Source organism: Salmo trutta, chromosome 23 (assembly GCF_901001165.1).
Source record: "Salmo trutta chromosome 23, fSalTru1.1, whole genome shotgun sequence".
Taxonomy (NCBI): Eukaryota; Metazoa; Chordata; class Actinopteri; order Salmoniformes; family Salmonidae; genus Salmo; species Salmo trutta.
This window is the reverse complement of record NC_042979.1, coordinates 30,797,352-30,868,468: the sequence shown is the minus strand read 5'-3', so window position 1 is coordinate 30,868,468 and position 71,117 is coordinate 30,797,352. Positions and strand designations below refer to the sequence as shown.

General features: G+C 43.3%; 4 protein-coding genes and 1 pseudogene across 7 annotated transcripts in view; 4 read left to right on the top strand and 1 right to left on the bottom strand.

The window, feature by feature from the left end:
• LOC115159791 (G protein-coupled receptor kinase 6) overlaps nucleotides 1-3,679 on the top strand; it is a 16,562-nt gene extending 12,883 nt beyond the window's left edge. The window contains exons 11-16 of the mRNA XM_029709845.1: nucleotides 754-843; nucleotides 1,623-1,831; nucleotides 1,995-2,132; nucleotides 2,714-2,851; nucleotides 3,059-3,196; nucleotides 3,309-3,679. Of these exons, the coding sequence (XP_029565705.1) occupies nucleotides 754-843; nucleotides 1,623-1,831; nucleotides 1,995-2,132; nucleotides 2,714-2,851; nucleotides 3,059-3,196; nucleotides 3,309-3,392 (797 nt within the window). The 3' untranslated portion in view covers nucleotides 3,393-3,679. The remainder of the gene's footprint in view (nucleotides 1-753; nucleotides 844-1,622; nucleotides 1,832-1,994; nucleotides 2,133-2,713; nucleotides 2,852-3,058; nucleotides 3,197-3,308) is intronic.
• LOC115159789 (set1/Ash2 histone methyltransferase complex subunit ASH2) lies at nucleotides 3,640-12,179 on the bottom strand. Of its 2 annotated transcripts, XM_029709843.1 has the most exons (17): nucleotides 12,079-12,179; nucleotides 10,955-11,021; nucleotides 10,718-10,863; nucleotides 10,403-10,491; nucleotides 10,200-10,294; nucleotides 9,929-10,024; nucleotides 9,705-9,800; nucleotides 9,559-9,634; nucleotides 9,329-9,346; nucleotides 8,631-8,733; nucleotides 7,381-7,598; nucleotides 7,084-7,251; nucleotides 6,819-7,012; nucleotides 6,621-6,713; nucleotides 6,339-6,437; nucleotides 6,095-6,154; nucleotides 3,640-4,838 (listed from the first exon to the last, which is right to left on the bottom strand). In XM_029709843.1, exons 1-17 carry the CDS (start codon nucleotides 12,135-12,137, stop codon nucleotides 4,731-4,733), a joined length of 1,785 nt encoding a protein of 594 aa, XP_029565703.1. In that variant the 5' UTR covers nucleotides 12,138-12,179; the 3' UTR covers nucleotides 3,640-4,730. The 2 variants fall into 2 exon arrangements, with proteins under 2 accessions (XP_029565703.1, XP_029565704.1); XM_029709844.1 differs by lacking the exon at nucleotides 9,329-9,346.
• A 9,522-nt stretch (nucleotides 12,180-21,701) lies between these two features.
• Nucleotides 21,702-43,977, top strand: LOC115160297 (inactive carboxypeptidase-like protein X2; annotated as a pseudogene).
• A 308-nt stretch (nucleotides 43,978-44,285) lies between these two features.
• On the top strand, nucleotides 44,286-55,885 carry LOC115159788 (synaptobrevin homolog YKT6). Of its 2 annotated transcripts, XM_029709842.1 has the most exons (9): nucleotides 44,286-44,525; nucleotides 45,008-45,152; nucleotides 45,669-45,751; nucleotides 45,907-46,007; nucleotides 47,230-47,334; nucleotides 47,533-47,598; nucleotides 55,260-55,361; nucleotides 55,464-55,519; nucleotides 55,576-55,885. In XM_029709842.1, the coding sequence occupies exons 2-8, from the start codon at nucleotides 45,049-45,051 to the stop codon at nucleotides 55,497-55,499; spliced, it is 597 nt and encodes a 198-aa protein (XP_029565702.1). In that variant the 5' UTR covers nucleotides 44,286-44,525; nucleotides 45,008-45,048; the 3' UTR covers nucleotides 55,500-55,519; nucleotides 55,576-55,885. The 2 variants fall into 2 exon arrangements, with proteins under 2 accessions (XP_029565702.1, XP_029565701.1); XM_029709841.1 differs by having other exon boundaries at nucleotides 55,464-55,885.
• An 11,410-nt stretch (nucleotides 55,886-67,295) lies between these two features.
• The window catches only part of ccar2 (cell cycle and apoptosis regulator 2), a 16,631-nt gene continuing 12,809 nt past the window's right edge, over nucleotides 67,296-71,117 (top strand). The window contains exons 1-3 of one of the 2 annotated variants that reach the window (XM_029709840.1): nucleotides 67,296-67,313; nucleotides 70,825-70,898; nucleotides 70,996-71,081. In XM_029709840.1, coding sequence (XP_029565700.1) covers nucleotides 70,887-70,898; nucleotides 70,996-71,081 — 98 coding nt within the window. In that variant the 5' untranslated portion in view covers nucleotides 67,296-67,313; nucleotides 70,825-70,886. Of the gene's footprint in view, nucleotides 67,314-67,947; nucleotides 68,170-70,824; nucleotides 70,899-70,995; nucleotides 71,082-71,117 lie in introns of those variants that run through there. The other variant, XM_029709839.1, reaches the window with a different exon arrangement.

Here is a 71,117-nt window from a genome sequence, read left to right as displayed (position 1 = left end):
ATTACAAAATATAGCTCTCTCTCAATTTCTCTCTTGCTTCTCCTTCATTTTTGAAATTGTCTATCTCTTTGAGTCAACTACTCACCACATTTTATGCACTGCAGTGCTAGCTAGCTGTAGCTTATGCTTTCACTATTAGATTCATTCTCTGATTCTTTAATTGGGTAGACATGTCAGTTCATGCTGCAAGAGCTCTGATAGGCTGGAGAACGTCCTCCAGAAGATGTCATAATTACTGTGTAAGTCTATAGAAGGGGGTGAGAACCATGAGCCTCCTAAGTTTTGTATTGAAGTCAATGTACCCAGAAGAGGACGGAAGCTAGCTGTCCTCCAGCTACACTGCAGAGTGCTGTTGAGGCTACTGTAGACCTTCATTGCAAAACATTGTGTTTTCATTATTTGGTGACGTGAATATATTTAGTATATTTTTATCTAAAAAGGATAACTTTAATGTTTTACTATTTTTATGAAATTCACTGAGGAGGATGGTCCTCCCCTTCGTCCTCTGAGGAGCCTCCACTTACACACACAAACACACCAGTACACACTGCCACTGTCACGTCACCTGCCAGAACCATCCTTCTCTTTCCTCGTGTACTTTATTTGTGTTCCATGAGAGGTTTTGCATGACAGGGATTTTCATCAATCTATTACGTGACATTTTCAAGTGAAAATCTCTTGAAAATGTGTGGCTACCCTTTGCTGTATGAACTAATGGTCCACTGATCCCCCAACCCTCTCCACCCGTCCCAGGGCACATCCGTATCTCAGACCTGGGCCTGGCGGTGACGCTATCTGAGGGGAATCTGGTACAAGGAAGGGTGGGCACCCTGGGCTACATGGGTACGTGGCTCTAACCTTCTGTACACTTTCAGGTGGTCTACTCATATCTAGCAGAATACACAGGTGCAGGGTGCCAGCAGCATACCACCCTGCATCCAACTGCTGGCTTGCTTCTGATGCTAAGCAGGGTTGGTCCTGGTCAGTCCCTGGGTGGGAGACCAGATGCTGCTGGAAGTGGTATTGGAGGGCCAGTAGGAGGCACTCTTTCCTCTGGTCTAAAAAATATCCCAATGCCCCAGGGCAGTGATTGGGGACACTGCCCTGTGTAGGGTGCAGTCTTTCGGATGGGACGTTAAACGGGTGTCCTGACTCTCTGAGGTCATTAAAGATCCCATTGCACTTATCGTAAGAGTAGGGGTGTTAACCCCGGTGTCCTGGCTAAATTCCCAATCTGGCACTCATACCATCACGGCTGTCTAATCATCCCCAGCTTACAATTGGCTCATTCATCCCCCTCCTCTCCCCTGAAACTATTCCCCAGGTCGTTGCTGTAAATGAGAATGTGTTCTCAGTCAACTTACCTGGTTAAATAACGGTAAAATAAAAAATAAAAAAATAAAAAAATAAATATGAAAGATCATGAGAATACTTGCACACTTTTTAGATGCCAAATATCCATGGTGGTCAAAATGTTGCAACGTGTTTGCTATCATGATACATTTTTTCTTACATCACAGTTTACCTCCAGATGTTGTACTATCACTGATCCTCATTGGATATATAATTTGGGAGCAACAACAGTGAACCAACATTTCCAAACCCCTCCTTCTTCCCCTCAGCTCCAGAGGTGATTGGCCACAAATACTACGGGATGAGCCCTGATTGGTGGGGCCTGGGCTGCCTTGTGTACGAAATGACAGCAGGACGATCCCCATTCAAGAGAAAAGGGGAGCGATTGATGGGAAAAGAGATGGAGAGAAGGATACAGGAGGAGGAGGAGGAGTACGGAAAGATATTTAGCAACGAGACGAAAGACTTCTGTCGCTCGGTAAGACTACAGTTTTACTCTGATTTGACATGAAACCTGTCAACGAGCAAATTCTGTTCTACATTGTAACTGCATGGATGTTCACTCGTCTCCCAATCTTTCTCTCTTCTTCTCTCTTTCACTCTCTCTCTTATGATTCTTTTTCCATCTCTTGCACTCTCAGCTGTTGAACAAAGACCCGAGACATAGGCTGGGGTGTCAGGGGAGTGGGGTGTATGGGGTTAAGTCCCATCCCTTCTTCAGAACCATCAACTTCAGGAGGCTGGAGGCCGGAGTCATTGATCCACCCTTTAAACCGGATGTAAATACCCTAACTCAAATCAAATGTTATTTGTCACATACTTTGTAAACAGGTGTAGACTAACAGTGAAATGCTTACTTACGGGCCCTTCCCAACAATGCAGAGAGAAAAATATATAAAATAATAACAAGGAATAAATACACAGTGTGTAAGGATAACTTGGCTATATACACGGGGTACCAGTACCAAGTCAATGTGCAGGGGTACGAGGTAGAAATGTACATATAGGTAGGGGTAAAGTGACTAGCAGGATAGATAATAAGCAGTAGCCACAGTGTAGGTGATGAGTCAAAAGAGTTAGTGCAAATATGGATAGTCCAGTTATCTATTTGGTTAACTATTTAGCAGTCTTATGTCTTGGGGGTAGAAGATGTTCAGGGTCCTGTTGGTTCCAGACTTGGTGCATCGGCACCACTTGCTAACTTTAACTTTAACCACTATAGTACGTGGTAGACATAGACTAAATCATCAGTAAAACTGCAATTAAAATGATATATGTGATACTAGATGTTGTAGTAAGTAAGAAAACTTCTCCCTCCCTCTGTCCTCTCCATCTTTCCACCCCCCTTCACTCTCTCCAGCCCAGAGCAGTGTACTGCCAGGATGTTCAGGACATTGATGAGTTCTCCACAGTAAAAGGAGTAATTTTGGAGAGGGCAGACAACGACTTCTACATCAAGTTTAACACAGGCGCCGTGGCCATACCCTGGCAGACAGAGGTCAACACAACTTGCAGATTATTACATTTGATTTAGTTCTGTTCAATTCAATAACATTAAACTTATTTCAATTAAATGTTATATTGGTAGCAATTTGAGGTTAGGTATGGTTTGGTCATAGGCTAATTGAGATGACTAACTCCTTACCCTCGCTCTCCTCCTCCCTCTTGCTCTCCTCCTCCTCCTCCCTCTCCTTCTCTCTCATAGATGATAGAGATGGGTTGTTTCAAGGAGCTGAATGTGTTCGGGCCTCAGGGTTCCAGACCCCCTGACCTGGACTGGACCCAGACCCCTGCCCCAGTGAAGCCCAAACGCAGCCTGAAGGACCTCCTCTTCCGCAGACATGTAGGATACACACCTGTTGGTTGGACTTCCTAATGGCTCACTCAACCCCTCTCTCCACTGCAACTGTCATTGTAAACGAGAACATTCTCTCACTGTGTTGTTGTGCTTGCAGCATTCAAAGAAGTCAGACAGCAGAAGACACAAGTCAGACAGCAGCACCATGGACTCAGCTGGCCTGCTCAGCACTACAGTCTAGTGGTGGAGGCACAGCACTACAGCCAATGGAATAAAGCCAAAGCTGAAACAGACGTTAGAGTGACTGGGCCATACCATCTATCGTTCACCAGCTTAGGCCAAAGAGACCACCCCAATACTATCATCCAGAGGTGGTCATCTTATTTCTGCATGAGTCAGATCAGAGGGAACCTCAGCTAAGACACATTGTTCTGATTTTGTACCCTTGTGTTTATGTAACCTTAGTATAAAAAACTTGAAAACAAATCTTTCCAAATCTTTACTTTATTAAAATGCCTGATGGAAACAGCAAATCTGTTTGTAAACTTTACAAATATCGACAAAACAAAATACATTAGACAAGGTGGGATATGTTTTGTGTCTGAACTATGTAATGGCGGTGGAAATGCTTTTATGGGCAAATATTGATATAATAACCATCATATCGAAGTAAATCTGGGAGTCACGTGATGACGTGTGTGTGGTCCTCACACTACGACTCGGGAAAGAATGAAGTTTTAGGCTACAAATGAAATAAATGATAGTGAACTTCACAGGGTGGTGAAAGTGGAAGGTGATAAGCTTGATGCTCCTTTCAAATAAATATTGTGGGTCTGATTCTGGTGACATGATGATTGATGCATGCCATTTGACAAATGAAAAATAATCTCACATGTAGACTATACGAGCGCACATGCCAATACTTGAATGGGCACGTAACACAATTTGTTCTGTGACAAAACCATCAGTAGAGTTGAAAATGCAATGGAAACCCATTTAACTTCTTTTTGTTTTTTTATTTGGTACATAGGAATTTAACCGCAAAAGTTATTTTTATGTGCACTACGTCTAATTCACAACCAGTCAATTTGTTGCAGATTTGATCATATTTGCATGAAGATCTGTGGCCAATAGTATGGAAACCTAGCTTGAGACCAGCTGGCAGGTAATGAACAAAAACAGAATATGTTCATATGCTTGAAGAAATAATATCTGTAACTAAGAATATCTGGGGTGTATGACAAAAATGGATAATGAATTTGAAACTTGTCCATACATACATGATTTTACAGTGCTGAAACACCTAAAGTGCTTCATACACCAAAAAGAGTTGTTCAGACAAACAAGTTCACTGTCAACACAAGTCTCATTTTAGATCACACACATCTTATTCAATAGAAGGGTACCGTTTATTTAAGTTACCAATGATAATAATGTTTAAGGGACTCCACAGAGAGACTGCAAAGTGTTCATGTTCAGGTTGACATCAACCCACCTATAAATGATGGAATGGACTCCTCCATGCCTGTCCAAACACTCAACTGGCCATCTGTGTGTGTTGATCTCTGGAGGTGTGTGTTTATCCTTCCCAGGGAGGGCTACGTCGTCCGTCCACGTCCGTCTCTACGTGATACAACATGTCAGCCAGTGTATGTTCGATCACCGCTCCCCAGCCCATATCACTCATCTGGGGACACAAACACAATAATCAATCAAACCTACAACCTCAGTGACATCAAAACTACAAGTATCTCTATTGCTTGTCTAATCAAATACAAATAAAGTATATGTACAGTGCTTTCAGGAAATATTCATAGCCCTTGACTTATTACAGCCTGAATTAAAAATGGATTTGAATTGTTTTTCTCTAACTCATCTACACACAATAGCCCAAAATGACAAAGTGAAAACATGTTTTTAGAAATGTTTACAACTGTATTTTAAATTAAATACAGAAACATTTACATAACTATTCACACCCCCCACTCAATACTTTGTAGAAGCACCTTTGGCAGCGATTACAGCTGTGAGTCTTTCTGGGTAAGTCTCTAAGAGCTTTGCACACCTGGATTGAGCAACATTTGTCCATTATTATTTCTAAAATTCTTCAAGCTCTGTCAAATTGGTTGTTGATCATTGCTAGACAACACATTTCCAGGTCTTGCCATAGATTTAAGTCAAAACTAACTTGGCCACTCAGGAACATTCTTCTTTTCTTCTTGGTAAGCAACTCCAATGTGTATTTGACCACCTTGTTTTAGGTTATTGTCCTGCTGAAAGGTGAATTAATTTCCCAGTGTCTGGTGGAAAGCAGACTGAACCAGGTTTTCCTCTAGGATTTTGCCTGTGCTTAGCGACGTTCCAAGTATTTTTTTTTTCCAGAAAAATTCCCCAGTCCTTAACGATTACAAGCATACCCATAGCATGATGCCGCCACCACTATGCTTGAAACTATGGAGAATGGTACTCAGTAATGTGCTGTATTGGATTTCCCCAAAGCATAACACCTTGTATTCAGGACAAAAGGTTCATTGCTTTGCCACATGTTTTTGCAGTGTTACTTCAGTGCCTTGTTTCAAACATGATACACGTTTTAGAATATATTTGTATTCTGTACAGGCTTCCTTCTTTTCACTCTGTCATTTAGGTTAGTATTGTGGAGCAACTGCAATGTTGTTGATCCATCCTCAGTTATCTCCTATCACAGCCATTAAACTCTGTAAATGTTTTAGTCACCATTGACCTCATGGTGTAATCCCTGAGCGGTTTCCTTCCTCTCCGACAACTGAGTTAGGCAGGATGCCTGTATCTTTGTAGTGACTGGGTGTATTGATACACCATCCAAAGTGTAATTAAAAACTTCAGCATGCTCAAAGGGATATTCAGTGTCTGGAAAAAGTCAAGGATTTTCTGAATGCACTGTATATGTGTTTGTGTACTCACTGGCTGGTACTTGATGTCTTTTGGAGGGTGTTTGAAAAGTGGTCCAAAGTTAACTGAAACCTGGGAGAAAAGAGGGATAATCATCACAACTTGATTAAAAAGGAAGTGGGCATCCTTGGAGTAGATACTGCTATATATCACAGCACCATAAGCCTCTGGGACATTGTATTACTTACAGTGCTGTGGAGGGAGATGGAAGGAAAATATAACCCTTCTAACAGTCACACACGCACACACTACTAACCGTGCAGCCCCGGTAGAGAGAGATGGCAGGGAAGTAGAGCCCCTCAAACAGGTTTTCATAGGCCAGACCCAGGTTAACCCCATTCTTATAGAACAGCATCTAGAGAGGAGAACAGAAGTATCAACAAATGGAAATGCCAATCCTATACATATTATGTTAATGTCTTTGATAAGGACAACCAATAGGAATCATAAGAAATTGGCAGTGCATTCTGAGATAATCGTCATTGCTTTGAATGTGAATGTCTGATCTATTGGTTGTAGTTCTATGCTGGAGCCTCACCCTGCTGGGGGTAACAGTCTTCAGGCTCTTCTCTGCCTTGTCCACATAGTCCTTCTCCTCAAAGTACAGGTAGCTCTTAAACTTAATCAGTGCCTGAAAGAGCACACACACAGGGATGAGATGTCAAGTCTCATAACTACAACAGAGAGTGGATGTCTGCTATTCTCAGTTACTCATTAATAAAAATAGAAAACATACCTTGTCCTTGTAAGTGTCCGGCAGTGCCTTGGCTGTCTCAGTGCCGTCTGGTAGTTCTATGAAGAAGCCCAGAGTGTCTCCCTGTCCGTAGCCTGAGGAGTAGTGTTTCCCTACAGACTGGTGGAACCGAGTCCCCTTCTTACTACGCCATGAGTAGCTGAACTTATCATAGCCCAGAGGGGCCTGCAGGTTACCTACAACACACACAGGTTATTACATATCCTGTCTCCATGTGTGTATGCTTGTGTGTGTGTGCGGTACTAACCCAGAGGCTGAGACCAGCCTAGTCTGGCTGCGGTGTCCGGGGGCATCTCATCGATGGAGACCTCAAAGTACCAAGATCCTTTCCTGACACCGTGGGAGGCTCTGACCATGGAGTAACCCTTTTCCCCTGTCACTGTCAGACGGTCATCTGAGATCTTCAGCTGTGGGGCTGCAGACATACACACACACAAAGACGCCCCACACACAAACAGAATTCTCAGAAAATGTGACAAGAGACATTACTGGGTAAGGCTAATCGCAAGAAGCCCATATCCACAACAGGATTTCCTGTGTGTACCTCTGTCGTGCAGGGCTAGCAATACTCTCTCGTAGAGACAGGCTCTGTAGAGGTCTCCAGGGATGGGTTTGCCAGCCCAGCAGTCCAGCTCTAGTTTCTCTGGGTCGGGGGCGTGAGGGTCTGGCTCTGCTAGGATGTAGCGGTAGCCATCTTTGTTGAAGGGGTGCTCCAGGGGGTAGCCATGTGGAGGAAGACGCTGGGCTGAGAACAGAGGGTCACTACAGAGGGAGAGAAAGGAAAAATGGAGTGAGTTAGTGCGCATTATGGACAGAAAGGGTGAGGGAAGGAGAAGTAGAGGACAGAGAGAGAGTCACATTGATGGCATATTATCATACATCCGATAACTCTTGTAAGAATGTTTCAGATGAACTACATGTTCACTCATTAGATGATTCTCCAATATAACGTGTTCCTGAATATAAATACTTAGGCATTTGGATTGATGTGGATTTGACGTTTAGAAAACATAGAGATGAGCTGGTTAAGAAGCTAAGATTTAAAGTTGGCTTTTTCTACAGAAAGAGATTGTGCCTTTCTCTAAGCAATGGGAAGCAGATTATTCAATTAACCTTTTTATCTGTTCTTGATTAAGGTGAAAATATTTATCAAAGTACAGATGCCATCTACCATAGTGCCCTTCGTTTTGTTACAGGTGACAGTTCTGAGACTAATCACTGCATCCTGTATCAAAAGGTTGGCTGGACTTCGCTAAAGACCCATAGATCTCTACATCACTCCCTTTTTGTTGACAAGGCCCCAGATACTCAACTAGTCTAAAGAAGGCTAGTTTTATCGCTTCTTTAATCAGAACAACAGTTTTCAGCTGTGCTAACATAATTGCAAAAGGTTTTTTTAATGATTAATTAGCCTTTTAAAATGATAAACTTGGATTAACTAACACAAAGTGCCATTGGAACACAGGAGTGATGGTTGCTGATAAATGTAGATATTCCATAAAATCAGCAGTTTTTTTGAACGGTAGTGTGTGTGTGTGTGTGTGTGTGTGTGTGTGTGTGTGTGTGTGTGTGTGTGTGTGTGTGTGTGTGTGTGTATGTATGTATGTATGTATGTATGTATGTATGTATGTATATATATATATATATATATGGGTATAATGTGTATATTTACATTGTATATAAAGGGCGCATTTGTAAAAGAGACCTAGGTCTCAATATGTCTTCACTGTTAAAATAAAGGTTACAAAAAAAAAGTTCAGACCCATGAGAAGACTAAGGACATCTGTGTTGTACCTGCGTGTTCTCTTAGCTGCTCCAGCTGTGGCTCCCTCCTGTTGTTGCTGCTGCTGCTTACGCTTGGCTCCTCTACCTTTACCTGGGCCAGGGGCCAGACCACCTTCACACAACACACACAGGTTACACTATAGAACACACACACTTTTAGCACTATCAAAAAGTCACCCAGGAGGTACAAGCGTGGATTGAGCAGGGAGGGACACCAAATATTAAAGGAGAAATGCAGACACACAGAGGAAGCAAAGGGATTAATTCACACCATGGCTGTGTCCCAACAATAACAGCCTCTTTCTGTCTTTCCATTACCACTCACCACTGGGCAAGAAAAGGAAGGAGGAGGCTGTTCCAGAGTATTGGAATGAAGCCCGGGAACTCAGGAGCAGAAAGCCAGAGGAAATTATATCATTCAATCAGTCCACCAATCAAAAGCCAGATGAAAAGGGTAAACGCTTCAGGGCACCAACATAAGCAGTGAGCAGCTGAGGGATGGGGTTACGATTGGAGCAGGATGAGGTTGCCTGAATATGCTGATCAAAAGGTCAGACTGCATTTTGCCCCTAAATTGTTTGGGTAAGGAATGGGGGAGGCTAAGCTGATCCTAGATCTGTGCCTATGGGCAAATTCTACCTGGAGAGTTACGATAGCACAAAACACAGGGCTCAGAGGCAGATACCAAAACACCACATCATATTCACCTGAGAAAGAAGGTCCACCTGGAACGCAACACAGCATGTATATAGCATTTATAACATGAGAACTTCTTAGGGCTTCTTCAGTGTGGTATTATGCTCTGTAACACATTGATAACTAATTCCATGAAAAAACAGTATGTGTGTGAGTATGACATGTGTCGCGTGTTTAGTGAGAATGTGTTTAGCAAGTGTGTTGGTGTGTGACAGTGTGTGTTGATGTGTTTAGAGTTTACCGTTGAGCCCTCCAGGAGTGGGAGCAGCGGTGGTCTGTTTCTGGTTGTCGTAAGACGGTCCAATGTTGCCCAGGTCCTGAGATGAAAAATCAACCAACTGTCAGCATCACTGTTTGTGCGTGTGTATGTCTGATGTGTTTTCCTACCTGGTCCAGCAGGCCAAACTTGGGGTAGTCCTCCTCTGGGTCCTTACTGCCTGGATCTGGGTGCTCCTTCACCAGGAACACATCCCGCTCTTTACTCTGAAACACAGAAAAGTCAAATAAAGACAGGATCTGTTTCTAAATGAAAGTCCAGCTACTTTTTCCAATGGTGTAATAGTGAAGGTTTAGTGTGATGTGTGTAAGTCAATGGTTGCGCTCATACTCACCATGGTCTTGACTAGGTTGTTGGGCCAGGTAAGTTTTCCAGGTCTCTGTCGGGTGGTCATACACTCCCAGTACTTATCAATGAACGGGATGATGTCCTACAGGAAAATATTACATTAACATATCCAGTGTTTTAAGCATATGAAAAACATATGCAAACTGTGTGTAATATCTTGATATGACATGTAAAATCAAGCATTTCCAAAGATCACAAATTCACTTCTCAAAGTGTATCGCTGTGGGTTCTATGTTGGGACTGTTGAGAGGACTTACCTTGTCTTTGGAGAACATAGTCTTGGGGTGTTCCTCCTGAGTCCTGGAGCTCCATGTGAGGTTAGCCAGAGCAGTCAGACACATCTCCTTCAGGTCTGAAACACACAGCGACACTCTATCAGTACATAAATCAATAACAGACCATCAATAATCATCAAACTCTCACACACACAGAAGTGTATCAGCTGAATGAGAACACCTACTGGCTTGTTTACGGAGGAAGTAGGTGTTGCCGCTGTGATGACACACGTTACAATGGAAAACATAGTTGGTCATGAAAGGCAGACACGTCCTGGAGAGAGGGAGAAAGAGAGAGAAAGAGAGAGATGGAGAGGGAGAGAGAGCGAGGGAGGGAGAAAGACTAATCAAAAACCTTGATCCTGAAATGTTTTATTTCAACCAGTAGCTACCTGGTTATTCAAGCTCAAGGGGGCTAATTCAAGGTCTAACAAGCTTAGTCTTTGAATCAATTAGCCAAAGGTTTCTATAGTTCGAGTTACAAAGTGAGCTAGACATACGCGGTGTCGATGCTGAAGGTGTCGGCGGTGAACCACTTCATACAGAGAGCACACTGCAGCTCCACCTCTCCCTGGTGCCTGCCGCTCTCCTCGTCCCCAGAACCTGTCTGGGTGTCAGCTGCCTCCAAACCCTCACTACCTGGATCCTGAGGAGGGGAACACAGGAAAAAGGGTTCATTATTGCTACTGTCGGTGAAAAGAGATGCCCAGAGAACTGCTGTATTGGAGGTGTAGTACCATGGCCTCTTTGCCATTCGATGACTCAGTCTCCAGGTTGCCTGTCAAGTCCCCAAATCCAGCATCACTGAAAGTAAACAAAGATATGACATGAACATTAACTGGTTAGATACACGCTATGGTGACAGCTGGGATAACTGATCTGCCATTAACCTTCATATTCTTATATTTAAGACTAGCTGTGGACCATCAGCATGCGTTGGAACTGCGCTTATATGGACCAGAGCTAGTCTGGAGGTAAACAAAGTGCTCAAAGGTCATTTATTTCATATTTTGGATACATGACCGTTTATGTACACAGAGAAAAGTTTGTCAGCACTCAAGAGAGATTTTTTATTTTTTAAGTAACCATAGTAATGGAGAAAGATGTGTAGCGTTGAAGAAGATTCAGCCTTTAATGGCGCAATCAGCAGTTGTTACATCCATTTTTGGACGTATAACTTTATATGTACGCATTGATTCCTCATGAGCTTAGCTTAATTGATGTACCCCTTCAGAATCAAAAGCAAGCTTTTTTTACTCAAATGTTTGTTGACAAAGTAAATGTAAACAAACACTATGACTATAACGTTATAGCATCAAGACATGGTGAAAATTATAATCTTGATATCATGGAGTGTCAGTACTTGCAACCATAGTTCGGTCTATGAATTTCGGTGGTTACGTATTTCTCAGCTTTTTACCTAACAGGGGCGGGGAAGTAGCTTTGTTACTGTTTCTATTGCTTAACTAAGCATCTATCTGCACGCCGCACGTAACATCCCGGACCAGAGCTAACTAGGTAGCTATTTTCCCTTTGTTTGTTAGCTAGGTTCTGCAGGATTCATGCTAGAAATGTATTTAGAAGCAGATATTGAACAATGAAATCAACCTGTACCTTGATACTTTAACTAGTTGATTACAAGTTAGTTTACAAGTTTGGAAGACATTTGAATGAGACATCTAAGTTAGCTTGCTAACCAGCTAACGTTAGCTTCAGTTGGCTAACGTCAGCGGGCTAGCTTGTTGAGGGTAAGCTAGCTAGCTGTAATTGCAATATTTATGAATATTGATCTGGTTGTCTACCACCAAACATATATTATCAACCAAAACCCTGGTCTTTCACCGTTTTAACGGAGACTTACCCGTCCCCGGTCTCTGGTTCAATAACAGAAGCACTGCCCGCTTCTCCTTCTGACGCCATGTTTCAAATCAATAAAATATGACATCTCGCGAGACGTTTTGGTGTCAGGTGACGTAAGACGCAGAGCGCTGATCTAGGGTCACTTTATATTCGGATGTAAGCATTGTACATGTATTGAGGTAGGTGAAATATGAGCCTAGATCAGTAACAATTACTTGTAAACTTCTGTGAAGTTGACTTGAAGTTGTGTCACGCTTCTGGGCTGGTATTTTCAAAGTGTGATCCTTGGGACATCCCTACCACTGCTAGGATGTTCCTCATAAATAAATAACCAACACGATTGCATTATTGTAGTACATATATTTTGAGTCAAAATCTGCATCTATAAATAGCTATTTTTTGTTTGAACACAAATAGGCTTACATTTATGACCACAGACAACCCCCCTCCTAATGTATGGTTAAACATGTCTATAACACCTCTATTACCACCATCACTGGAGCCCCTTATGGGTGCGTGCTCAGTCCCCTCCTGTACTCCCTGTTCACCTACGACTGCATGGCCAGGCACGACTCCAACACTGTCATTAAGTTTGCAGACGACACAACAGTGGTAGGCCTGATCACCAACAACAACGAGACAGCCTATGGGGAGGAGGTCAGAGACCTGGCCGGGTAGTGCCAGAATAACAACCTATCCCTCAACGTAACCAAGACTAAGGAGATGATTGTGGACTACAGGAAAAGGAGGACCAAGCACGCCCTCATTCTCATCGACGGGGCTGTAGTGGAGCAGGTTGAGAGCTTCAAGTTCCTTGGTGTCCACATCACCAACAAACTAGAATGGTCCAAACACACCAAGACAGTCGTGAAAAGGGCATTACAAAGCCTCTTCCCCCTCAGGAAACTAAAAAGATTTGGGTCCTCAAATCCTCAAAAGGTTCTACAGCTGCAACATCGAGAGCATCCTGACTGGTTGCATCACTGCCTGGTACGGCAACTGCTCGGCCTCCGACCGCAAGGTACTACAGAGGGTAGTGTGTACGGCCCAGTACATCACTGAGGCTAAGCTGCCTGCCATCCAGGACCTCTACACCGGGCGGTGTCAGAGGAAGGCCCTAAAAATTGTCACCCCAGTCATCGACTGTTCTCTCTACTACTGCATTGCAAGCGGTACCGGAGTGCCAAGTCTAGGACAAAAAGGCTTCTCAACAGTTTTTACCCCCAAGCCATAAGACTCCTGAACAGGTAATCAAATGGCTACCCAGACAATTTAAAATATATATATATATATATTTCACCTTTATTTAACCAGGTAGGCTAGTTGAGAACAAGTTCTCATTTACAACTGCGACCTGGCCAAGAATAAAGCAAAGCAGTTTGACACATACAACAACACAGAGTTACACATGGAATAAACAAACATACAGCCAATAACACAGTAGAACAAAAATAAATATACAGTGTGGGCAAATGAGGTAAGTTAAGGGAGGTAAGGCAATAAATAGGCCATGGTGGCGAAGTAATTACAATATACCAATTAAACACTGGAGTGATTGATGTGCAGAAGATGAATGTGCAAGTAGAGATACTGGGGTGCAAGATAAATAAATAAATACAGTATGGGGATGAGGTAGTTGGATGGGCAATATTATTTGCATTGTGTGCCCCCCACCCCCAACCCATCTTTTATGCTGCTGCTACTCTCTGTTTATCATATATGCATAGTCACTTTAACTATACATTCATGTACATTCTACCTCAATTAGCCCGACCAACCAGTGCCCCCGCACGTTGGCTAACCGGGCTGTCTGTCACGGGTGTGCGTACTGGTAGCGAAGTCAGGTGCAGGAGAGCAGAGAGTTGTGGACAGGCGCACTCTTTATTTGGGCAGAAGCACAACAAATGGACGCAACAGCGTCAAACCTCCAGCCAAAATGCAAAAAGAGAAATGCGCAAAATACAGTCACAAAAAAAAAGGTTAAATAATCCAACCTCCTATGGGTTACACAAGAATACCCAGGGGGGAAATAACCAGCCTGGCTTGTCACACTGAACATGTAACAAAACAATTCCACACAAGGACATGGGGGGAACAGAGGAATATATACTGCTCAACAAAAATAAAGGGAACACTTAAACAACACAATGTAACTCCAAGTCAATCACACTTCTGTGAAATCAAACTGTCCACTTAGAAAGCAACACTGATTGACAATAAATGTCACATGCTGTTGTGCAAATGGAATAGACAACAGGTGGAAATTATAGGCAATTAGCAAGACACCCCCAATAAAGGAGTGGTTCTGCAGGTGGTAACCACAGACCACTTCTCAGTTCCTATGCTTCCTGGCTGATGTTTTGGTCACTTTTGAATGCTGGCGGTGCTTTCACTCTAGTGGTAGCATAAGACGGAGTCTACAACCCACACAAGTGGCTCAGGTAGTGCAGCTCATCCAGGATGGCACATCAATGCGAGCTGTGGCAAGAAGGTTTGCTGTGTCTGTCAGCGTAGTGTCCAGAGCATGAAGGCGCTACCAGGAGACAGGCCAGTACATCATGAGACGTGGAGGAGGCCGTAGGAGGGCAACAACCCAGCAGCAGGACCGCTACCTCCGCCTTTGTGCAAGGAGGAGCAGGAGGAGCACTGCCAGAGCCCTGCAAAATGACCTCCAGCAGGCCACAAATGTGCATGTGTCTGCTCAAACGGTCAGAAACAGACTCCATGAGGGTGGTATGAGGGCCCGACGTCCACAGGTGGGGGTTGTGCTTACAACCCAACACCATGCAGGACGTTTGGCATTTGCCAGAGAACACCAAGATTGGCAAATTCGCCCCTGGCGCCCTGTGCTCTTCACAGATGAAAGCAGGTTCACACTGAGCACATGTGACAGACGTGACAGAGTCTGGAGACGCCGTGGAGAACGTTCTGCTGCCTGCAACATCCTCCAGCATGACCGGTTTGGCGGTGGGTCAGTCATGGTGTGGGGTGGCATTTCTTTGGGGGGCCGCACAGCCCTCCATGTGCTCGCCAGAGGTGGCCTGACTGCCATTAGGTACCGAGATGAGATCCTCAGACCCCTTGTGAGAACATATGTTGGTGCGGTTGGCCCTGGGTTCCTCCTAATGCAAGACAATGCTAGACCTCATGTGGCTGGAGTGTGTCAGCAGTTCCTGCAAGAGGAAGGCATTGATGTTATGGACTGGCCCGCCCGTTCCCCAGACCTGAATCCAATTGAGCACATCTGGGACATCATGTCTCGCTCCATCCACCAACGCCACGTTGCACCACAGACTGTCCAGGCACCTCATCAGGAGCATGCCCAGGCGTTGTAGGGAGGTCATACAGGCACGTGGAGGAGCCTCATTTTGACTTGTTTTAAGCACATTACATCAAAGTAGGATCAGCCTGTAGTGTGGTTTTCCACTTTAATTTTGAGTGTGACTCCAAATCCAGACCTCCATGGGTTGATAAATTGGATTTCCATTGATTATTTTTGTGTGATTTTGTTGTCAGTACATTCAACTATGTAAAGAAAAAAGTATTTAATAAGATTATTTCATTCATTCAGATCTAGGATGTGTTATTTTAGTGTTCCCTTTATTTTTTTGAGCAGTGTATATATACAATGTGATTAGGGAATGTAAACCAGGTGTGCGGGGAACAAGACAAAACAAATGGAACAATGAAAAATGGAGCGGCGATGGCTAGAAGGCCAGTAACCTCGACCTCCGAACGCCGCCCGAGAAGGAGAGGAGCCGACTTCGGTGGATGTCGTGACACTATCTGCATTGTGTCCCACCACCCGCCAACCCCTCTTTTACGCTACTGCTACTCTCTGTTCATCATATATGCATAGTCACTTTAACCATATCTACATGTACATACTACCTCAATCAGCCCGATATATATAGCCTCGCTTCTGTTATAGCCTCGCTACTGTTATTTGTCAATGTCTTTTTACTGTTGTTTTTATTTCTTTACTTACCTATTGTTTACCTAATACCTTCTCTTTTTTTAATTGCACTGTTGGTTAGAGCCTGTAAGTAAGAATTTCACTGTAAGGTCTACACCTGTTGTATTCCGCGCACGTGACAAATAAACTTTGATTTGATTTGATTTGATCAACAATGTAACGCCATTCAGATATTCATGGCCAGTTTCCTCCATTCTAACCCTGAGGACAGCAGAGGTACACAGGGCACCATTATACCACTTAGGCGTGTGGCTAAAAGTGTGGCAGACAGATAGACCATAAAGGAATCCTACTGCTGTGGAATGCTAAGAGCTCCCCTGAGTATGGTTAGAAGTGCTTTTAACTGTTGTTAAGTAAATTGTATAGTTATAGATTCTCCTCCTTCTCTCTCTCTCTCTTGTAGTGGAGCCCATCTGTGAGGTGGAGTGGTAAGAGGCAGGGTCGTGGGGGCTAAGGAGGAGAGGGGTGAGGGGTAGCGAGGGGGTAATTGAGAATTGAACGGGGTACCCCCTGTATGCCCATTCAATTCTCAATTACACCATGACCGTCAGGACACATACATTTCCCTAAAGAAGAGGGATGCGGGTGGTTACTAGTTGATTATTTCAGCATAGCCCCCTAGATCCTTCTATCGGTATAGTTAATATTATCTAACCACAATGCATGATGCCTATTCTGACACAATGTTGATGGATGAATGAAACCTTTAATTAAGCTTATGGAGACAAAGGACAGACCTGGGCCTGACTAAAGTAAAAAAAATACACTGTTTAATCTAGAGAATCGCTCCCTCTTCTATTGTCTTCTTCCCGCCCTCCTCACCCCCCCTCTTCTTCCTCAGCTCCTCTCACTGCTCAGTCACATTCTGATACAAGTTTTATTTCATTTTTAACAACATGGAAGGTCAATAAAATATGCAAGGTAAATACATTACATTTTAAGTCAAGAATATAGAATAAAGTTCAGAACAATTTGATGCACTAGTCCTTAATGCTCTTTCTTCGACCCTGGACAAGCCTGGTGTGGGTTGAGTGCTTGGTGTGGGTTGAGTGCTTGGTGTGGGTTGAGTGCTTGGTGTGGGATGAGTGCTTGGTGTGGGTTGAGTGCTTGGTGTGGGTTGAGTGCTTGGTGTGGGTTGAGTGCTTGGTGTGGGATGAGTGCTTGGTGAGGGTTGAGTGCTTGGTGTGGGATGAGTGCTTGGTGTGGGTTGAGTGCTTGGTGTGGGATGAGTGCTTGGTGTGGGTTGAGTGCATGGTGTGGGTTGAGTGCTTGGTGTGGGATGAGTGCTTGGTGAGGGTTGAGTGCTTCTTGTGGGATGAGTGCTTGGTGTGGGTTGAGTGCTTGGTGTGGGTTGAGTGCTTGGTGTGGGATGAGTGCTTGGTGTGGGTTGAGTGCTTGGTGTGGGTTGAGTGCTTGGTGTGGGATGAGTGCTTGGTGTGGGTTGAGTGCTTGGTGTGGGATGAGTGCTTGGTGTGGGATGAGTGCTTGGTGTGGGTTGAGTGCTTGGTGTGGGATGAGTGCTTGGTGTGGGATGAGTGCTTGGTGTGGGATGAGTGCTTGGTGTGGGTTGAGTGCTTGGTGTGGGATGAGTGCTTGGTGTGGGATGAGAAGTGTGAAGCTCTTCACCACACATATTATATACGGTCCCCCTGGTCTTCTCTGGTCCTGCTGGACAAAGGCCTGGGTCAGGGAGGGTCAGGCCTACTGGTGACATCTGCTAATTGTCCCAGTGGGCCGGCCACTCTTCTCCCCTCAATACCAACCGCTCTGCAGGGGGTCACTGCTTGGATAACGCTGGGAGATACCATCCTGCTAACCCACCTTTACGACCTGGCCTGCTCCACGGGGTCATTTATTCCCCTCATGCATCCCCCCCCCAGAACGACTCTTCGGGTTTACTCACTCGCTGGAAACTACAGATTAGTAGAAGTCATATTACTAATGTATGGCTAAGGACAGGACTATTAATAAGGCTTTAAAGTGCTTTTTTAGAGCATTGCTGATAGAGGATTCAGATATCTGGCGTGTAGGCTGCAAAGAATGTACAGTACATTTATTTGGATGAGGACTGACAGACTGTACTGCGCTGCACCACCTAAACAGCACTTGGGTCATTCCACCAATTCTGTGTCTTTTGAAAACAACGTTTGATTTCACCTAATTTTAACATTCTGTCATAAAGAGCACATGTTAATATTAAGAGGTTAAATAAAAAAATAACTATAGTAGGTGCCTATTAAGTGCCAGATCAAGTAAAAGGGTTGACTGTCAGGGGCGTCGTAAAAGACAGACCAAGGCGCAGCGGGTATCGTGCTCATCTTCTTTTATTTATTTTAAGAGAACACTTAAACAAAAATAAACTAACGCCAAACAACAGTTCCGTAAGGACACAAGGACTATACGAAAAACAACCACCCACAAACCCAAAGGAAAACAGGCTGCCTAAGTATGGCTTCCAATCAGAGACAACGAAAGACACCTGCCTCTGATTGGAAATTACACTCGGCCAAACCTGGAAAACGAAACATAGAAAATGAAAACTAGAACCAAAATCCCCTAGAACCAAAAACCCCAAAACACGCAAAACAAACACCCCCTGCCACGCCCTGACCATACTACAATTACAAATGACCCCTTTACTGGTCAGGATGTGACAATAACAGGGTTTCCGATGTAATCTTAAATCAGACATGAATCCCCTTGTGAACATGGTAATAGAAGCTTGTTGTGTGAAACAGGGTGTGGCAATTGAATGCAAGCTTCATAAATGTTACATTTCTAGCCTGTCTATATATATGGGTAGCACAGGGTTGACGTGTTAGGCTCAATTCACTCAGTTTTCCACCACAGCTCACCTGCTTTTACACTAGGATTTTACTATTAGATGTTCAATGTTTCTTTAAAAAAATATATTTAAAAGGAATAGTTTCGCCATATTAAAATGAGGGACAGACTTGACAGACTTGTGGTCAATATTAATTCTTTAGAGTCTAAGACATTGGGGGAGAAGGGGATGCTAAACTGACATAATGGAATTGTTTTAAGATGATCATACTATGTATTATTTAGGTATCTGATTTTGAATTTTAGGACCCTTTAGATATCACAAAAATATAGATATATTTTCTTGGGTAAAATATAGATGTTGTCCTTTACTACTAAAGCCCATAGAAACGCATTGAATAACACATTCAGAAATGGTAAAAAGGACAGTCCAAAAATAAATCATAAAAAACAAGGTTTTGAAGTGTCTGTCCTAAATCTAGGAGTTTTTTTTTTTTTACTCTGGAAATATATGTATTTTTTTTTACACATATTTAACCCATTTTTTTGGTAGGAACAAAACTACCTTCATACTTCCATTTTTCCCCCAAAAAATGTCAGACCAGTCCTGTGACACTTGTGGGGGTCATAGAGCAAAACAGAGAACACCACCATGTTCGTGAAAATCTCCCCTTTCCATACTGGGGTCCCATTCGTTTTTAGCCATAACCGTTCGGACAATACTAAACAGAAGTTGGCACATCAACTGTACCGAGTTCAGACTAGTTTCCTGACACTTGTGGAGATCGTAGAGCAAAACGAAACATCATCGTATGTTCGTGAGAATCTCCCCTTTCTATAGAGTGGTCAAAACGGTTTGGACGCTACAGATGTTTTCGTGAGAAGACCGATATTCGGATGTCTCATGCTCTGTCAAACACCTCTATAGCTCTACCACCTTTCACAGCAGATGTAGAAGTGGCAGAGGCCGTCTGTCACGCCCTGACCTGAGAGAGCCGTTTTTCTCTGTTTAGTTAGGTCAAGGTGTGATATAGGGTGGGCATTCTATGTTTTATATTTCTATATTTTGGCCAGGTATGGTTTCCAATCAGAGGCAGCTGCCATTCATTGTCTCTGATTTGGAACCATACTTAGGCAGCCCTTTTTCCCTCCTTGAGTTGTGGGATCTTGTTTTTGTGTAGCTGCCTTTGAGCAGCCCCAGAACGTCACGCTTCTTTCTGTTTATCCTGTTTATTGTTTTGTTCGGTTTCACTTCTAAATAAAGGATGTGGAATTACCGGTGTAACAGTGTAGGTTCCGTCCCTCTCTTCGCCCCAACCCGGGCTCGAACCAGGGACCCTTGCACACATCAACAACTGACACCCCACGAAGCAACGTTACCCATCGCGCCACAAAAGCCGCGGCCCTTGCAACGCAAGGGGAAACCGGCTTATTTATGACAGGGAGTTCGAGGACAGTGATCGTGACACCGTCGATTGAGATGCATCCAATGCAAAAAACAGATATCTATAGCTTAAATGTATGGATTTTGATGGCAATATTTTTTATGTAACTAGATTACCGACTCTAGGGGGTATATTAGAGGGCACTTCATTTAATATAACAGGCTTTTAAAATGTTATTGGTGCACAATTTCTACTTGAAATATCAAAGGGACGCAAAAGGCACTAATTTTGGGGAACAACCCACTTATCCAATGTGCACATATCAGTGGGCTTTATTGTTATACAAACTTCCCTGTGGATCTCTCTGTGGTCATATTATGCTATGTGGTTGATGTTGCTTCTATCTTGGTTTGTTTGAGAGATGAAAGATACTAAGAGATTTTACATAAAAGTATGTGGATTGGTTTGAAATCTAGCCTACAGTCCACAATAGGATAGTAATAGGTTCCCACTTCCAGCCACCAGGTATACTTGGAAACAGTGGAGAGAAACTGATACACCAATGAAGAACACATTTGGAGAACCGTTATCAAGGGATTCTGAAACTAGGCGTTCTAACAGTAGGCTACAACAGCACAAATTACTACAGGAAAATAAGCTCCAAGTTAAGTAATAGGCACAAAATGCTTTTGTTAGGTCTTTAGTTTCATACTGTTGAACAGACAGATGGGCTATTGCACTCATAATCGTGTTAGTTGTAAATGTGTGGACCTCTAATCATAGCTAAGTGTTTGTGTGATTAGACTCACTACAAAGCTATACACTTTAACCACATCCAATAAAAAACACAAACGCTTCTATTGATATTCGTGCACAAGTGAAGCAGCATCACTTTCACTCTGAGAGGACTCGATTACTTAGAATGACAACCGGAGTTCACGTGTCCCACCAGTGTAAAATCACACAATTGCAAATAATGACAAGCCAAGCGACAAAAAGGAACACGGTTGTAAAGAAAACAGCACATTTTAACCAGATGCTCTGCAATAAATAACCGAGCCAGCTGAGAGCGCTCATTAGCATTTTAAAGTGCCCGCGCAGGGATTCCTTCTTCCACGCACTCGGCCAGAGTTGTATGTTCGTGTGTGTGTCCAGGCGTGTTGCGCACGCCAAATTACGCTCGCAGGAAGGAGCAGATGTTTTTCTTGCAGAGCGCAGCAGTGCACTTGTAATTGTGGAAATGTTAATTTTATGCGGGGGAGCGGCGTGTGCTTGACCTGTATAAATTGAGGGGTGCCAGGGCAACAATAATCAGACACGGGGATGTAAGTTGGCGCACGCAGTGGTACTCGAGTTCTCTGCCACCTCCTTCATTGAACAACATGCGCATTTTCGTCCAAATTTACACAACAGAAAATTAAAATGCAGCCAGAAAAGTTGTCACAGGTTAGCAGAACCTCTTTCTCTGTAGCAGACATCATGGATCCGTCTAAATTCACTGGGAGTCCAAGCAGTACCCATCTGAGCCATCGTTCAACTGCTGAGAGTGATGCTGCAAGACAGACCACAGGTAGGAGTTTTCAGTTATTCTAACTACTTATTATGAAAACTTAAAGGGGTTTAAAGCCATTTACTTACTACTTATATTTTATAAATAAATATTATCCTTAGATTGAGATATAGGGTTGATGCAGAAGTTTAGTTTATAGGCGTAGGCTAGTACTACCACAGTTGATACAGTAGTATTAGTTATTTCCTAGAAGGCAGTGTTGAGTTATTTATTTTTGGGCCAGCCCTGAACAATTAACTTTTAACATTATTCTTTATCAACATTCAACCCATATCATCATAACTGCCGATTAGAATGGTTGAGGTCCCTCTCTAAACTCACTCTTTTCAGTTTTCAGGTGGGGCAGCCATTCCAGAAAGCCATTCCAAGAGAGTAGAATTCCCAAGTGGTCCAGCAGCCAGTAAATGCTCCACCACAGTGGACTCATCTGTGTTGGCGGAAAGGGAGACTAGCGAGTCTCACCCTGCATCTGTGTGCCGTAGCCTGGAGAGGTCAAAGGGAAAGTCACGGCGGGTTCGGACAGCGTTCACCTTGGATCAACTACACATTCTAGAACATAGTTTCCACAGCAGCCACTACCTGTCTGTGTTCGAGCGCTATGCCATCGCCTTGATGCTCTGTCTCACAGAGACCCATGTTAAGATCTGGTTCCAAAATCGACGCACCAAGTGGAAGAAAGAGTGTGAGGGGAAAGGGCTGCCTGAGCAGCAGCTCCAGTGTGGGGTCAGATACCCCTCACCTCCTCCTGTCTATCCTACAACCCTTCCACTGTACAACAAAATGTATTTTCACCAGGGACCACAGATTCAAATGTTCATGCCACCAACCTTCCTCACTCCACAATACCACCAACATCAATTTTAGATGAGAACATTTTTAGCTTACCATTTGCACAAATTATGGTTGACCATAGTAAGTTGTTATTTTCTATAGTAGAGTGGTCAGGGTGTGACAGGGGGTGTTTTGGGTGGTTGTTCTATGTGTTTTATTTCTATGTTTAAGTTCTAGTTTTTCTATTTCTATGTTGGGATTGTTTGGGTTGATCTCTAATTGGAGGCAGCTGATCCTCGTTGCCTCTGATTAGATATCATATTTAAGTAGGGGGTTTTCGCTTCCTGTTTTGTGGGTTATTATCTTTTGAGTAGTGTGGTTTCCCCTCTCTGCGTCATGTTGTTTTTGTATATTCAAGTATTTTCGTGTATTGCATTTAGTTTCAATATAATAAAATGTGTGGAACTATGAACACACTGCATTTTGGTCTGACCCTTCAAACAGCCGTGACACTTTCTTGCAAACTCTAAACCCAACAATGCAGTAATCAATATCAATGAAGTACTAAAAATCACATAAATTACAAAAAAACTATAAATAAAAATAAGAAATAAGAAGAACACAAGAAAGTAAGAAGTTATATACAGGGTCAATTCCAGTACCATATTTACAATGTGCATGGATACTGGAGGAATAGAGGTAGACATTTATATGGGTAAGGTGACTAGGCATCAATATATATGATGGACAGAGTAGCAGAAGTTTATATGATGCTTGTACGTGAGTGTGTGTGTGTGTGGGTGTAGATTAAGTGTAAATATGTCTGCATGTTATGTGTGTCCTGTGAGTGTGCATAGAGAGTGCCAAATATAAAATACAAGGGTCAACTCAGTTTATTAGGCACTTTGTTAGCTGTTATGACTTAGGGATAGAAGCTGTTCAGGAACCTGTTGGTGTGGCTGGAGCATTTAACGATTTTCCGGGCCTTCCTTTCACACTGCCTGATGTAGAGGTCCTGGATGGCAGGGAGCTCAACCCCAGTGATGTACTGGGCTGTCCGTATCACCCTCTGTAGCACCATGCGATTGAGGGCAGTGCTGTTGCATACCAAGCAGTGATGCAGCCAGTCAAGATGCTCACAAAAGTGAGTGCAGCTGTATAACTTTTTGAGGATTTGAGGGCCCATGCCAAACCTTTTTAACCTCCTGAGGGTGAAGAAACCATTTTAAGTCCTTAGTGATTGGGACACCGAGCAACTTGACGCTCTCAACCACCTCAACTGCAGCCCCGTCATTTTGTTTCCTGTATTTCACGATCAGCTCCTTGGTCTTACTGACGTTGAGGGAGAAGTTGTTGACCCATCACCACACTGCCAGGTCACTGACCTCCTCCCTGTAGTAATGGCGCTGGAGGGGATGGCTGGCGCTTTACGGGCTCCTAACCAACTGTGCAATTATTTATTTATTTTCGCATTGTTTGTAAATTATTTTGTACATAATGTTGCTGCTACTGATTTCCAACAATGACGAGACAGCCTACAGGGAGGAGGTGAGGGTCCTGGGAGTGTGGTGCCAGGAAAATAACCTCTCAATCAACGTCAACAAAACAAAGGAGCTGATTGTGGACTTCAGGAAACAGCAGAGGGAGCAACCCCCTATCCACATCGACGGGACCGCAGTGGAGAAGGTGGAAAGCTTAAAGTTCCTCGGCGTACACATCACTGACAAACTGAAATGATCCACCCATACAGACAGTGTGTGGTGAAGAAGGCACAACCTCAGGACCCTGAAGAAACTTGGTTTGGCACCTAAAACCCTCACAAAGTTTTACAGATGCACAATTGAGAGCATGCTGTCGGGCTATATCACCGCCTGGTACAGCAACTGCACAGCCTGCAACCGCAGGGCTTTCCAGAGGGTGGTGCAGTCTGCCCAAAGCATCACTGGGGGCAAACTACCTGCCCTCCAGGACACCTACAGCACCCAATGTCACAGGAAGGCCAAAAAGATCATCAAGGACAACAACCATCCGAGCCACTACCTGTTCACCGCTATCATCCAGAAGGAGAGGTCAGTACAGGTGCATCAAAGCTGGGAACGAGAAACTGAAAAACAGCTTCTATCTCAAGGCCATCTGACTGTTAAATAGCCATAACTAGAACCTGAGATGCTGCTGCCCTAGATAGACCTAAAATGACTGGCCACTTGATTAATGGAACACTAGTCACTTTAATAATGTTTACATATTTTGCATTACTCATCTCATATGTACAGTTGAAGTCGGAAGTTTACATACATTTAGGTTGGAGGCATTAAAACTCGTTTTTCAACCACTCCACACATTTCTTGTTAAGTCGGTTAGGGCATCTACTTTGTGCATGACACAAGTAATTTTTCCAACAATTGTTTACAGACAGATTATTTCACTTATAATTCACTGTATCACAATTCCAGTGGGTCAGAAGTTTACATACACTAAGTTGACTGTGCCTTTTAACAGCTTGGAAAATTCCAGAAAATGATGTCATGGCTATAGAAGCTTCTGATAGGCTAATTGACATAATTTGAGTCAATTGGAGCTGTACCTGTAGATGTATTTCAAGGCCTTCCTTTAAACTCGTTGCCTCTTTGCTGGACATCATGGGAAAATCAAAAGAAATCAGCATAAAAATTGTAGACCTCCACAAGTCTGGTTTATCCTTGGGAGTAATTTCCAAATGCCTGAAGGTACCACGTTCATCTGTACAAACAATAGTACGCAAGGATAAACACCATGAGACCACGCAGCTGTCATACCGCTCAGGGAGGAGACATGTTCTGTCTCCTAGAGATGAACGTACTTTCGTGCAAAAAAGTGCAAATCAATCCCAGAACAAGAGCAAAGGACCTTGTGAAGATGCTGGAGGAAACAGGTACAAAATTATCTATATCCACAGTAAAATGAGTCCTAAATCGACATAACCTGAAAGGCCGCTCAGCAAGGTAGAAGCCACTGCTCCAGAACCGCCATAAAAAAAGCCAGACTACGGTTTGCAACTGCACATGGGGAAAAAGTTCGTACTTTTTGGAGAAATGTCCTCTGGTCTAATGAAACAAAAATAGAACTGTTTGGCCATAATGACCATCGTTATGTTTGGAGGAAAAAAGGGGGAGGCTTGCAAGCCGAAAACACCACCCAACCGTGACGCACGGGGGTGGCAGTTGTGGGGGCTTTGTTGTGGGGGCTTTGCTGCAGGAGGGAGTGGTGCACTTCACAAAATAGATGGCATCATGAGGATGTGGATATATTGAAGCAGCATCTCAAGACATCAGTCAGGAAGTGAAAGCTTGGTTGCAAATGGGTCTTCCAAATGGACAATGACCCCAAGCATAGTTCCAAAGTTGTGGGAAAATGGCTTAAGGACAACAAAGTCAAGGTATTAGAGTGGCCATCACAAAGCCTGACCTCCATCCTATAGAGAATTAGTGGGCAGAACTGAAAAAGCATGTGCGAGCAAGGAGGCCTACAAACCTGACTCAGTTACACCAGCTCTGTTAGGAGGAATGGGCCAAAATTCACCCAACTTATTGTGGGAAGCTTGTGGAAGGCCTCCCAAAAAGTTTGACCCAAGTTAAACAATTTAAAGGCAATGCTGCCAAATACTAATTGAGTGTATGTAAACTTCTGACCCACTGGGAATGTGATGAAAGAAATAAAAGCTGAAATAAATCATTCTCTCTACTACTATTCTGACATTTCACATTCTTAATATAAAGTGGTGATCCTAACTGACCTAAGACAGGGAATTTTTACTAGGATTCAATGTCAGGAATTGTGAAAAACTGAGTTTAAATGTGTTTGGCTAAGGTGTATGTAAACTTCCGACTTCAACTGTATTCTATTCTATTCTACTGTATTTTAGTCTATGCCGCTCCGACATTGCTCATCCAAATATTTATATATTCTTAATTCCATTCCTTTACTTTAGATTTGTGTGCATTGTGTGTACTGTTATGAAATTGTTAGATATTACTGCGCTGTTGGAGCTAGAAACTCAAGCAAAAGGAACACCTATGTGAGAATGCTATTCATTAACTACAGCTCAGCGTTCAACACCATAGTGCCCACAAAGCTCATCACTAAGCTAAGGACCCTGGGACTAAACACCTCCCTCTGTAACTGGATCCTAGACTTCCTGACAGGCCACCCCCAGGTGGTAATGGTTGGCAACAACACATCTGCCACGCTGATCCTCAACACTGGGGCCCCTCAGGGATGCGAGCTTAGTCCCCTCCTGTACTCCCTGTTCACCCACGACTGAGTGGCCAAACATGACTCCAACACCATCATTAAGTTTGCTGACGACACAACAGCTTAGTGATGAGCTTTGTGGGCACTATGGTGTTGAACGCTGAGCTGTAGTTAATGAATAGCATTCTCACATAGGTGTTCCTTTTGTCCAGGTGGGAAAGGGAAGTGTGGAGTGCGATTGAGATTGTGTCATCTGTGGATTCCGTTGGCGCGGTATGTGAATTGGAGTGGGTCTAAGGTTTCCGGGATGATCAGAGACCTAGCAGTGTGGTGACAGGACAACAACCTCTCCCTCAGTATGAGCAAGACAAAGGAGCTGATCTTGGACTACAGAAAAAGGTTGGCAGAACACACCCCCATTAACATTGACGTGGCTGTATTGGAGTGGGTAGAGTGTTTCAAGTTCCTTGGTGTCTACATCACCAACAAACTATCATGGACCAAATACACCAAGACAGTCATGATTATGACATGACAGCACATTTTCTCCCTCAGGAGACTGAAAAGATTTGGCATGGATCTCCAGATCCTCAAAAAGTTCTACAGCTGCACTATCGAGAGCATCCTGACCGATTGCATCACTGCCTGGTATGGCAACTGCTCGGCATCTGACCTGTGGCTCAGTTGGTAGAGCATGGTGTTTGCAACGCCAGCATGGTGTGTGCAACGCCAGGGTTGTGGGTTCGATTCCCACGGGGGACCAGTACAAAAAAAATGCATGAAATGAAATCTATGCATTCACTACTGTAAGTCGCTCTGGATAAGAGCGTCTGCTAAATGACTAAAAGGTAAAATGTACAGAGGGTAGTGCATACGGCCAAGTACATCCCTGGGGCCAAGCTTCCTGCCATACAGGACCTATATACTAGGCGGTGTTAGGGGAAGGCCCCAATAATTGTCAAAGACTCCAGTCACCCAAGTCATAGAATTTTCTCTCTGCTACCACACGGTAAGCGGTACCAGAGTGCCAAGTCTAGGACCAAAGGGCTCCTTAACAGCTTCTACCCCTAAGCCATAAGACTGCTGAACAATTAATCAAATAGCCACCCGGACTATTTACATTGATCCCACTGCTGCTACTTGCTGTTTATTATCTATGCATAGTCACTTTACCACTATCTACATGTACAAATTATCTTGACAAATCTGTCCCCCCACACATTGACTCGGTGCTGGTATATAGCCTCGTTAATGTAATTTTATTGTGGTACTTTTTTATTTTATATATTTTGTAAAAAAAAATTGTAAATATTTTCTTAATTCTATTTATTGATCTGCATTGTTGGTTAAGGGCTTGTAACTAAGCATTTCATGGTATATACCTGTTGTATTTGGCGCATGTGACAAATACAATTTGATTTGTAGTTTGTTTCATTGTTGCCGGTGATCAGGCCTACCACCGCCGTGTCATCAGCAAACTTTATGATGGTGTCGTGCGTGGCCACACAGTCGTGGATTAACAGGGAGAACAGGAGGGACTAAGCACAGACCCCTGTGGGGCCCCCATGTTGAGGGTCAGCATGGCGGAGATGATGTTGCCTAACCTCACTACCTGGGGGCAGCCTATCAGGAAGTCCAGGATCCAGTTTGCATAGGGAGGTGTTCAGTCCCAGGGTCCTAGGTTTGGTGACAAGTTTAGAGGGGACAATAGTGAGCTGTAGTCAATGAACAGCATTATCACATAGGTATTACTCTTATCTAGGTGGATGAGCGCAGTGGGGAGTGCAATTGAGATTGTGTCATCTATAGATTTGTTTGTGCGGTATGCAGATTTGAGTGGATCTAGGGTGTCTGGGATGATGGAGTTGATATGTGCCATAACCAGCCTTTCAAAGCACTTCATGATTACAGATGTGAGTACTACAGGGCGGTAGTCATTGTGGCATGAAGCCTTAGAGTTCTTGGGAACAGAATTGATGATGATCAGTTTAAGACGTGGGGATTACAGACTACAGAATATGCCTGCCAGCTGTTCTGCGCATACTCTAAGAACTGTCCTCCAATACCATCCGGCCCCACGGCCTTGCGAGTGTTGACCTGATTAAAAACCTTACTCACGTCGGCCTCGGAGAGCGAGATCACCCAGTCCTCTGGGTCGGTGGCGGCCCTCAAGCACAGTATGGTGTTGTTATTGTCGAAGCGTGCATAAAATGCATTGAGTTTGTCTGGTAGAGAAGCATTGTTGGGCAGATCACGGCTGGGTCTTCCTTTGTAATTTGTAATGGACTGCTGCCCTTGCCACATGCGGCGGGAGTCGCAGCCTTTGTAATATGATTCCACCTTATTCCAATATTGTCCTTTTGCTAATTTGATTACTCTGCGGAGGTCATACCAGGACTTCTTGTACTTATTCCTGTCCTTAGCCATAGCCTCAGGGTTGTCCGCGATAGCCCTGTGTGTGTGGTAGCGCTGTCCTTTAGCTTAGCGCCAACTTCAGTGTTAATCCAACGCTTTGATTGGGGAAGCAGTGACCCTTCACTGTGACAATAAAGCCAGTGATGAAGGTGGTTAGCTCGTCGATGTCATTGCCGGAGTCTTGGAACATATTCCAATCAGCGCCAGCAAAGCAGCCCTGTAGCATAATATCCGATTCTGATGAACATTTCTCAATAAAGCAAGTCAAGGGTACTTCCTGTTTGAGCTTCTGCCTGTAAACAGGAAGCAGGAGAATGGAGTCATGATCTGATTTGCCCGAATGGGGGACGAGGGAGGGCCTTGTATGCTTGCTTGTGGGTAGAGTAACAGTGGTCTAGGACTTTATCGACGCTTGTGGCGAAAGAGATTTGTTGATGGAAGTTTAGCATCATGTGTCAATGACGTGGTATTAAAATCACTAGCAACAAAATAAAGCAGCCTTCGGGTGCAAGTTTTCCTGCTTGTTTATAGCCTCGTACAGTTTGTTAAGGTTCAGCTTTTTATATTTCTTGACCTGTGGTGTAATGTACACAACAGTCACGATAACAGCTGAAAACTCCCTCGGGAGGTAGAAGGGTCGGCTTTTGACCATCAGGTATTCCAAGACGGTGAACAATGGGTCGAGACTTCCACTGCGCTCGAGTCAGTCACCATTTTGTTGTTGATGAAAAGGCAAACCCCTCCCCCTCTCTGACTCCACTGTCCAGTCCGCTCAGTGAATGGAGAATCTATTGAGTTGGATAGCAATGTTGTACGAAAGCCATGTTTCAGAAAAGCAGAGAATATTGCACTTAAGAGAGTCCCGTCATTAGCAAATCCGCGATCAAAGGTCATCCAACTGTGACTGTACAAGGGAATTATATGTTTAAAGGTAATGATTAAAGAATCCCACCCTGAAACGTAACTAATTAGTAATTAGTAGTTTATGTAGCATGTATAATGAATAATTAAAGTACTAAATGTAAGTCTCATAAGGTTTAGTAGAGACCCGGAAGGAAGAGAAATGTATGTGTGTATGTGTGTGCCTAAGAAAATATCAAGAACAATTAGACTGTTTGACCCGACCTAGCGAGAACTTTGAGAAACTTATGAGAGGACAGGGAGTACCTCTCAAGGTTCCTCTAATCTCGGGGGAGATGTGTGTGTATGTGTGTAGGATATCTACTGTTTGTGTGGAGGTATGTGCGTAAGTAGGGAGTGAGTTATAAAATGAATGTCTTTGTATAATGGACTTCAGAACGTTCTCTGAATAAACTGTACGAACCTTTTGCATAAGCTGAGTCTTTGCCTAATTGTTCTTAACCCAGTATCTTACAAACCTTGGGGATTAGTCAAAGTTTATTGATTGTTAGTTATTATCATTGGGATTGAAAATTCTCATGACAACATTGGCCAATAGAATGGAGTGAATAGGTGGCCGGTTTTCCCTTCGCTTTAATCTTGCCAGGACTCCCCCTCTCTTACCTCCGTAATGCCAGTGTTTCATTTTGGATACCCCCGAAAATTGGGTCAGAATTACAGAAAGAGCCCAGAGCATATGAGTTGAAGTTGAAGCTGGAATTAAGGCAAGTAAATATGCTGATCTGATGTTCAGAAGTTCTTGTCGGTTATAAGAAATGATAGTGGATACATTTTGTGAAAATAAATCATTTAAAAAAAGAAGAAAATCCCCCCAAAATTAAATGAAATAACAAAGTTGGGTTGGACCCAACCATACAGTACAGCGCCATATTTTGTGGGTTCCTCTCTGAAACCTCTCTGCCTGATGCTATCTGGCCTGAGAGGGAGAGTAACTGAGCAGCAGAACTTTCTGAAATATTTTTCAGAAAACTTTTCTCTACAGTTCCGACATGTAGAATTGTGTTGTAAAACACTTCTGAGTCAGTTACTCCTTAAGCATCTCACTGTAAAATGACTCACAGGAAACAGGAAACATTCCAGTTCAGTACCGTGTGTGTGTGTATGTGAACTTCTTCGGGATCAGTGTCCCTTCCACGGGAATGTTGAGCTAACGTAGGCTAATGCGATTAGCATGAGGTTGTAAGAAACAAGAACATTTCCCAGGACATAGACATATCTGATATTGGCAGAAAGCTTAAATTCTTGTTAATCTAACTGCACTGTCCAATTTACAGTAGCTATTACAGTGAAATAATACCATGCTATTGTTTGAGGAGAGTGCACAATTTTGAACATAAAAGTTATTAATAAACAAATTAGGCACATTTGGGCAGTCTTGATACAACATTTTGAACAGAAATGCAATGGTTCATTGGATCAGTCTAAAACGTTGCACATATACTGCTGCCATCTAGTGGCCAAAATGTATATCGCACCTGGGCTGGAATAATACATTATGGCTTTCCTCTTGCATTTCAAAGATGATGGTCCAAAAAAAATTACAAAAGAACGGTTGGTTTTTTCTTTGTATTATCTTTTACCAGATCTAATGTGTTATATTCTCCTACATTCCTTTCACATTTCCATAAACTTCAAAGTGTTTCCTTTCAAATGGTACCAATAATATGCATATCCTTGCTTCAGGGCCTGAGCTACAGGCAGTTAGATTTGGGGATGTAATTTCAGGCGAAATTTTTAAAAAGGGGCGGATCCTTAATTAAGTATGGTGCTTGTATAGATGGCAAACACATCTGGTCTGACTCATGACAGGAACAGGGTGATAAGCGATGGTTCACTGGGTTCTCTTTCCATCCCTTCCCCTTTCATGTATCTTTTTACAACCCTTCTCTCCTTATCGTCCTCTCTACCTCCCTCTTCCCCATCCCCCTCTCTCTCGCCGTCCTCTCGCCATTTCCCTCTGTTGCAGTGAGGCCAAAGCCGCACATACAGATAGGAAAACTAACATTTGCTTTGCATTTAGAAACCACACAGCTAGCTATCTGTCAGCAGCATGTTCTCGGTTGAGACTGTTGACGCCTAGACCCTTTGTTTTCTCCCTAGAGTAGAGTTTATTATCAACCAATCATCATGAAGACCAATTTTTTTAAAAGCATGTTGACATATACAATTGTCTTGTGACTGAATATTTACTTTAATTGTGCTGATAAAAAGTTCTAACGTTTTACGTGTTTGTTTCGTAGTGGAAAAGTGGAAAGACTCCCTGCTGTATGGATTTGTGAGTAACGGTGTGGTGTGTGGCTGATTATGGGTTTTTAGTAACTGCGTGTTTGCGTGCATCTGCATGTGTGTATGTGTGACTAACACTACAGTAATTCAGTGATGAGGGAGAGCTTGACTGTGATATGCACTTAGAGGTTTTCTTGGCAGAACCAACTCCAGTCTATAATGACATGCACTGAGAGTCGGGAAGTAAGTTCAGGGAGTGAGTGTTTTAATAAATAAACAGAACATAATCCAAAACAAGAAACACTAACAGCACACAGACATGAAACAGAAACAATGACACCTGGGAAAGGAACCAAAGGGAGTGGCATATATAGGGAAGGTAATCAGGGAAGTGATGGAGTCCAGGTGAGTCTGACGACACGCAGGTGCGTGTAATGATGGTGACAGGTGTGCTCCATAATGAGCAGCCTGGTGACCTAGAGGCTGGAGAGGGAGCGTACGTGACAGAGGTCTCATGACCTGGACTAAGTCCACATGATATAATATACTGACTTAGATCAAATATATTATTAAAAAAATACGATTTTTGTTGATTTCCTGCATACCCAGGCCCTTGATTATAAGAAGATTAAAATATAAATTTGTTCAAAATACAGAAAATGGGAAGGACAATTTATGACTGGGCCCAGTTGTAACAATGAAACGTACGTTTCATGTGCACAGTATTACATTCTCCACTGCATGGAACAAAGCCATAAGCCTACTAGTTCTTTCCAAAGCCATTCAGGACTGTTAGAATTAGGTAACATAAAAAAAAGGCTGAATTGGCAGAATCCAGAACCACTGAGAGATATTTTATTTGGTTGTGCTGCATGAAGATCAAATTATGAATCAAAATTACAAGATTTATGTATTTGTCTTGTGATAAAATGGCATGATTCATGGTGCCACAGGGATCGTTGGGAGCTTCCTTGTTTTTACCTTCAGACATCCATGTATCTTCATGGAAGATCATTCCCCTTCTTTAAGCTTGAGTTTTCACTGACTTTGTAGTATAACCCCATTGGTTGACAGCACTTAAGGAGCATCCTCACTCACCAATAGGATGTTAGTGGAACAGGTGAGTAGACCAAGAGAGAACAGACCTTTTACTGGGTGGTGTGTTTAGCTGGCCTGGCTGTGTGTGTGAGGATGTTGACATTTACATTTTAGACAGCTAGGTCATCATGGAACCATAACATAGCTGCAGGAGCTGGTCTACTTAAGTCTACTGGGAGAAAATAAGCTCTTCGCTGTTCATACACTCCTGTGTCTGTCTGCTAGTCTGAGGGTAATTACATATAGGATCACAATCACTAATACTTTTCATTACAAACTAAACCTTTTCTACAAACACATACCAAATGAAGCATTATCCACAGCTAATCAACCAGGAATAGTTAGACAGATGTCGACACCAGGGACGTCAACACAGCAGGTTTGGGTTTGGCCGGCTGGCTGCTTGGTCTGAAACCAAAACAAAGCAGTGACCATGTATCATTACTGACCCACTGAACACTGTGGGAGGAGGAATGTGATCAGGCCTGCCCTTCAGGAAATCTGGGAGAGAAGAGAGGGAGAAAGAGAGGGCAAAGGGATACCTGTGGAGAGATTTCTGCTGTCTGCTTCTCTCTCTCTCTCTCTCTTTCATGCTGTATTTAGTGGTCCCATATTCTGTTTCAACCTTGTGTTCTCTTGCTCAATTTTTCTGGATGGGGCTGGGGTGTAGTAATTGTGGTGGTCACTTTCTCACTTACACTCACTCTCTCTCTCTCCATTTCTCTTTTCAGCCAGGGCAAAGAAAGCCACAGAGAAGGAGGCCAAAGCCAAGAAGCAGAAAGCCAACAAGGCGCCCAAAGCCCCGAAACCCACTAAAAAACCCAAAGCCACCAAGGCACCCAAGAAGCCCAAGGCCACCAAGGCACCTAAAGCCACCAAGGCACCTAACACAAAGCCCAAAGCTACCAAGGCCTCCAAGACAACAGAATGGAAGGAGGAGGGGATGAAGCCGGTGACCAGAAGACCCAGTCAGGAAGAGGAGGAGGAGAAACTCCTGATTGAGCTGGGCCGGGACAGACGTACCTATATATATATATTAGGACATCTCTGTTCTAATCTGTTCCCTATTAGTTGCTTTTTTTCCATCTCATATCTTTAAAAACAAGCAGGCCACGTTAATTTAGGGGTGGCAGGTAGCCTAGTGGTTAGAGCGTTGGACCAGTAACCGAAAGGTTGCTAGATTGAATCCCCGAACGACAGTAAAAATCTGTCGTTCTGCCCTTGAACAAGGCACGTAACCCACTGTTCCCTGGCCGTCATTGTAAATAGGAATTTGTTCTTATCTGACTTGCCTAGTTAAATTTAAAAAAATTAATGGTACAGTATAATCTCGTTAATTTGCAATGCGAGGTGACTGAGCCAATATTTCTCTGTTGTGGTTTGTATGTGATGTTTCTGCCCAGTAGACAGCAGACCCTCGGGACCCACACCTCCCTCTGCTGGCTCCAAGACCCTGACAGAGCATGGTCAAGATTACTGGGACACCAAGCTTATGTCTGACATGACTCAACGATCTATCACTTTCAATCCAATCTTCTCTGATTTGAAGCATGAATTTAGTTTGGCAAAGATTATGATCATATGTCATCAATAAGCTATTACAACAAAAGCAAAACACTCATGTTGTCAAAGCCATTTCTAATGTTTGTGAAAGTTGAGATGAAACACATTGATTTTCATGTACAGTACTGTAGTTGTTCAGCCCTCTAAGACATCTAAATGTCTTTTACCATCTCTAACAGTGGACAGAGAGAGGACCACCACTGAGGTCATCATGTATGTACCAGGTAAATAGCCCATCACATAACAAATGAATTGGGCGGTACTCGAAACGACACATTTTAATAATTCAACATATTTACCATGCATGCAAATTTTCTTTCAGAGGGAACCACAGTGCCCTGGTACGAAGAGTATGATTATGCAGACTGTACGTACATTACATGTTATGTCTGTCTGTCTGTCTCGCTTTCCTGCAATTGTTTGGTCATGTATGATCACCTGTACAAGCAGCTTGTACTGTCTGCATTCGTTGTGTGATCGTGTTAGTAAGAGCACCTCTCTCTAACCCCCGTCTAACCTCTCTTAAACTCTCTTTAATCTCTCTCTAACCTCTGCTCTCTCTCTCTCCACAGTGGCAGCTAAAAAACTTGAGGAGGAGGCAGAGAAAGCTCACAAGGAGAAGGAGGAAAAAGGTCTGAATCACTTTATCTGTCTGACAGAGAGAAACCTGTAGCCCTGTCCCTTTAGGGCCCCCTTATGTGTTAATTCATCACTTACAGAGATGACTGGATTGTTTATACAACAAGGACCATTATAGCCTGTAGATTGCAACATTGTCAGTGTTGAGGAGTGGAGGGAGAAAAGGACTGTGGCTGTGTGTGAGAGAGGGGGATGGATTGAGGAAGGGGTGGGGATGGGGCGGGAGAAGGATAGGAAGAGAGTTTATCAAAACAGCTACTGCCATGTGTTGGGGCCCTGGGCCAGTAGACATCAGTAAGATAGACGGGGGAGAAGGGGAATGGAGAAAGAGAGGGAAGAAGGGAGAAAGGGTAGGAGGGTGTTGGGGTTTATTTTGAGTGTGTGCAGGACTGCAGGCTGTCTGCTTGAGTTTTCAATTGTATACTTAAAAATCAGTCTCTACCCTGTGTATCAGTATAGTTTCATTGGATAAAATGATACATATGTTTACAAGAATATGCAGACTTATTGGAGGGAAAATGGAATGGCAGTGACTGTAATATTCAGTATTCTACAAGCAGCAGCACATATGGAAGTATTTGATGCTTGGTGAGCTGGAGAGCCATGACCGTGTGTAAACATGCCTAGTCACATCTTGTTTTCCCATCATGCATCACAGTGAAGCGGCTGAGGAAGAAGTGGGAGGAGGAAGAGGAGGAGAGGCTGAGGCAGATCCCGGTACATGCCGAACCCAAGAGTAAGAAAATCACCTCAACACTGGTTTTCATATTCATTCATGAGCAGCTTCAACTTCACTTGAGGGGCAGCAGGTAGCCTAGTGATTAAGAGCATTGGACCAGTAAACAAAAGGCGTTGGTTCATATCCCAGAGCTGACTAGGTGAAACGTCTGTCAATGTGCCATTGAGCAAGTCACTTTACCCTAAAGTTTTGGTTTTGGTATCAGCTGGTATCAAAATGTGCAGCCAGGGGTGGGCCCCAGGACAGACTTTGGGAAACCCTGCCTTACATGACTGTCTATCTCCTGCAGCTGGACTGTTGGCCTGTTTTCTCCTGTCTACTGTAACAACCTGGCTTTCTCCCCAATCAGACTTCTGGTCCTGCCAGAAAGACATGTTTTACTGAACTGTCAGACTAGGAGACGACTAGCATTTTCTCTCTCTTTCCCTTCCTCTTACAAGCACCAGATTTTAGACTTGTTTTATGACCTTTCGAGACCTCATAAAAAGGAAAATGGTTGCTGCGAGAAAATATATATTTTTGCCGCACTGAAAACAAACCATTCTCTTTTCACCCTTTCAGAATCTACAAAAGCATTGTGTGTATGTGTTGGTCAGTGTGCGTGCATGCCTGCGTGTGTGTTTGTGTAAGATGTGGTCAGCATCAACTGAGTGTTTTCAGCCTGTTGCTCTTGACGACTACAGACCAAAACATTTAGCCGACAGAAACTTTTTTGTAATCTTTATTTGACAATAAAGCAGATAAAACGAAAATGAAATAATGCTTTTTTTTGGAGTGTGTCACATGATTTATGAGTTGTTTTGTTCCTAGAATGCCCTCCTCTAGGTCTGGAGTCCCATCGTGTTGACGATGACCAGCTGCTGGCCTCTTCTCAGTCTCACCAAGGCTTCTCTGCTCAGCGGGGCAGGCTCAACATGCAGGTAAACACGGTACTACATTACACTGTAGTATAGATACAGAGTACTACACCATAGTACTGCCTCATTTAAGTCTCACCACGGCTTCTTTGCTCAGAGAGGCATGCTTAACGTGCAGGTATACACAGTATGATACACTATCACTGGCGTACCAGACGCCCCCGCAGCCCCCGCAAGGCATGTGGGCCCACTGGCTCTGGGGGCACTAAACCCAATAACAAAACAACAACAACAACATAATAGGATATGAACATGTCATATGCCATGGCAAATATGTTTAGAATGACAGGAAATTTGCTTTAAAATAGCAACATTTTCTCTCAGCCTCATGGCAAAATGTGTAGAATAGCATGAGATTAGCTATAAAACTGCACATTTTTCTCTTTCCTCCATAGCTAAATGTGTAGAGTTGTAGGAAGTTAGCTATTTCCTCCTCCCCATTGCGGACCTTGTGTGTGTGGGGGGGGGACATTTATAGATACAGAATGTTGTAATACCCATTATACTTGTTGTATTCTAATGTTCCTGTATACAAATGCACAAACCAAATCTTCACATAAAATCATGAGAAAAGTCAGAACACACACAGCCCCAACAGATCTGACGAGTGAGGGGGCTATTTTGTCTTCCCAGAGCTCCGGTGATGAGGAGGGTGTGTACGGGGGTGCATGGTGTGCTGAGCCAGAGGAGAAGAACCACTGGTTTGAGGTGGACGCTCGCAGAGAGGTGGAGTTCACTGGACTCATCGTACAGGGCAGGAACTCAGACACAGCGTAAGTCCTGCTGCCTGGGGTCACTGCACTGGGGTCACTGCACTGTTCACACAGCCAGGTCCAGGTGGAATCCCCATTAACCTGCACAATTGATTTGAAATGAACAACACATGAAATGAATCCAAACCAAACACCATATACATCAATAGGTTGAGTTGTATCCATTAGATAAGCAGAATGCTGTAAAAGGGATTATAGGGAAAAGTCAAAGGAAATGGAATCTTACCTGTGGAATCATCTGGCATTTTGAATGTTAGACATATATGTTGGATATTCGTATGACTTGTAAAGTCTCTCTCTCTCTCGCTCTCTTTTTCTTCTCTCTCTGTATTTCAGGGAAGATTTTGTGTCCACGTTCTACGTGTCCTTCAGTAATGACAGTCGTGATTGGACGGTGCTCCATGACGGCTATGCTGAGTGGGTCAGTAACCTCTCTTATGATTGATCAGTACAGCCGGTAATTTAATATCCAAATAATCTCTTAACTTTCCTCCTCTTTAACCTCTCCCCTCGCCATACCCTCGCCTCCCCAAACCCTCTCCCTCCTCCCCATACCCTCTCCTCCCCTCTCTGTCCCTCTTTCCCTCCTCCCTCCTTCCCTCCCTCCAGTTGTTCTATGGGAATGTGGATAGGGACTCTCCAGTGATGGTGCAGTTTGATTGGCCAACCGTGGCACGTTACATCCGTATCCTTCCCCTGAGCTGGAACGCCAGCCTGTGTCTCAGAGTTGAGGTCATGGCCTGCCAACTGACCAGTGAGTACAGTACAATGCATAACTCCATCAACCTTCCATAAAGTCCAGAACGTCATCACATCCCTAACTCCAACACCTTCATAACCCCTAAAATGACAATAATCACCTCCTCAACCATCCCCCGTTACTCCCCAATGAATGATCGCTCCCATGTGTATTCAGCCATATGCTTCCAATGTCTGCCCACCCCTTCCCACAGGCAGATTCCGTAGTGAGAATGAGGTCAACCCCACAGACAACCTGGATTTCAGACAACACAACTATAAGGACATGAGACAGGTGAGTGTTTAATGAGAGTGTGACGGGTGAGATTGACACTGTCCTTCATTTCTTCCTCATCCCTCTCTCCTCTCCTCCCTTACTCCTCTCTCACTATCTCCCTCCTCTCCCGCTCCCACTCTCCCTCCATCACGCCCACTTCCCACCTCCCTCTCCTCCCTCCCTCTCTCTCCCTCCATTTTTCCATCTCTCCCTCCATCATCAAATCAAATCAAATTTATTTATATAGCCCTTCGTACATCAGCTGATATCTCAAAGTGCTGTACAGAAACCCAGCCTAAAACCCCAAACAGCAAGCAATGCATGTGAAAGAAGCACGGTGGCTAGGAAAAACTCCCTAGGAAAAACTCCCTAGAAAGGCCAAAAATCTAGGAAGAAACCTAGAGAGGAACCAGGCTATGAGGGGTGGCCAGTCCTCTTCTGGCTGTGCCGGGTGGATATTATAACAGAACATGGTCAAGATGTTAAAATGTTCATAAATGACCAGCATGGTCAAATAATAATAATCATAGTAGTCGAGGGTGCAACAAGCACGTCCGGTGAACAGGTCAGGGTTCCATAGCCGCAGGCAGAACAGTTGAAACTGGAGCAGCAGCACGGCCAGGTGGACTGGGGACAGCAAGGAGTCATCATGCCAGGTAGTCCTGAGGCATGGTCCTAGGGCTCAGGTCCTCCGAGAGAAAGAAAGAAAGAGAGAAAGAGAGAATTAGAGAGAGCATATTTAAATTCACACAGGACACTGGATAAGACAAGAGAAATACTCCAGATGTAACAGACTGACCCTAGCCCCCCGACACAAACTACTGCAGCATAAATACTGGAGGCTGAGACAGGAGGGATCAGAAGACACTGTGGCCCCATCCAATGATACCCCCGGACAGGGCCAAACAGGCAGGATATAACCCCACCCACTTTGCCAAAGCACAGCCCCCACACCACTAGAGGGATGTCTCCAACCACCAACTTACCGTCCTAAGACAAGGCCGAGTATAGCCCACAAAGATCTCCGCCACGGCACAACTCAAGGGGGGGGGGGGGGGGCGCCAACCCAGACAGGAAGACCACGTTAGTGACTCAACCCACTCAAGTGACGCACCCCTCCCATGGACAGCATGGAAGAACACCAGTAAGCCAGTGAGTCAGCCCCTGTAATAGGGTTAGAGGCAGAGAATCACAGTGGAGAGAGGGGAACCGGCAAAGCAGAGACAGCAAGGGCGGTTCGTTGCTCCAGCCTTTCCGTTCACCTTCACACTCCTGGGCCAGACTATACTTAATCATAGGACCTACTGAAGAGATAAGTCTTCAGTAAAGACTTAAAGGTTGAGACTGAGTCTGCGTCTCTCACATGGGTAGGCAGACCATTCCATAAAAATGGAGCTCTATAGGAGAAAGCCCTACCTCCAGCCGTTTGCTTAGAAATTCTAGGGACAATTAGGAGGCCTGCATCTTGTGACCGTAGCGTACGTGTAGGTATGTACGGCAGGACCAAATCGGAAAGATAGGTAGGAGCAAGCCCATGTAATGCTTTGTAGGTTAGCAGTAAAACCTTGAAATCAGCCATTGCCTTAACAGGAAGCCAGTGTAGGGAGGGTAGCACTGGAGTAATATGATAACATTTTTTGGTTCTAGTCAGGATTCTAGCAGCCGTATTTAGCACTAACTGAAGTCATTCCCTCATCTCTGCCACTCTCCCTTCTCCCTTGTTCACTTCTTTCCTCCCTCCCTCTCTCCATTACAGATGATGAAGGTGATAAATGAGGAGTGTCCTAACATCACTAGGATCTATAACATTGGGAAGAGCTCTGCAGGCCTGAAGAAGAGATCTCTGACAACCCCGGGGAACACCATACAGGTGTGTGTGTGTTTGTTTGTGTGTGTATGTGTGATAGTTGAGCCATACAGCAAAGGAACACACACACATACCAAGTGATCACAAAACTCCATCACATGATGACGTCATCTTCTTCACCAGGTGAGCCGGAGTTCCGCTACACGGCGGGTCTCCATGGTAACGAGGAACTGGGGCGGGAGCTGCTCCTCCTGCTGATGCAGTTCATGTGTAAGGAGTATAATGACAACAACCCCAGAGTGCGCCGCCTGGTGGCGGGAGTGAGAATACACCTGGTTCCGTCACTCAACCCAGACGCCTACGAACTGGCCTACGAGATGGTGAGGGACCTGGGCTCATTCCAGAAAGATGCTCCAACAAGGAATATACAGTATATGTTTAAACTAATGAAACCGGAACAAATGTTACATTACATACTGTCCTAATCCATATCCGGTTTCTCACACCCCTGGCCCCAAACTCCCTGCTCTTAATCTCTCCAATAGAGATCCTTTCTATATTATTTTCTAGCCTCCTCTCTCCTCTCCAGGGCTCTGAGATGGGGAACTGGGGTCTGGGCCACTGGACTGAGGAGGGATATGATATCTTCCAGAACTTCCCGGACCTCAACAGTGTTCTATGGGGGGCAGAGGACAGAGGCTGGGTCCCACGCATTGTACCTAATCACCACATCCCACTCCCAGAGAACTTCCTCAATGGCTCGGTGGGTGTTAGGGCTACAGATGTTGTTTTTTAATATATATTTTTTTGTATTGTTCATTTTCCAATTATACTAAGGTTTGCATTTCTGGTGTTAGATCTCCATTTCTCTCCATCTCTCTCTCTCTCACACTCTCTCTCTGTAGGTTGCCCTGGAAACCAAAGCCATTATTAACTGGATGGAGCGGACCCCATTTGTGTTGGGAGCCAATTTGCAGGGTGGAGAGAAAGTGGTGGCGTACCCGTTTGACATGCAGCGACCTCCAAAGGCTACAGGGGTGGGCTCTGTTCTGACTGGAATAAGATGAATCAGCACTGGCAGGGCCGGATTACCGAACAAGCACTCAGAGCACATGCCCCGGGGCCCTGACTTCCAGGGCGCCCCCAACCCAAAACATCATGGGGTTGGGGTAGCAAAATGTTAGCAAAATGTTCTCTCAGCATCATGACAAAATGTGAACAAAAGCATAAGATGAGCTATGAAACATTAAAAACAATTCCATGCCCCATTCCAAAAAGTGTACAATTACAGGAAATGTTCTTACAATGAATGACTTCAGCTACCTGCACACTAACTGCTTTGAGCTGTCTGTCTTCCTGGGCTGTGACAAGTTTCCTCATGAGAGTGAGCTGCCTCTGGAGTGGGAGAACAACCGGGAGGCACTACTGTCCTTCATAGAACAGGTGAGAATACACAGATAATATAATACTTATTATAGAATTTTTAAACCATTCTCCTACTTGTTTTTTAATGTATTTAATGTGTCTTTACTGGAATTGGAACTGTATTGCATGCAGTGATGTCATCTGAGCATTGAGCCCTTATATAGGTGCTGTTTCCTGTGCTAGGTGCATCGTGGGATAAAGGGCATAGTGAGGGATATGGAGGGTAAACCCCTGGCCAACGCCACCATTTCTGTGGACGGCATCAAGCACGATGTCAAGACTGGTAAACCTGCATTCACACCCCTGCCAAAGGTGCTTCAACAAAGTACTGAGTAAAAGATCTGAATACTTATGTAAATGTCATTTAAAAAAATATATAATAATTTGCAAAACTTTCTAAATACCTGTTTTTGCTTGTCATTATGGGGTATTGTGTGTAGATTGAGGGGGGGGAAAACAATTTAATCAATTTAGAACAAGGCTGTAACGTAACAAAATGGGGAAAAAGTCAAGGGGTCTGAATACTTTCCGAATGCACTGTATAACATCAAATGACATCGCTGATCCACTTTCTCTCTCTCTCTCTCTGCTCCCTCCCTTTCTCACACCCTCTTCCTCCCTCCCCATATCTCTCTCCCTCTTCTTCTCTCTCACCCCCAACCTATAGCTGCGGCCGGTGACTACTGGCGGTTGTTGAACCCCGGGGAGTACCGTGTGACGGCTCGCGTTGACGGCCACATGCTCCAGACCCGGCTGTGCATTGTGGGCTACGACTCCGGGGCCACCCCCTGTAGCTTCACCCTGGCCAAGTCCAACTGGGACCGAATTAAGCAGATTATGGTCCTCCACGGCAAGAGGCCCATTCGGCTTATTACCAAAGCACCCCCCCGGGCAGGAAGTGACATCAGCGGTGGGTCAGTTGGCAGCGTAGACACAACAAAGACGGGCGCCAGTGGCAGGATGGGTGGTAATTCGGCCAACTCCCATAATGCAGAGCGTCTCCGGCGGTTACGGCTGATGCGCCTGCGCAAGATGCACCAGCAGAGACTCAGGGATAACCTCTCCACCACCACGACCGTTGCCACGACGACCACCACGTCGGCCCCCACAACGACGGCGGAGCTGGAGACAGAGAGCACTACTTCCTGGTATGACTCGTGGTTCCCTGTGGAGAGTTCGTACACAGAGCCCACACCTGCCGAGGTCATCACAGAGATCCAGGAGTCAGAGCCTACACAGGACTACACCTTTGAGTACAAGTTCGATGATTACTAAAGTGAATTGAATTGCTAAAGTAACAAATTACAGTTTTTAAATACACAATCATAAATACACAATCATCACACATATATCAGAGATTAGTCTACATTCTCTCTCTGCAGAGCAGGGAGTTAACAGCCTGTTTTTCATATTATTTACTTAAGCAAGCCTATTCTGAGACGTAGATATAAAATAGCCTTGACATAATAGGGTGCTTCAAATGTTTCACAATAAAAGAGTGAGTATAAAAAGGTTATTTGACACTCAAGCTGAAGTCATGCTTTGCCTCAAAACGTGGATTCTTATGTTTGGTTAGATATGATTACTAATATCAGTGGAAACTGCAGTGTGTATGTATTGTTACATTAAAAGTGTTCAAAAAAGTATATCTTTGTTGTTTATATGATGTAGCGAGGCCTTCACCTACAGGGAAATAGGACCACAACCACAACTAAATATTCATTTTGATTACATATTACCCTAAATATTGCGGTACAAATAATAGTGTTCTTAACGAAGTCAATAATAACAGTATATTTCTTTAAGTTAAGTTATTGGAAGGATGATTTTGAACAGCTGCTAGTGAGTAATAGTGAAAGGGGTAGGTACCTTTCTCCCGCTCAACGTGTGGAATTCTGTAAACCGGGATATCTCTGAGGATGGACGTATTTCCGCTAATGACGTAGTCAACATCCTGTGTAGTTGGAAAAGAAGAGGAGTTTTTTTGCTATCAGTATCTTTCGGTTATAGTTAATACCAACATCGCTTAACTAGACAAGCTAGTGAAACTATATTCAAAATAAATGTGTATTTATTTTAAACTTGTTAAAATTGTACTGTAAGCTAACGTTAATTATTTAACGTTAAGCTAGCCTACTCATACTATAGCCGGTAATTTCTGGTGGATCAAGTTTGTGTCGAGGGAGAGAACAAGGTAAAACTACTTTATCTTACTAGCTAGCTATGTTTCAAGTCTGTCACAGTCTTTAAGCGGTTAAACTGTCATTAGCAGCAACCTGTTGATTTGCTGACATTTTGGAAGTTGATTTGATATTGACAGTTGTGCCCTGTAGCTTTCAGATGCTAGCTAGTTCGCTAACATTATCTAGTTGCTAATGTTAACTGCTAGTTACAGATAACGTTGTTTGGTTATTGTACTACAGCAAAAACAGTGCCTAATACTGCTACCAGTATGTCCAATAACTTAATTCAGATCATGTTGTATAGTTAATCACCATGTCAGTAGCAAGTTTGAATAACTAACAAGTTACACACTGTGTGTGTGTGTGTGTGTGTGTGTGTGTGTGTGTGAGTGTGAGAGAGTGTGAGATAATGTCACACATCAGTGTGGATAATTAGCATGACAGCAGCGGTGTGTAGCTGAAAGTGACACAGGACTTGATCTCATCGTTACAGGCTGCCTGCATTAGAAGACAGAGGTTTATCACACCACCACCATGAAGCTTTTCAGTTTGAGTGTGCTGTATAAAGGGACCACCAAGTCTAACCTACTGAAAGCTGCCTACGACCTGTCATCCTTCAGCTTCTTCCAGAAGTCCAGGTGGGATTGGCTCTTTGTCTATCTATCTATGGGCCAGTTTCCCTGGACACAGATTAAGCCTAGTCCTGGACTAAAAAATACTTTAAATTAAGAATTTCCATTAAACCTCTAGGAATGTGATTAGTCAGTGTTTGGGAAACCAGCCCTATGGTTTATGACAGGGGGGGCAGGCTTATCCTCCTTTTGTGGAGTAGCTATCCTAAACTCTCTTGGGCCTTTGTTCCATCCCCAGTAATATAAATACACACATTGATTAGCTGAATCAGGAAGTGTGTTCCTGTAGGGCTGGCGCTATTAGTAATGCACGCCCACTAGCTCTCTTGGAGAAGGGTTGGCCACACCTTGTTTCAATTATGACATGTCACCTGTTTCTTTTAAAAATGAGTGATGTCACGTACCTACTTATCTCTGTCTGATCTGCAATGTTGCCCAGGTTTTCCCATTGCTACATGAGTATTAAGTATAGATAGTATCTTTTCAGACTTGCTTCATTATTTGTGTGTGGTTGTCTCTCAGTGTTCAGGAGTTCATGACATTCACCAGTGACCTCATAGTTCAACGCTCGCCTATAGGGAGCCGAGCCTCTGTCAAAGAACAAGGTTAGTGTGAGGACGACATACACACCTAGGCAGCTCTCTCTCTTACACATACACACCACACACAATACCACCCACATTCACTAACTCCACATTCACTAACTCCACGTTAGCCCCCATAGGTGTCTCAGAGACTGACTGTGTGTGTGTTCCCTCAGAGTACCTGTGTCACGTGTATGTGAGGAACGACTCCCTGGGTGCGGTGGTGATTGCTGACGGAGAGTATCCCTCTAGAGTGTGCTTCACCCTACTGGATAAGGTAGGAGAGTATCCCTCTAGAGTGTGCTTCACCCTACTGGATAAGGTAGGAGAGTATCCCTCTAGAGTGTGCTTCACCCTACTGGATAAGGTAGGAGAGTATCCCTCTAGAGTGTGCTTCACCCTACTGGATAAGGTAGGAGAGTATCCCTCTAGAGCAGGGGTCTCCAGATGTTTCTAGCATGAGAGCTACTTTTAAAAGAATGTCACAAGCTACTCCATATTTTATAGTTTTTTAGCTTTCAAATATGCACATGTTTCTATTCTCCTCTACCCCAAAACTCTTCCCCGGGTCCTTAGTGTACAATATATGTTTTATATCAATATACCTTGTAAAACAATGGGACTAAGGGGTCCCATAAAATGTATATTATGTATTTTCAAGAATTCAGTTTTCCTCTTGGGGGTTTTCTCCAGTTTTGTACTCTCAATATTATAATTATTCATACAGAAACAATCTAAATGGATGTTCTGAGGCCTTGTCAATGCTTAAATCGCATTAGAAGACCAATTTTGAGGTCAGAAAAACAAGAGTGTAATTCCCCTTTAATAGCGCATTTAGAAAGAGGGGAATGTGTCTAGTGATGTTTCTGATTGAATTACTGCTGCAGCTTGTCATGGCAGAATATGCAAAACAACGGTCACCAAATTGATACAAATAATCTTGTCAACTAAGCCTACTTTATAGTTAACATTTAATTCGAGAAGGTTTTTGTGGAAAGTCTTTCTGTCTACCCACAAGACCGTTATCATTACTAGCATCGCTAACTGGCTACATAAGGAGTGATTGACAAACGCGCGCACCAAACAGACAGACCGGGGCAATACTGCTGAAAATTAATTGCCAGATATTGTGTTAAGTTTGACCATATTGACCTATTCATGTGATCTGCCTTACATTCAGACCCACTTACTGAGTGGAGTAGGAGAACTAGATGAGTTTCTGCATTTCCTATGTTAGGGCCATTAGTCATGGATTGTTAGTTGTAAAATATTACTGCCTCTGAGGATTTACCATCTGTCTTTTTGAAATTCAATTTAGAAACTCAGAGGTTTGATTGATGCATGTATCCTGCTTCGGATGAGTACTCAGTCCTGACGTCTCTCTCCTCCCCTCTCCTTCTCTCTCCTCCCCTCTCCTCCTCTCTCCTCCCCTCCTTCTCTCTACACCTCCTTACCCTCCTTCTCTCCCCTCCCTCCTTCTCTCCTCCCCTCTCTTTCAGGTGCTGGAGGAATTTTCCAGACAGGTGAGCAGTATAGACTGGCCCTCTGGTTCTCCTGACACTGTCCACTATACTGCCCTGGACAGCTACCTCGCCAAGTACCAGGTAACACACACACTTCCTCTCACAGGTTAATCACAATTGATTTATTTACATTTTGATTTGCATTAGAATTCATCAATATGTTGCACACGATTGAACTGATCAGGAAGTGAGTTCCATAGATGGACTTCTTATAACAACAAGTTTTGCAATGTTGGGTTTTGTTTATGCGTTAACTAAACCTTGTTTATTTGCCTGTAGAATCCTCGGGAGGCGGACGCAATGAGTAAAGTACAAGCTGAGTTGGACGAAACCAAAATAATTCTGGTGAGTTGAGTTCTCGTGTGTGTGTGTGTGTTTGTGTGTGTGTGTGTGATAACATAATGTAACATTAATTGAAATTAAAGTGTAAGAACATTTTCTGAAACAAACATGAAGTGTTCTGGAATAAGGAGCCTTTCTCCAGACAGAACAGCTGTGATGACAGAGTTGAGTGACTGAAATGTGTCATGATTCTACAATAAATGTCCATGGAGTCTTTTTGAAATGTGCTCGTATATCTACATCCAAAGGTAGTATCCAAAGAGATATCCAAAAGCACTTTGATGTAAGAACTCCGCACACAGCACTGTCAATGTTTCAGTCTTCGTCAAAGCAACTCTTTGCCAACAGCAATGCTTTTCAATGTTTACCAAATGCATTGATTCATTCATGATATCTTATTTGAACAAGAGCAGTAACATGAGGGCCATGTCCTCCTACCTGACCCAATAACTGGGATAAAGGTTATGACACATCCAGATAGAAATATATTGAATAGAACATACATGCTAATCTATTATCTAGAATAAGAAATCCTGTCAGCTCTAAATATGACATTTCTATTTGCACTGTTGTTGGTGCACATAGAATTGTGTTGCACCCTTCTAAATGTGACTCAGATGTCAGTTGGAATCTACTGGTTGGAACATATTTTACTCCAAGGGAACTGTCTTGACTTCTTCTTTCTTATGAAGAGTACTTTTGTGATTTTTAAGTAAATAATTCTCGAGCATCTGCTACAGGTGTTGCACCAGTAAGGTTTCTCTGCTGGTGCTGTTTTAAGTTTGCTGCGTTGCTACTACATTTTTCAGACGTTTCTCCCCTGTGTGAGAAATATGCCTTCTCAGTTGCCTTCTCAGATTTGACTCCTGGTTGAAACATATCCCACAATCTTTGCGTGTTTGCTGTTTCTCTCATGTGTGAATCCTCATATGTCTGTTCAGCTGTGTCTTAGAGATGAAGCATTTTACATATTTTTATGTTGATATGATTTCTTCCGAGTGTGAGTAATCATATGAGCGTTCAGGTGTTCCTCACGGTAGAAGCATTTCCCACATTCTTGACATTTTATATGAATCAAATGAAATGTTATTTGTCACGTGCGCCGAATACGACAGGTGTAGGACCTTACAGTGAAATGCTTACTTAAGACCTTAACCAATAATGCAGTTTTAAGAAACACCTAAAAAAAAGTTACAGATAAGAATAACAAATAATTAAAGAGCAGCAGTAAATAACAGTAGCGAGGCTATATACAGGGGGGTACCGATACAGAGTCAATGTGCGGGTGCACCGGTATTGAGGTAATATGTACATGTAGGTAGAGTTATTCAACTATTAATGAATAATAACAGAGAGTGGGGGGGCAATGCAAATAGTCTGGGTAGCCATTTGATTAGCTGTTCAGGGGTCTTATGGCTTGGGGGTAGAAGCTGTTTAGAAGCCTCTTGGACCTAGACTTGGCACTCTGGTACCGCTTGCCGTGAGAACAGTGTATGACTAGGGTGGCTGGAGTCTTTGACAATTTTTAGGGCCTTCCTCTGATTCTCTCTGCTGCTCCTGCTGTCTCAAACTCTGAAAGCCAACTGACATTTACTCCTCAGGTGCTGACCTGTTGCATCCTCTATAACCACTGTGATTATTATTATTTGACCCTGCTGGTCATCTTTGAACGTTTGAACAATGATCTGGCTTTAATGGCCATGTATTCTTATATTCTCCACCGGGCAAAGCCAGAAAAGAACTGGCCACACCTCAGATCTTCCTCTCTAGGTTTCTTCCTAGGTTCCTGCCTTTCTAGGGTGTTTTTCCTAGCCACCGTGCTTCAACATCTGAATTGCTTGCCCTTTTGGGTTTTATGCTGCGTTTCTGTATCAGCACTTTGTGACATCTGCTGATGTAAAAAGGGCTTTCTAAATAAATGTGATTTGATTGATATGCTTGATCAGAGCAGAATTATTTTTTGATGCATTTGCCACATTCTTTACACTGACATGGTTTCTCCCCGGTGAGACATCTGATATGGATAGTCAGACCTGACTTTTGGATGAAACATTTCCCACAATCCTTGCACTCATAGGGTTTATCTCCTGTGTGAATCATCATATTTATTTATTTGTATTTTTATTTCACCTTTATTTAACCAGGTAGGCAAGTTGAGAACAAGTTCTCATTTACAATTGCGACCTGGCCAAGATAAAGCAAAGCAGTTTGACACGTACAACAACACAGAGTTACACATGGAGTAAAACAAACATACAGTCAATAATATAGTAGAAAAATAAGTCTATATATGAGGTGAGATAAGGGAGGTAAAGGCAAAAAAGGCCATGGTGGCGAAGTAAATACAATATAGCAAGTAAAACTCTGGACTGGTAGATTTGTAGTGGAAGAAAGTGCAAAGTAGAAATAGAAATAATGGGGTGCAAAGGAGCTAAATAAATAAATACAGTAGGGGAAGTGGTAGTTGTTTGGGCTAAATTATAGATGGGCTATGTACAGGTGCAGTAATCTGTGAGCTGCTCTGACAGCTGGTGAGGGAGATTTGTGTTTCCAGTTTTAGAGATTTTTGTAGTTCGTTCCAATCATTGGCAGCAGAGAATGCTGGAGCGCGTGCTACAGGTGGGTGCTGCTATGGTGACCAGCGAGCTGAGATGAAGGGGGAACTTTACCTAGCAGGGTCTTGTAGATGACCTGGAACCAGTGGGTTTGGCGTCGAGTATGAAGCGAGGGCCAGCCAACGAGAGTGCACAGGTCGCATTGGTGGGTAGTATATGGGGCTTTGGTGACAAAACGGATGGCACTGTGATAGACTGCATCCATTTTATTGAGTAGGGTATTGGAGGCTATTTTGTAAATGACATTGCCGAAGTCGAGGATCGGTAGGATGGTCAGTTTTACGAGGGTATGTTTGGCAGCATGAGTGAAAGATGCTTTGTTGCGAAATAGGAAGCCAATTCTAGATTTAACTTTGGATTGGAGATGTTTGATGTGAGTCTGGAAGGAGAGTTTACAGTCTAACCAGACACCTAGGTATTTGTAGTTGTCCACATATTCTAAGTCAGAACCATCCAGAGTAGTGATGCTGGATGGGTGGGCAGGTGCAGGCAGCGATTGGTTGAAGAGCATGCATTTAGTTTTACTTGTATTTAAGAGCAGTTGGAGGCCACGGAAGGAGAGTTTTATGGTATTGAAGCTCGTCTGGAGGGTAGTTAACAGTGTCCAAAGAAGGGCCAGAAGTATACAGAATGGTGGCATCTGCGTAGAGGTGGATCAGAGACTCACCAGCAGCAAGAGCGACATCATTGATGTATACAGAGAAGAGAGTCAGCCCGAGAATTGAACCTTGTGGCACCCCCATAGAGACTGCCAGAGGCCCGGACAACAGGCCCTCCGATTTGACACACTGAACTCTATATGTTAAAACTTACCATATGCGTCCCAGTCCAAATACCGTAATTTCCGGACTATTGAGCGCACCTGAATATAAGCCGCACACACTGAATTAAAAAAAAAATATTATTTTGAACATAAATAAGCCGCACATGTCTATAAGCCGCAGGTGCCTACCGGTACTTTGAAACAAATGAACTTTACACAGGCTTTAACGAAACACGGCTTGTAACAAAAATAAATGGGCTTTAACGAAACATGGCTTGTAACAAAAATAAATAAACTTTAACGAAACACGGCTTGTAACAAAAATAAATGGGCTTTAACGAAAAATAAAAAATTAGAAGTAAGCTTTAGTTGTCTTTTTGCCCTGAGTCAATTCCTCACGCTGCTGTTTCCAACGTCTTATCATCGACTCATTAAGACCAAGCTCCCGTGCAGCAGCTCTATTTCCTTTTCCAACAGCCAGATCAATCGCCTTCAACTTGAAAGCTGCATCATATGCATTTCTCCGTGTCTTTGCCATGATGAGGGTGACAAAATGACTACCGTAATCAGAATGATGGGAAGTTTGAGAGCGCTCAATTTAATCTAAACGGTAAACAAAAAAGTTGTTTGACCTTAACCCGTTCGGCAATTTCATTGGTCTAATGAAAGCTTCATGCCGCCAAAAAACTGAGCACTTCACAGAATGTGTTTTTTTGGGAGAAAAAAATTTGAAAGCGGGAAAAATCCATATATTAGCTGCGTCATTGTTTAAGCCGCGAGGTTCAAAGCATGGGAAAAAAGTTGCGGCTTATAGTCCGGAAATTACGGTTGCTTGCACCTAATAATATGACGTTTTTTCTTTTTTCTTCTTGAGGCTAGTCGAAGTCTACACCCCTTCGGTGATTGGTCAACAGTAGGGATTCTTCAATTACGTGTTTTTTGTCATTTAACGGAGACGGCTATTTATTCTTTTCATTTGAGAAATGCTGCACCAAACATCTTAGTAAATTGTCAAATCGCGTAATTAAGACCTCTGCAGAAGTTCAAAATATATTACAGATTTCTTGATTGATCTTAGATTAATTCAGACTATTTTTAGGAAGTGAATATTGGCTATTTGTTGCTACAATGTCTCAAACTGTAATATTGTCGCAAATTTTTCAACAATAGGTCTTTTAAAGGGAGTATGCGAGGTACAGATGTTCGCTTCGCCTAGCCGAGTTGTGCTAGGAGCAAACCAAACCTAATGTGGACGCCTTTAGTCAGTATGTCCTTACGGTCAGTATGTCCTTACGGTATAAATATTTGTCACATTCTTGGCACCTACACTAAGTATACCAAACACTAGTAACATTGTCCTAATATTGAGTTGCACCCCCCTTTTGCCCTCAGAAAAGCCTCAATTTGTCAGGGAATGGACTCTACAAGGTGTCATAAGTGTTCCACAGGGATGCTGGCCCATGTTGACTCCAATGCTTCCCACAGTTGTGTCAAGTTGGCTGGATGTCGTTTAGGTGGTGGACCATTCTTGATACACACATGAAACTGTTGAGTGTGAAAAACCCAGCAGCATTGCAGTTCTTGACACAAACCAGTGCGCCTGGCACCAGCTACCATACCCTGTTCAAAGGCACTTACATATTTTGTGTTGCCCGTTCACCCTTTGAATGGCACACATACAAAATCCATGTTTCAGTTGTTGCAAATCCTCCTTTAACCGGATTCCTCCCCTTCTTCATCTACACTGATTTGAAGTGGATTTAACAGGTTACCTCAATAAGTCTATGTCATGGAAAGAGCAGCTTTCCTTAATATTTTGTATACTCTGTGTATATGGTTTCAACCCTTAGTGAATCATCACATGCCTGGTCAGATCTGACTTGGATGAAACAATTCCCACAATCTTAGCAATTATATGGCTTCTCCTTTGTGTGAATCATCATATGTCTGACCAGATGTGTCTTAAAGATGAAGCACTTTACACATTATTTGCATTGACATTATTTCTTCCCCATATGTCTTTTCAGTTTACAATCAGGAGAGAAACATTTGCCATTAACATGACAGAAATGTTTAATTTCAGCTTTAGTGTGAGTTTCCAGGTGATCTATCAAACCCGCTGTGGACTCTAGGTCTTTCCCGCGCACACCACAGATATGTTAATTATGCTTTATGTGTTTGGTTCGCACATGAAAAGTTAAATGAAGCAGTGAAGTAAAATAATTTTTAGACGCCTTGCAACAATGCATGTCTTTTAACTAGGAGATTTCAAACAGGACAACTTTTGGTTTACCCTGCCTGGCAGAAGTCCTCCACTCGATCCCATTAACACTTTCAGTGTCTTTGTTCTGCAGTTCAGCGTAGTTTGGATTTACTGCAGAGAGGGGCTGAGAGTCACTGCTTGGTTATCTTCAAAAATATAAAACAATTCTTCCACTTTGACATTACAGAGTATTTTGTGTAGATTGTTGACAAAATATTATAACAATGAAATCTAGTTCAACCCCACTGTAACACAATACAATGTTAAGAAATCCAAGTGGTCTGAATACTTTTGCAAAGCACTGTAATTATAAGGTGGATAGAAGGAGTATGTAAACATTGTTAAAGTGACCAGTGATCCATGTCTCTATGTACACTACCGGTGAAACGTTTTAGAACACCTACTCTTTCAAGGTTTTTTCTTTATTTTTACTATTTTCTACATTGTAGAGTAATAGTGAAGATATAGATGTCCTGGAGGGCAGGCAGTGTGCCTCCGGTGATGCATTGGGATGACCGCACCCTCTCTGGAGAGCCATGCAGTTGCGGGTTGTGCAGTTGCTGTACCAGGCGGTGATGCAGCCAGACAGAATGCTCTCGACGGTGCATCTGGTGAAGTTAATGAGGGTCTTGGGGGCAATGCTGACTTTCTTCAGCCTCCTAAGGTTGAAGAGGCGCTGTTGCGACTTCTTCACCACAGAGTCCATTTCAGGTCCTTGGTGATGTGCACACCAAGGAGTTTGAAGCTTTTGACCCTCTACTGCAGCCCCATCTATGTGGAAGGGGGCGTGCTCTCTGATAGTCCACAATCAGATCGTTAGTTTTGTTGACGTTGAAGGAGAGGTTATTTTCCCGGAACCATTCCGCCCGGGCCTGTAGGTTGTCTCGTCGTCGTCGTTGGTTATTAGGCCTACCACTGTTGTGTCATCAGTAAACTTGATGATCGCGTTGGAGTCATGCATATCCGGCAATAGGTGTCAGTCAATTGGTAATATTCATTTTTGTCTTCTTCTAATGTATCTTTAGGGGAAAGTAATCTAAAAGTAACCAGATTACATTACTGAGTTTGGATTACCCAGTTTTGCAATTGTAATTTAACTTCAACGCATTACATTTAGAAAGTAATCTACCAAACCCTGTAAATATATCATCTGATTTATGTGATATCTAGCTAGTTGATACAAACCTGCTCTGTGACTCTGGTTTGAAAACCAAATCCAGTAGCCTCTGTAGATATCTGTTCTCCTCTTTGGAATGGGACATTTCTCTGCTAACGTTTTTTCCACGGCCTGGGATATCTCAGCCACTGTTAGTCGTTCAGTAAGATACACATTCAACAGCTGTAGTTTGGATATTTTGAGTTCAAAGTGTTGAGCGGTTCGTATTACCACACAATCCTGTATTATCCACCCCATTCCTGTTTCCGATTGTGGCACACCGCTTTTTTGTCTTCAATTTAGGCGGAGGTTTCAACCTAAAACATCACGTCAACCAAAACTACGGTAATTTGGCCCCAAAAATATTTTTTTACACCTTTATTTAACTAGGCAAGTCAGTTAGGAACAAATTCTTATTTACAATGACGGCCTAGGAACAGTGGGTTAACTGCCTTGTTCAGGAGCAGAACAACAGATTTTTACCTTGTCAGCTCGGGGATTCTATCTAGCAACCTTTCGGTTACTGGTCAAACGCTCTAACCACTAGGCTACCTGCCGCCCCACAAGCTAATAAGCTACGATGCAGTCTTGCTACAAAACCGACTGTTAACACTGTACTTGCTAAGTCTAGGGGTTCTAGGCTTGCCTAATGGTTCTGTAACCTGAATGAATGTATGAAGAAAAAAAACATGCCCAAACAAAAGATTCATGGCACCAAGAAAAAACAGCAGCCTCACAGCTCTGCAAGCTGAGTTTTCCACTTCTACCCACCATTTTCATGTCAATAACAAGAAGTTGTTTACCCGTGGTGTAGTTTGTCAATCTATCCCTTTTTAAATGAGTCTTCCACCTCATCTCCTCTCTCAGCACAACACTATGGAAAGTCTGTTGGACAGAGGAGAGAAGCTGGATGATCTAGTCCAGAAGTCAGAACACCTGGGGAACCAGTCTAAAGCCTTCTACAAGACGGTGAGAAACTTATTGGAACACACACACACACAATAATTCATGAGAGGACATACAGTATTAGATTGCTAGTGTAATCATACTGTGTGTGTGTGTTCTCCCCAGGCGCGGAAGCAGAACTCTTGCTGTGAGGTCATGTGATGTTGCTGGACCCCTCTTGATCTCCTCACCCCCGGATGTGCCATCACTATCAGCCTTCATATTATACTTCTTACTCTGCGTGTGTGTGAGCGTACTGGCGAAATGGTTGTGTGGTGAAGTGTATCAGGTGATAGTTGTTGGAGCCTTTTTGCAGTTGATTAGGCCTAAGGGCTGTTTTCTGAATATGGTGAGTGAATTCTATACATTCCTAGTTGTGAAAATGTACATGAATTGTTTGTGTGTGTGTGTGTGAGAACTGAACATTGTGCATCAAAGGTGTGTGATTGTGTGTTCTCTGTATTGTGAGTGTGTGTGTGTGTGTGTGTGTGTGTGTGTGTGTGTACAGTAAAGCAGGGGTTATTAAACCTTTTCAGCCTGTGAACCAATGGGGAAAGTCAATGTTTTCTTGGGACCCAAGCTCATGAAATCATGCCCCCTTTTGGGGGTCCTAAGAAAACATTTTAGTGGCGGAGAAAATGGCGGAGAAAAAAATGGCCGTTTTTAAAGCAAGTTTTCTGCAATTCTACACATTTTGCCATGGGGCAGAGCATTTTTCTTTCTGCAGTTTTACAGCTAGTTTCCTGCAATTCTACCCATTTTGATATGGCTTATATCATGTTAATATGGTATCTGAGTGAGAGTAATTACCAAAATCAATGTGCTCCTGTGCAGTGTTGGAAAAAGTACCCAATTATCATAATTGATTACAAGTAAAGGTACGTTAATAGAAAAGTGAAAGTCACCCAGTAAAATACTACTAGAGTAAAAGTATTTGTTTTAAATATACTTAAGTATCAAATGTGATTGATACTTAAGTATATTTTAGCAATTACAAAAATTAAAGTATAAATCATTTCAAATTCCTTATATTAAGCAAACCAGATGGCACGATTTTGTTTTTTAATTTATGGATAGCCAGGGACACACTCCAACACTCAGACGTAATTTACAAACAAAGCATTTGTGTTTAGTGAGTCATACCAGATCAGAGGCAGTAGAGATGACCAGGGATGTTCTCTTGATAAGTGTGTGAATTGGACCATTTTCCTGTCCTGCTAACCATTTGAAATGTAAGTACTTTTGGGTGTCAGGGAAAATCTATGGAGTAAAAAGTACATTCTTGTCTTTAGGAATGTAGTGAAGTAAAAGTCTTTAAAAAAACAAAAACTTTTTTAAATATTTTTTTTTAAAGTACAGATACAAAAAAACCTGCTTTAAAGTATTTTTACTTAAGTACTTTACACCACTGCCCTGGGCACGTGGCCTGTTGGTATGTTGCCATGATTACTACAAGTTTAGGTAGCTAGCTAGACTGAGTTACCAATCTAAAAACTGTTAGCTGACATGGCTAATTTGAGTGACTGACATAACGAGAGAACTGGTGATGCACAACCACATTTCTAAATAGCACCTTGTGTATTCTACTATTCTAACGAAGTTGAGACCCTGACTGAGTTCCTAAAAAAAAAAATAGAAATGCATTTATTAACATCTACATTTGCCACATTTATTCTATTACAGACACCTTAATGCAAACTTTTAAATTATATTATGTGAGCTAAACCTACAAATAAAATATATAAAAACATTTACATTTGAGAATACTAATGTTACTGTCCCCACTACAAAATGTTACATTACAGCCTTATTCTAAAATTGATTAAATTCATTTTCCTCATCTACACACAATACCCCATAATGACAAAGCATAAAGAGTTTTTTATTAATGTTTGCATATTTATAAAAATGTTTACTTAAATGTCACATTTACATAAGTATTCAGACCCTTTCTAGTACTTTGTTGAAGCACCTTTGGCAGTGATTTACAGCCTCAAGTCTTCTAAAAGATGCTCCAGAGATGCTAAATTGGGTTCAAGTCTGGGCTCTGGCTGGGCCACACAAGGACATTCAGAGACTTGTCCCGAAGCCACTCCTGCGTTGTCTTGGCTGTGTGCTTATGGTCATTGTCCTGTTGGAAGGTGAACCTTCGCCCCAGTTTAAGGTCCTGAGCGCTCCAGAGCGCTCTTCATCAAGGATCTCTCTGTACTTTCCTCCGTTCATCTTTCACTCAATCCTGACTAGTCTCCCAGTCCATGCCTCTGAAAAACACAGCATGATGCTGCCACCACCATGCTTCACCGTAGGAATGGTGCCAGGTTTCTCAAGACGTGATGCTTGGCATTCAGGCCAAAGCGTTCAATCTTGTTTCTCATGGTCTGAGAGTCCTTTAGGTGCCTTTTGGCAAACTCCAAGCGGGTTGTCATGTGCCTTTTACTGAATGGCTTCCGTCTGGCCACTCTACCATAAAGCCCTGATTGGTGGAGTGCTGCAGAGATGGTTGTCCTTCTGGAAGGTTCTCCCATCTCCACAGAGGAACTCTGGAGCTCTGTCAGTGACCATCGGGTTCTTGGTCACCTCCCTGACCAAGGCCATTCTTCCCTGATTGCTCAGTTTGGCTGGGCAGCCATCTCTAGGACGAGTCTTGGTTGTTCCAAACATCTTCCATGTAAGAATGATGGAGGCCACTGTGTTCTTGGGGACCTTTAATGCTGCAGAAATGTTTTGGTACCCTTCCCCAGATCTGTGCCTCGACACAATCTGAGCTCTACGGACAATTCCTTCAACCTCATGTCTTGGTTTTTGCTCTGACACGCACTGTCAAATGTGGGACCTTTATATAGTGTGGTGGAATTATTGAAATCAAAAGGAGAGACTTTTGGATTTCCTCAAAATAATCCAACTTTATTATTTAATTACTGCAGTAATGGAGCTGGTCGGTAATCACCCCTGGAGGTGATCACTGAGAACTCAATGAGATGGTTTGAGCCACAGCATTTTTATAGCAAAGTCCATCCTCCTTCAGTCTATATGACAAACAACAGATGTATGGAAAGGGTCACAAGGTTAAGATTTGTATGAAAGATACTTATAATTCACAGCAGACAGTATCTGCTGTAAAAACAGTTCTCCTTGTGTAGAGACCAGGGTCTGACCCCCAACTCCATACTGGAGCCATTTCCCCCTGGTACCCCAGTACAGAAACATTAACTCATGCTCTGGAATGCGGTATCACCCAAAGACATCGTAAATCTCCTGTCAGTGTTATCTCCCAGAGGCCCACTTTCAGTTCACACAGATACAATAGAGTTATAAGAACCCTTTATTCTGTTGCATAAAACAACCATTTGATGCAATAAAAGTATTATAACATAATCTTGTAATTTCCACCATAATAGACAGGTGTGTGCCTTTCCTAATCATGTCCAATCAATTTAATTTACCACAGAATGACTCCAATCAAGTTGTAGAAACATCTCAAGGGTGATCAATGGAAACAGGATGCTCCTGAGCTGAATTTAGTCTCATAGGAAAGGGTCGGAAAACTTATGTAAATAATGTATTTCTGTTTTGTATTTTTAATACATTTGCAAATATTTCTGAAACTGTTTTCGCTTTGTCATTATGGGGTGTTGTGCGTAGATTGACGAACATTTTTCATTTAATCCATTTTAGAATAAGGCTGTAATGTAACAAAATGTTGAAAGTCAAGGGGTCTGAATACTTTCCTAATGCACCTGTAGCATCAGCAATCCAAAGTGGGTCTCAACCCATACTTTAAGAAATGCTGCAGTAATGCATTCGGTAACATGCTGCCAGATATGAGTCTTTCATTCTCTGCCGAGAGATTCCAAAACCCAGCAGGCCTTGCAACGTGCCTTCTCTCTCCAGCCCGGCCTGGGAACCGACTCTCTACCCTTCTCCTTGTTCACTCCACATCTGAAATGAGTCCAAGCCACCAGACAAATTCTGGTAAATGGTCTGAGATGCTGCTGACATTTTTCATCCAACAGAGATGATGGACATACGGTTATTTTGAGTCCCTTGGACTATAAGGAACTCCCTCCAGCCCAAGTATACCAATGCATCAGTGTGTACACTCCAGGAAGAAGGGAATCCGACCACAGCCTCACTGTATGTGCCAAATGTTCTAAACTAAACCTTCATGCCGGTTCATCTTATATTATTGTAGCCATTATTTGACAATTGTTTATTTACTTGAGTAAAAACCCTCACACCTGCATCCATTCTGTTTATTCAGGTTAAGATGCCTACCTACCATAGGTAGGTAGGCATGCCTTTTTGACTACAATATCCTCTTCTGTTTTATCATTCAAACTTCTCTTACCGCTCTTAAATGTAACCATGTGTACATTGTATTAAATGTGAAACAAGATATGGGCTTGCAATCATAATCAATAAAATTATTTGAACCATATCAAGATTTGTGGTGGTTATATGAATCTGAATTCCACTTGCCTTCTACGTTGTGTCCATAATTTATTCTAACATCCAAAGCATGTCCCCAAAGAACCTTTATTTATCTTTTTGTACTTTTACCCCTTTTCCTCACCAATTTTTTGTGATATCCGATTGGTAGTTACGGTCTTGTCCCATCGCTGCAACTCCCCTACAGACTCGGGTGAGGCCAAGGTCGGGAGCTATGCGTCCTCCACACTGCTTCTTGACACACTGCTCGCTTAACCCAGAAGCCAACCGCACCAATGTGTCAGAGGAAACACTGTCCAGCTGATGACCGAAGTCAACTTGCAGGCGCTCGGCCCGCCACAGAGAGACACTAGAGCGCGATGGGACAAGGAAATCCCGGCCAGCCAAACCTTCCTCTAACCCGGGTGACGCTGGGCAATTGTGTGACGCCTCATGGGTCTTCCGGTCACGGCCGGCTGTAACACAGCCTGGGATCGAACCTGGGTCTGTAGTGACGCCTTAAGCACTGCAATGCAGTGCCTTACTGCTGTGCCACTCGGGAGGCCCCCCAAAGAACCTTTGGTTAGAGGGAGAGACCTCTGGGACTGACATGACATGATTTATGGTAAACAGAGACCTCTGGGACTGACATGACATGATTTATGGTAAACAGAGACCTCTGGGACTGACATGACATGATTTATGGTAAACAGAGACCTCTGGGACTGACATGACATGATTTATGGTAAACAGAGACCTCTGGGACTGACATGACATGATTTATGGTAAACGGAGACCTCTGGGACTGACATGACATGATTAATAGTAAACAGAGACCTCTGGGACTGACATGACATGATTTATGGTAAACGGAGACCTCTGGGTTTGACATGATTTATGGTAAACCGAGACCTGAAATGACCACACATACACAGCATGTGTATAGTAAATACCAGAATTGGGGTCAATTCCATTTCTATTATTGACAATTCAATAATAGAAAATTACTTATTGAAAAACAATCATTTTAATTCTTCAATTCGGATTTCATTGAACACTAGTAAAGAGAAGGAAGTTAATTCGCGTCAGTGGAAGTGCAGAGTAATGCAGTCATAACATTACTGTGTTGCCTCTCGTGTTTAGGAGGGAATGCACGTTATTAATTTAACAGGTTTTCTAACCAGGCAAACTCCGATGTTGGCTCACTTTAAGAGTAATGATGCTGCAGGTAGGTTCCTCATCTGGGTTGTATTCATTAGTGTGCACTTTCAAAACGTAGCAAAATGTTTTCCAACAGAATACAAAAAGAAGTGTTTCTTATTGGATAAGTTCAGATAGTCCGTTTTCTTCCATTTGCGGCCTGATAGTGGACACTTCGGCTGCATCTCAGTCTACAGTAGCTTCCTCGGTTTGTTTCCCCTCCATCTGCACTGATCTGGAAACTGGTGATGTCATAGGTGAATTGTAATTGGTGGACGTTGAAATGGAAGCGTAGGATTTGCTAGTCTTGCCCCCTCGGCTCCTCACTCCGGTGTAGCAAAAACTCTTCAAGTGGTTCTTGCCTCAGAAGTCCTTCTAGGAAGAGAAGGGAGGGATGGATGAAGAGAAGGGAGGAATGAGATAAGGTTAGATAGATCAGTGTATTCATTACACTTTGAAATGTAAATGCCTGCTTACCGTTTGCTGCTCCCAGTGTGAAAAAAAAGAATGGAATGTCGGCAAACGGCTTGCTACTCCCCAGTGTGGTCTTTGTTGAGCTAGGTTAGGGTTACGGCTAGGGTTAAAGGGTTATGTCTGGGTTAGAGTTAGTTAGGACGGAGCGTTACCTTGATGGTTGTCTTGGCGACCCCGTCAGGTTTGGGCTTCTCTCTCCTCCTGCCTGACATTGGGTTGGCCCTCCCCTCAGCGTCGGAGGGACTGAAACGGACAATAAGAAATTGTTTACATTCACCATAATCTGAGTGTAAGGTTGAAATATTATAGAAGAGGTCTCTAAGCAGTGTGTGTCTTACTGAGGTATTTCAGGACGTTTTTCAGGTGTGGTTGATGACGGCAGGGTGCAGGTCTTTAACGTTGTCCTCAAAGTATGTTTGAGTGACAGAACAACGGACCAATCAGTTAAGGGAGAAGAAAGAGAAACAGGAGGAGAGAGAAGCCCATTCACCTTGAGTTTCTCTGAGTTGAGCAGCACTTGCTTGATTTCTTTCAGTCTGGCCTCCCTCACTGCCTGCTTAGTCACCAGCCGCATGGCATCCTACACACACACACACAATCCAAACTCATATACTACCAGGTGTGAGGTGAACAGGTGTGCTATGATATCACAGAGGTGTGTGTACGTACCCGATTAGCAGTATCTGAAGCCCTCGATCTCCATCTTAAAACCATACGGCTTCAAAACCCACTCAGCGTTATCTGAGAGACACAGAGATGCTAGGTCAAACAGTCTACATCAATTAGATCCATACAGATGCTAGGTCAGTTAAACAGTCTACATCAGTGGTTCCCAAACTTTTTATTGTCCGTACCCCTTCAAACATTCAACCTCCAGCTGTGTACACCCTCTAGCACCAGGGTCAGCACACTCTCAAATGTTGTTTTTTACCATCATTGTAAGCCTGCCACACACACACACTATATGATACATTTATTAAACATAAGAATGAGTGTGAGTTTTGTCACAACCCGGCTCGTGGGAAGTGAGAAAGAGCTCTTATAGGACCAGGGCACAAATAATAATATAATAATAATCAATAATTGTGCCCTTTATTTAACCATCTTACATATAAAACTTTTGAAATTGTGAATAACTCACCACAGTTTGAGAAGGGTGTGCTTGAAAAGATGCACATAACTCCTCTGCAATGTTGGGTTGTATTGGAGAGAGTCTCGGTCTTAAATCATTTTCCACACACAGACTGTTCCTGTATTTAGTTTTCATGCTAGTGAGGGCCGAGAATCCACTCTCACATAGGTACCTGGTTGCAAAAGTCATCAGTGTCTTAAAAGCGCGATTTGCTAAGGCAGGATACTCTGAGTGCAGCCCAATCCCGAAATCTGGCAGTGGCTTCTGATTAAATTCAATTTTCACAGAACCGCTTGTTGCAATTTGGGATGAGGCTCTTTTGTTCAGATGGTGGACTGGAGGCATGGGCATGAAAGAGATAACAAATCCAGTTGTTTGTGTCGTCCATTTTGGGAAGGTACCTGCGTAATTGCGCACCCAACTCACTCAGGTGCTTCACTATATCACATTTGACATTGTCCTTAAGCTTGAGTTAATTTGCAAACAAAAAAATCATACAATGATGGAAAGACCTGTGTGTTGTCCTTGTTAATGCAGACAGAGAAGACCTCCAACTTCTTAATCATAGCCTCAATTTTGTCACGCACATTGAATATAGTTGGAGAGTTCCTGTTAACCTAGATTCAGAGCATCATGCAAGCGGTCAGACAAGTGAAAATCATGGTCAGTAAAGAAAACTTTAAGCTTGTCTCTAAATTTAAAATAAATGTGTCAATACTTTGCCCCTTGATAACCAGCGCACTTCTTTATGTTGTAAAACCGTTATATGGTTGCTGCCCATATTGCATAGTGCAGAAAATACAGGAGAGTTCAGGGGCCTTGCTTTAACAAAGTTAACCATTTTCACTGTAGTGTCCAAAATGTCTTTCAAGCTGTCAGGCAGCAAGAGCCTCTCGTGGATGCTGCAGTGTACCAAAGTGGCGTCGGGAGCAACTGCTTGCACGGGCATTACCACTCCACTATGTCTCCCTGTCGTGGCTTTTGCGCCATCAGTACAGATACTAACATGAGCAGCAGCTACGTTTTGGCTACATACGGACCGTTAATGGAATTTCCGCAAAAGAGTAACGGTTAATGTGATTGGATGTTAATTATTTGACTAGGCTACCTGTATTTGACATTGTGTTGTTAATTCGCTGAACACATGATGGTTTAATTTTATTTTTGGCAGTGAAACAAAGCTACTCAGGTGAGAAAAAAAACTCGCCCAAATGTATAACCCTGTTGGAAAATATAAATGGACTGTTTGAAAATGTGAAGAAGAAAAAAATTTACAAAAAATGTATTTCTTTTTAATGTGAATCACATTTTTATTTGGCGTACCCCCGATGGTTTTGTGCGTACCCTAGTTTGGGAATACCTGGTCTACATCAATTAGATCCACACAGAGAGACGCTAGGGCAGTTAAACACACATCAGATAGAAACACCTGTGCCTGTTCGTACCTCCTGTGAGTGCGTCCTCCACCTCGGCCAGCAGGGGGAGCTCTGTGTGTGAGATGAAGGTGAGAGCTGTGCCTGGGTCGTCTGCTTGCACCATTCTACAGAAGGAGAGCGAGGCTGAATTGCTGAGCTTTATCCTCCCTCTTATAGAGCTCTGCTCAAATGTAGTGCACTACAGGAGGAATAGGGTGCGATTTGAGATGTAACCTTTGTGTTATTTCAGAGTTGCAGCTTGTTTCCATCTCTACGTGAACAATAAAGTTGTATTCTGTTGTGGTGACACTTACCGTCCGACGCAGTGGATGTAGGACTCAATGGTGGTGGGGAAGTCAAAGTTGATGAAGTTGGAGACATTCTGGAAGTCGATTCCTCTGGAGACTCCTTACTCCTTAGCTCTGTGGGGGTCAGGGGTGAGGTCAGAGGTGAGGGGTCATTGTACCATCACTTGGGGTGTATTAACTATGAAGCAAATGGAACAAAACGGGGAGGGACCATACAGGATTTGTCCAATAGAAACTCTTGTTTTCGTCGCAAAATGTTTTCTGTTTGAAGCGTTTTGCAACTGTTTGCTATGGTGTGCACTAATGACTACACCCCTGCATTAGTGTAGAGTTGAGGACTTCCGCGGCAGTAGGCAGTCAGCTGGCAGATCATGGCCTGTACCTGCTGCCCCATTTCCATGGTAGGAACCAGGATAAACGCTTTCACATGCAATATTCAAGATTTTACTCCAGTTGGCTGTTCTGTCAGTTAGATTTTATTCCAGCTGGCTTTTCTGTCAGTTAGATTTTACTCCAGCTGGCTTTTCTGTCATTTAGATTTTACTCCAGCTGGCTTTTCTGTCAGTTAGATTTTACTCCAGCTGGCTTTTCTGTCAGTTAGATTTTACCCCAGCTGGCTGTTCTGTCATTTAGATTTTACTCCAGCTGGCTTTTCTGTCAGTTATATTTTACTCCAGCTGGCTGTTCTGTCAGTTGGATTTTACTCCAGCTGGCTTTTCTGTCAGTTAGATTTTACTCCAGCTGGCTTTTCTGTCATTTAGATTTTACTCCAGCTGGCTTTTCTGTCAGTTAGATTTTACTCCAGCTGGCTTTTCTGTCATTTAGATTTTACTCCAGCTGGCTGTTCTGTCATTTATATTTTACTCCAGCTGGCTGTTCTGTCAGTTAGATTTTACTCCAGCTGGCTTTTCTGTCAGTTGGATTTTACTCCAGCTGGCTTTTCTGTCAGTTAGATTTTACTCCAGCTGGCTTTTCTGTCATTTAGATTTTACTCCAGCTGGCTGTTCTGTCATTTAGATTTTACTCCAGCTGGCTGTTCTGTCAGTTAGATTTTACTCCAGCTGGCTTTTCTGCCAGTTAGATTTCACTCCAGCTGGCTTTTCTGTCAGTTAGATTTTACTCCAGCTGGCTGTTCTGTCATTTAGATTTTACTCCAGCTGGCTTTTCTGTCAGTTAGATTTTACTTCAGCTGGCTGTTCCCCTCGCTACATCACCAACTACTATGATACTACTACCTAGTCATAGCCCAATTGAAGGTCTATGCTACTACTACCAGAGATGGTCTAATGTTATACACCCCTTGCTACTACTGCTTCTCACCTGTTTGGATGTCAGGATGCGCTGGATGACAGGTACAGCGTAGGCATCGTTTTTCCTGAGCCGGTCTTGGCACAGACCAGAAGGTCCTTGGCTTCCAGAGCCAGAGGGATAGCTTTCTCCTGGATCAGAGTGGGCTGAGCCCAGCCGAAGTCTGCCAGCGCCTGGGTGGGGGGATTAAGTGTTTTAGCTAGCTAGTTAACTAATTAGGAAATTAAATAAGCACAAAAGCCCGAGCATCTCGTTTGTTTATTTCTGAAGGATTGTGCTTTCTCCATGACAACTTCTTGAATTTCCTGTAGCAGAGGTGATTGTTTAACCCTTCTGTTGCGTTTGTTTCATGTAAATTCCTTCTGTGTTCCCGGTCCAGAGTGACCTCCCCATTATAGCGGATTATAAATCCATAATAATACATGTATTATCACCTAATGTTGTGTTAGATCTTTTTATCAACTTAAGTTCTTGTGAACATTACAAGTTTTGAACTTATATTTGCTATTTATGGCCTGTAGGCCTCATTGACCTGAGCTCATACAACTCGTTTTTGAGTAAAAAAAATCATAATGTATGGATTATTTTTACTATAACAAATACTCAGATGAAACATATTGTGCTATTTATCACAGACTACTTTGTGTCACAGTTTAACAAGGACTCTCCTCTCCAGTGTCATGATCAAAGATATGATCAACAGCCTTACATACAGTATATCGTTTGCTAATTGTGCTGCCACAGAATGAATTGTGAGGCCTCAAAAAAGCTTTATATACCAGAGCTGCGAGAAAAGTTCTATATATTATTGAAACAATGTTGCGATTGTTTGTGAAAATGCCAACAGGTGCGGTTCACATGGGGGAAAGATTCCCGTGGGGGTAGCCATGGAAGCCAAGGAGAGTGTGGTGTGTGTGTGTGCTCAAACACACATGCATGTGGGGGTCTGGGAGAGGAAGTGTGTCCATCTGATGAATGTTCCTGAATTCAATTTTATACACTAATTGTAGTCTCTTTTTTGACCGGGAACACCACAGGTGTACAAAAGTTAAATAAAACACCCAAAATTGTATAAAAATCATCCAAATGTATTTGTGCGTTCAGATGCCATGTGTGGACAAAGTCATGGAACTTTATGACAATCAGATTAAATGAACAACATTTTTCAGAGAGAAAACTTGTACATCATCCAATTCGACCGGAACACAGCAGGAGGGTTAAATAACATCTTGCTAGCTACATACTATACATAACTTGGTTAATTCCATTTACTCTTGAATATGTCAATTTGTTGAAATTCAGGCCGACTGACAGGCAAAGTAAACACGTTCACAAGCTAATGTTGGCCAGCTAGATTAGAGATCCTAGCTGCTTTCAGTGTCTACTGATGAATGGTTCTGTAACCGTCTGATATCACAATTGAAGTCATGCGATTTAACACTTCATTTATCCTCATATTTTCACCGGAATGTAGATAATCTAAGCCCATTTCATGGATCTGCAGCCTGTCGGTAGCCATCTCTTGTCTCTAGTGCTTGACTAGATCCACTAGTTATCACAGCCAAAAAGTCAAAATTGGTGCCATGGTGCTCCCACGCGTGGGTACTTCACTTGAATTATACGTCATTCATCACGTGAACACAGTGACGCGTAGAAAATGTTCATAGAGGAGGGCCGTGTTCGAGAGGATCAAAACCGTAATGTATCATGGGTAATTTATTACTGACTGACCTACAAATAATAATGGGGAGTTATTTATGATGCAAGGTTATTTGTAGATCCGTCAGTAGGCAGTGGCCTGCACTGACAAACAAACCCAATAATAGCACAGGTGGAACAATGGGTTAGTTATAACAAATATTTGGTGATAGAGGCCTCTAGGGCCCAAAATAACGTTTTAGCATGAGCAGCGCCATTGAGGGCTTCCACCATTTTAATGTAGTCAACCACAGATGATCCATTATATTGGCCAGATACTCAACTGGCCGCTCTAATGTTGAAAATAAATGAATTCAAAGATGGAAGGCAGTCGGGAGGAGGCAAGATCAGGTGGGACCATTCTGGCCAATGAGAGGGCAGATATAAATTATTTTTCCAATGATTTATGTATTTTTCTCAAAGTTGCCGGGATTTCACGTGTCCTACTTATATCAGTACACTCGTAACAACCTAAGCATTACGAAACTTATATTCGATCAAATAAGCCACACGTAGCAAATAAGCCATTGCATTTTTTGTTGACCAGTTTCGGCACTCTCTCATTGACCTCCATACAAAAATGCGTCACTTGGTGAGCGAAAGAAACGAACAACGCCACCTGCTGAAGAATATAGATTGTTGTCCCAGTTGTCCCTCGCTTCGCCTCTTCCTCTCTGGCTCCGCACATCAGTGTTCTAATCATTAGCCGTAGGTGCCTCCCCGTTTCGTTACGTTTTCTTCCGTTTATGAAACTTTTTGCAACATAATCTGCGTAATTATTACACCCCTTGTAGCGACTGCTCCACTTCAAAACATAAAAAGCACTAACGTTTTGCCAGAGGAGGATTGCAAGGAGAGTTTGTGTCAGAGTGAGTATTGTTGCTAGCTAGCTACCTAATTTGCTATTTTTTCGAAATCGAATTCATAATTACAAACTTATAGCTAGCTAGATCGCTGTGTCCAAAGTGACCGTTTGGTGGTCGTAGTTACAAATAATCTAAATTCTAGCTACCAGTACTGTAGTTAGCTAACATTTTTTGTTTTAGCCAGGATCTTCAACGTTCGATGAATGTATTCATTCATCTAGTCAGTTAGCTAGCTAGCCCAGGTTCTTATGCTCCAATCAATGATGCACAGATCTTACAGCTAAAGGATTTGCAATGAGTTTTAGCTAGCTAACTAACTAGGTTATTCACCATGGCGTCAACCATCGGGGTTCATTATAATTCTTATTTTTAATATTCCCTTGATCTGAACATTGGGTCCAGTTGATTATAAGAGGAGTCTTTTTTTTTGCTTTAGTATGTACTTCACACCATAAAAGGTCTGTCGACCCTCTATCCTTCCTGGGCTAAAGACCCTCTTGCAGCTTTCCTGCCAACCAAGCAATAAGTCTAGCCATTTATGGGCTTTTGCTTAATCTCAGCAACATGACATATTCGTGAGCATGGATAGGTAGGCAGATACTACATGCATGCTGTAGATTTGTTATCTCAATGTAGTGATTGAGGGGGAACAGCTCAAGTGAAGTTTGAACTAGTGACCCAGTGGTTATAGGGAAAGTGAACTTCACAGAGAAAGGGGGAGAATCAGAAGTGGGCTAATTGAGTGGTTGTCATGTGCAAAAAGAACAAAGATTACCTATGTAAACCACGGTTATGTGAGCTGTATGGATCACTCCGCGGCGGAGGGATACATCCGAGGTAAGGATTTACAGATTGACTCCCGTGTACACCTGTGTCATGGCTGGGATCCGCCCCTATATATAGACCACATGGCCGCGACACACGTTCTCTACATCATTTTTGAGGCGCCTCTAGCACCGTAGAGGATTGGAGTGATCCATATAGCTCACATAACCGTGGTTACATATGTAACCTTTTATGTTTCACTATATTGGATCACTCCAATATATTGGTATACCCGTACCAGATTAGTCGGTGCTAGAGGGACCTGGCCAGCGAGTGGCAAAGTCCCAGCGTGGGACCGAGACGCAGGGGTCGTCATTGTGGAAGAGGGGTCCCGGCACAGTCCCCGGAAGGGGAGGCGACGCCCAGGACCGCTGAACCAACCGCAGAGGGAGGTGCCACATTTACCTGATAGTACCTAGTCAAGGTGCAAGAGGAAGACCAGCTGGCCGCAGCACAGATATCAGTGAGGGGCACTCCTCTCAGTAGTGTCCAGGACGCAGCCACACCTCGTGTTTAATGTGCCACCACAGATCCCAGCACTGGCCTCCCAGCCAGGCGGTATGCTGTCGTAATCTTGTCCATGATCCAATGAGAGAGCCTCTGCTTTGGACTGGCAGCAGAAGGGCCCAGTAGAGAGGCCTGAGGTGGCTTCGGCCACGCTTCCTGGGAGGGGTACTGGGCTCAGTAGAGGGATTAACAGCTCGCTGCGCACCACTCCTGAGGGAGGGAGCTCATCCCCAGCCTGAGCCCGACGTTGGCCGACCCACTCGCGCATGGCCTCCAATCGTGCCAGGCGCAGGCGTTCTGAGAACACCACACAAAACGGGGATCCAGTAGGGCGTTCCACCGCCCTCTCCGTGTGGCTGAAATGCAGGCAGTGCATACACGAGGTATGCAGAGCCCCATGGGGTAAGCCACCATCACATCTGTCTCAAAGGGAAGCCATAAGCTCAGCCAAGCCAACAAGGCCACGGAGCAGGGATCCGACGCCCTGGAAGGGCTTATGTCGTGACCCACTTAGAGGAATAGGAACCCGGAGAGGGATAAATGACCCAGTACCTCTGCAAAAACCGGGGAAGACCCCTGTGGGAAAAACAGGCAGACAAAAAAACAGGTAATGGATTTGATTTGTGTTTTATTTTTTATTTTTACAGCAATATTACCTTTTTAATATCCAAGCAGTAAAAACAGCACTATATCATGGAGTAACTTCGTTAAGGAACTTCAAAGTTAATGTCTCAACGTAGTGGAAGCCCACCACAATACTCTTACATTCTGCAGGGGAAAGAACAAGAAAAAACCTTGCAGGATAATTAGCAGAGAACCAATTCACAACACACACATAGAACAAGCCAGTCGGCAAGTTGTGTAAGGTAAATTACAGTTTGTGGCAGCAAGAGCCACCATACTAATGGATGCACACGGAGTCGTAGTGTAACGCTAACGAAACACAAGTACGACAAACCACGGGCGGAAGATACCGATCAACCACGCGCAGCAGGTGGAGCACCCAAGAGGGGCTGGCCATGTGGCCAACTGCTCCAGGCTGCAAACAGCCAGTGAGTATACTTCCACGCAAGATATTACACTTACCAAGCGAACTAGAGAAAGTTTGTACCTCAAACCATATGGACGTCTGCCGAGAAAATGAAAGAGACCGTGTGTCTATATATAGGGGCGGACCCCAGCCATGACACAGGTGTACACGGGAGTAAATCTGTAAATCCTCACCTCGGATGTATCCCTCCACCACAGAGTGATACCAATATATTGGAGTGATCCAATATAGTGAAACATAACTAGAATAATTATATTTCTATGGTCGTGTGTCAGGTCTGTTCCAGAAAGAAGTAGGTCCAGACTGATCCAGCTAAGGAGTGATACTGAGCAGATACATGGATAGCCAAGTAAGACAAACGTGTGTGTGTGTGTGTATGTGTAGTGTGTGTGTAATGTGTGTGTAATGTGTGTGTAATGTGTCTACAATTATGTGTTCGCTCTCAGATGAAGCAACGTGTCTTCACTGGGGTCGTGACACAGCTCCAGGAGCATTATGGGATGGTGGACCAGGAAGTGCGTTTTCAGAAGAGGTACAAAGGACTAATACTAAGTTCCAGTAGTTATTC

Excerpts from the sequence above, each read along its gene's own strand:
- LOC115159788 (XM_029709842.1), top strand. The coding sequence starts at position 45,049 with ATGAAGCTTTTCAGTTTGAGTGTGCTGTATAAAGGGACCACCAAGTCT. Across the intron at positions 45,153-45,668 it reads AGCTTCTTCCAGAAGTCCAG|TGTTCAGGAGTTCATGACAT; the intron begins GTGGGATTGGCT and ends GTTGTCTCTCAG. Across the intron at positions 47,599-55,259 it reads ACGAAACCAAAATAATTCTG|CACAACACTATGGAAAGTCT; the intron begins GTGAGTTGAGTT and ends CTCCTCTCTCAG.
- LOC115159789 (XM_029709843.1), bottom strand. The coding sequence starts at position 12,137 with ATGGCGTCAGAAGGAGAAGCGGGCAGTGCTTCTGTTATTGAACCAGAG. Across the intron at positions 9,801-9,928 it reads ACAACCTAGTCAAGACCATG|AGTAAAGAGCGGGATGTGTT; the intron begins GTGAGTATGAGC and ends TCTGTGTTTCAG. Across the intron at positions 9,635-9,704 it reads AGTTTGGCCTGCTGGACCAG|GACCTGGGCAACATTGGACC; the intron begins GTAGGAAAACAC and ends TTTTCATCTCAG.